We start from the raw sequence: 68,213 nt of genomic DNA on the forward strand, positions 1-68,213 counted from the left end.
ACCACCATCCCCTCATTCCAATACCTGCATCCTCAGCTATAGAATAAGTGGGTACTCTCCTCCCAAAGCAATTAAATAACATGGTCCTGGGTCCCTGACTGAAACCAGAACAGAGGAGAGATGCATTGAATAGGAGAGAAAACTGTTTTGAACGTGGGGAACCACCAAAATAGGTTCCACCAGGACAGAGAAATGGGGATCTGCATTTGTGTGAGCGACAAGGATTCCAGAGGGCACCTTCCTCCGCAGAGAGAGGTGTCACTAAGGACAACACAGAGCCTATTTTGCGAGAAGCGGGTATTAGATCTGAGAACGCAGGGACAGGCTGGGTCAGGTCCCATCTTTTTGTGGTTCTCAGGAGCAGGCGGCACCATCAGCCCATCACAGAACAGCCCAGGTACCAGGAGTGGGGAGCAGGGGAAATCCTCAGTGACGGGGCTGGGGCAGAGGGTCATGTCCTGTCAGAGGGACGCAGGTGTTCCGGGAGGACAACCATGATTCGGGGGTGACTTCTATCTTTCTTATTTCTGTGACCTGTTTCCCCACAATCCCTAGCCTCCCACCCCCAGGACAACACAGTGGAGAACCTCATCCGCATGGGCGTGGCTGGTCTGGTCCTGGTGGCCCTTGGGGTGCTGCTGCTTCAGGCTCGAGACAGCGAGAGGAGGGCCCACGCTGCAGCCGGGACGTGAACATGAAAGGGACGGGCACCGTTCAGAGTGGGGGAGCATGGAGCCCATCTGATCACCTGGGATGTGGTGGAGGACAGTCTGGGCCGCAGCTGGGGAAGCTGCTGCTGAGGTCGTCCTGGGGAGCAGACGTGGCCAGCAAGGTTTGGGGGCAGGAAACGCAATTCATGTTCCTGGTGAGACGCCTCCTCCATCCCACTGTGGGGCTGTCCCTTGTGGTGATCGCGGACTCCCGTTGACTGTCCTTCTATTCTCACCCCTGTGGCCTGAGAGTCACTGACATGGCTGGTTTGGATTCACATCTACACCCCTTCATGCCAGATCCCATTCATATTAACAAATGTGATGTCTTCAATACTCAGAAAGTTTTTTAAATGTAAAGAACAAAGTATTGGCACCTGCCATATTGTGGGTGAACATCATACTTATGCAGCTAAATAAAAAGCTAAACATAAAAGATCGTATTTCTGTGGTTTTATATGAAATGTCCAGGAGAAGGGAGCCTATTGGGGCAGAAATCAGGTGTTTTCTCAGGGGCTGACATGCAGGAGATATGGGAGCCGGATGATTTGGTGTTTTCCTTTGGGGCATGAAAACCTCTGAAACTAGAGAGACGTGATGGTGCAGCATCATAATTTACTAAACTCCAGGGAATTCTATGCTTTAAACGGTTTAATTCTATGTTTTGTGAATTTTACTTCATCAAAAACAAATGCTAGTCAACCACATGGTTCCCTGTGGGTCCCTTTTACCTTAGAAGTTGCACCCGGTCCCCGTGCCGGTTCATGGGAGGCGGGAGCCCCCCAGGTCTGAGATGCCCTCGGGGCCCAGTGCTCAGGGCTCAGTCCCTGGTGGGAGCCCACCCTCACTCGGGGGTGTGGGGGTGCAGATTCCAGGGTGAGCAGCGCATTTCTGTTATTTCAGTCTGTGCTCACCTGTCACTCAACCAAGGACAACCCGCAGTTCTGAGGCCCTTTCAGACTGGCGGTTGAAGTGGGGGAGGCCTGCATCTCCCAAGCAGCGCTTCCTGCACAAGTCCCTCATGCGTGCGTCAGGCCCCAGAAATGACACCAGATGGAGGGTCCTCATGTCTCGGGCGCTGCTGCTCCTCACGACAACCATGAGAGCTGAGCTTCCAACGTCTCTGCGATGAGGAAGATAGAATGGAAGTTACTGGTCAACACAGACGGTCAGTAAGTTCTCCATGTTGTAATCACAGCCTGTGAACTGTCCTCTCCTGGTGCCTCTGCCCAGCGCGTGGAGGTGGAAGCGGTGTCACGTGAGGAATCCCTCACGCACACAGAAGGGCACTGAGGAGCAGACGGGCCTCAGTAGACGGGATGGGAGAGACGGAGAAGGGCTCCTGCTCACAGACACGCGGGAGTCAGAAAGAAGAAGTGTGAGGCTCCTCAGCCTCTTCCTAATCCCTGCAGTCCTCAGTCCCGAGACAGTCCCATTGACCCCTGCACGAAACCAGGACAGAGAGGGGATGGGCCCTCCACCCTTACATGCCTCATCCCATCCAAGGGACATGCCCACAGCTCTGACCACAGGCCTTCTTTCTGGGACCAGTTCAACACCACCATCCCCTCCGCTGAAGACCCAGGACCTCCTGTAAGTGTGACCCCCCTCACCCTTCTCGCTGACCTGCTGTGGACCCTGCCAACCAGAGGAGTGTTTTCCTCTCAGGGACCTCAGTGCACCTGTCCCGGCCCCTCCCCTGCACGGAGCCATCCCACAGGGGTACCCTCGCTGGAGCAACACCCAGTCACTCTGCCTGACGGTGCCTGTTGCTGACGAGCGGGCTGAGCCCAACTCTCCACCCCAAGCAGAACCCCCTCCTCCCTGTAGAGGACGGCTTTCTGTGCTATTGGGAACTGTAGCCCCACTGTGCGCTATGCCTTGCAAAAGGCCTGTAAGTCTCAACTGGAAAACTGGGAAAGCTGGAGGCAGGCATGGCCCAATAGTTGCACCAAGGGTTCCCGTGAGAAGTCAGGCTTGAAGGATGTACATGACTCTGTGAAGCTTGCCTTGCTCTGTGTATCTCCTCCTTAACATAAACAGAATGTCCAAAATCACAGGCAGAAAAAAATGTATGAAAATCTACACCTGGTCGTTCTCTAGCACGAGACTCCAGCGCACCTTGACCTAAAGCCGTCACTGTGCCCCTTCCGTTGTTATCTGTAATCCCTCGAAGTTAATAGTAACCAAAGCCTCTGGGGTTAATTGGTGACTTGTGTATCCTGACTGTATATCCTTCTCAATAAAAGGCACAAGGAAAAGGAGTTCAGGGCTTTTCTCCTCTAGAGAGAACTGCCGCCTCTGTTCCTCCCAGACAGAAATCAGTGTCCGGGTCAACTCAATTCTCCTCACCCACGATCCTGAAACCTCTGCAGGACAGAGAGTTTCCACCAAGCCGGGGCGCGTCCCCATACCTGCCAGCAAACCAGACCCATCCCAGTGACCACCCCCCTCCCCAGACCCTCACACCTGGGCTGTGACCACACGGTGCCTTGTCGTGGTGCCCCCTGAGCCAACCTCCTCAGAGCAAAGGCCTCTGCACACGTCCTAGACCAGATAATGACAAAGAAGTTTCTGTGGCCTCTCACGCAGCTTCAGATGTACTTCTGTTGTGGGGTTTGTGTTAGGCTTTCATGAGAAATTGTCATAAACTGCTGAGAGGACTGAGCAGCTCATTCCATGGGGGTGAGAAGAGGTGGGAGCTTCATCAGTTTATCACCCGCTCCCCACCCCTGCGGTCTGTTCCCCATGGAGTGGAATCTTCTCGAAGCAGCACTCTGCTCACACACCCCAGTAATGAACAGGCTTCCAATACCTTAAAGACAAGCCCAGGAGAACCTGCTGGGAGCAGAGGCCCGTGTGACAGGGCACAGCACTCGCTCGTGACTACGTGTCTGTAGAAGAATCACCTCCTTCCTCAGCGCCCTGTGCTGACCCCCAGGGTGTCCCGGTCCCTCCGTCACCAGCAGGTCCCCACACGCCATGACTAAGGTGCCAGAGGCCCCTGATTCTTTCTGTCCTGTTTTTCTCCTTCTCAACAAATTATAGAAATGACACCCGCATCACCCACTGCCTACAAGTTTGTGCTGCCTGGTGTCACTGACCAGCACTGAGAGTGTCCGGGGGGGAGAGATCACCTCCCCCAGTGAACTTCATGCAGGACAGACAACTGCTCAGTAAAAACTGGTTGGTTGCAGGGATGGAGAAAGGCGGGAAGTAAATCTATATTTAGATTCTGGGGAAAGGGAAGTGAAATTCCCAAGGTCATGTGGGTTCTAGAAAAGGAAAAGCCGGAGCTACAACAGAAGTAGAGATGCACCAGAGTCCTGCCCTGTGTCCTCTCCCCTCCTGTTCCAGGACAGGTGTCACGCTCTGGATTTGCGTTTCCCATGAGGCAGAGGCAGGTGTGTGGTGGGGTCTGCTGAGACTCATTCTGGTCTAACAGCTCCCAGAGCCTGCTGTCTCCTCCACCAGATTGCGGCAGAGAAGGAAACTGTAATTTGTCCCACAAGCCAGGACCTCATCACTCCAGTGTGTCTGTCTGTCCTGCTGGGCTCTGTGGACCCCATATGCCATCTTGACACCGGGAACCCTGGGAGACAGCGCCATGACCCCGACCCTCACTGCCCTTCTCTGCCTCGGTGACTTTGGAGGAAAACAGAAGCTTCCCAAAAAGGACCCAGGACCGAGGAGGCTGAGTGGGGACAGAAGTCCTGAGAGGATGGATAGGTGTGCTCACCCAGGTCTGACCCCAGTGCTCAGGGGCCCAGAGCAGTTCTGGAGCCCCTGTTTTGGGTGGGGGGGAATCTCACTTCCACTCTCTTCCAGGGCTGTGTTGGGGCCCATGGGACCAGGTCTACGCCGGTGAGTTTTCCCCCAGACCTCCTGCTTCAGCCCCAAATCACCACTGGGCATCTGGGGGCTCATAGTGTGTCTCTGCTGATGGTCACCAGTGTGGGAGCGACCTTGGACAGACAGCTGGGGAAACTGGGGGAACAAGGACACCCCTGACACTTCATGTCTCTTCCTTTCCAGGAGTCCTCCCCAAACCCACCATCTGGGCTGACCTAGACCCCGTGGTCAGCAAGGGGAGCCCTGTGACCATCTGGTGTCAGGGGAATCTGTGGGCAAATGGCTACGCTCTGTATATAGGGAAGAGCTCTGAGCCCTGGCTGATGAGGACTGCACAGGATCCCAGCAAGTCCGGGTTCCTCATTCAGTCCGTGGGCACACACCACGCAGGGCTATACCAGTGTGCATACAGTATAGGGAACACAGTGTCCGAGCGGAGTGACCCACTGCTCCTGGTGGTGACAGGTGAGGGGGAACCCGGGTCCCCGCCCCACTGCGGGCTCCTCCTCAGAGGCTGAAGGGAACAGTGTGGCTTTAGGGACCTCACTCCTCACAGCCCACACCTGGGGAAGGTTGGGGTGACGGTCCTTTCACCTCCTGTCCTTCTTCTCCCTCAGGAGTGGACGAGGCCCCCTCCCTCTCAGCCCAGCCCAGCCCCGTGGTGGCCGCGGGAGGGAACGTGTCCCTCGTGTGCAGATCACGGAACATCACGGGCACTATGTATCTACTGATGGAGGGAGGGGCTGACCCGTCCCGAAGCATGGAACTGGAACTGAGGTTCTCTGCTGGGAGGTGGTGGACCCAGGCCACCTTCCCTGTGGGCCCCGTGAGCTCCTCCCACAGGGGGACCTACAGATGCTACGGGTCTCCCAGCTCCTACCCCAACCTGTGGTCACACCCCAGTGATCCTCTGCACATCGAGGTCACAGGTGAGGTGGCCCACACTTGTCTTCAGTTCTTTCCTTTACCCAAATAACTGATCTGAACCTTGTGCCTAGTAGAGCCCTGGGGGTCGTGGGGTCAAGGACACTGGCGTGTTGGGGAGAGACCACAGGGGGAAGCTCAGGGAGGGACCAGGAGAACTCTCCCTGCGGCCCCGTGGGTGGTGGGTGTGTGTCCCCTGGGTGCTGACGACCCCCCTCCCCAGGCGTGTACAGGGCGCCCTCCCTCTCGGCCCAGCCGGGCGCACTGCTGCTGCGAGGAGACAGCCTGACCCTCCAGTGTCGCTCAGAGCCCGGCTGTGACAGATTCGCTCTGACCAAGGACACGGGGCCCCCAGCCCCCCAGCGTCTCAGTGGGCAGCCCAGCCCCGACTTCCCCCTGGGCCGGGTGAACCACACCCATGGGGGCCGGTACAGGTGCTACTGCGGCCACAGCTTCTCCCACGTGTGGTCGGCCCCCAGCGCCCCCCTGGACATCCTGATCGCAGGTGAGGACCCTGCCCGGCCCTGTCCTGTCTGCTCAGGGCTCAGCCCAGGGTCGCCGTGGTCATGTGGGGTGCAGGTGAGTGACCTGGTGCACAGGCTGGGAGGGGCTGAGATTTAGGGAGAGGAGTCAGGAAGCGGGAGTTCAGGGCATGGGGATGAAGGAGACCCTCCCAGGGGGACAGAGAGTGTCCCAGACAGTGTCCCTGGGGAACAACATAATCCCTCAGCTCTGGGCCAAGAATTGGGGCATGGGAGTGACTCTGCACATCGCACCTCTCCTCTCCCCCAGGACTGTACACAAAACCCTCCCTCTCGGCCCAGCCGGGGCCCTCGATGCCCTTGGGAGCAAACGTGACCCTGCGGTGTGGATCCGAGGTCGGGTCTGACACCTTCCACCTGCACAGGGAGGGGTCCCTGGGTCCTCCCCAGCAGCTTCGTCTGCAGGACACGGCCGCCCCCTCTCAGGCCAACTTTGTCATCGGTCCTGTGACCTCAGGCCACAAGGGGACCTACAGGTGCTACAGCTCACTCAGCACCTCCCCCTACCTGCTGTCACACCCCAGTGAACCCCTGGAGCTCATGGTCTCAGGTGAGGGACTCCTACCCTGTCCACTGAGGGAGCAGACTCTGTCCCAGGAGAGGTCTGGGCTGGGATGGGGAGAAAGGAGAAACAGTGAAGTCACCAATAGGGGGAATCTCACCCCATAAAGCAATGGAGAAGATGGGGTGTCCCCACATATCGAGGCCTTATCATGTCTGAGGATCCAGGAGGTGCTGGGCGTGTGCATGGAGGGGACTGAAGAGGGTGAAGGGCCAACATTTGGGGAAAGTAAATGGGACGTGAAGAGGCAGCACAGCCCCACTTCCTCCTCTGGTTCGTGATTCAGGCAGCATTTGGGGCTCACAGACCCTCACGCACACGGACAAACTTCACGTCTATGGGGTAGCAGAGTCCTCTTAGCCTAGAGGACACACAGACTCCACCTGTCCTATGCCAGTTTCTGAGTTTATGCTTCAACACATCACATATTTACAGAAGGGTTTGTTTCTAATATCCCGGGGATTACGGTGAAGACTTAAGGATGGGACCGCATGTCTCAAGTAGCACTGAGGTCACTGGGTCCTGTGTGGTCAGCATGGGAGGAGATGCATGAAGGGGAAGATGCCCAGCTCAGGTGGGGAGCAAAGAGTGGGCGCCAAGCCTGCCTCTGTCCGTGGTGCTGATTCTAGTGTCCGGCGTCATCCCGGCACCTGTGCACTGAGGCCCACAGGGGAAGACAGAGTAAAGGGGGCCTCTTGTTTATGGGTCAGGGTGATTGAGGATCCACTGGGAGTCTAGGCTGAAGTGCAGTTGGCTCAGCCTCCTTGAAACGTTCCCAGTGACAGAATCCTTCCGTATCTGGGATGTGGTCCTCTCACCTTTCACAGCAGAAGCCTATACGGCCCAGATTTGAAAGAGCTAAATCAGTTGAGAGCTTTGGTGCCAGTGAATGCTCGTGGGAGAAAGAACATGAGTCCACTCTGAGCATATCCCGTCTCCACCGGGGACCAATGTCATTACGTGGGCGTGGAGAGATGGCAGGACTTCTGCTCTATTTCCATGAGCACCAGGTTGTCAGCTGAATCAGGTCATTTTCCAAAACACCTCTCACTGGAAATCATGTCAGTGCCCTCCCCCTCCCAGAGGTCCCTATATTTCCGGGAACTTTATTTGTCACATTATGAGAGCCTATCTTGTGTGTACAGAGGCCTTTAACTCCATGTAGGTCTTCATCTAAATATTTTATTTTATCATTTTGCTAATTTCTTATCAATCTTCCTATTAGATTACAAAATGAAGGAATACTTATGGGTTATGTTAATGCATGATCCAAAAACTCTGTGTTGTACATATGATATCATTTATTTTTGAAAGAATGGTCACATGGAAATTATATTCCCAAGTCACAGATAAAAGATGCTAGCTGAGACAGAGCAATGAGCAGGTAGACCAAGCCCTTCACTCCCTCATGCCATGACTTTCAGGACAAATTACATTCCTGCATGTTCACCTTTGTTTTCTAATAAAATTCAAGGTAAGACACCCGAAATGCTCACCTTGGGGACAAAATCTGGCAATGTTGGTGGTAGAGGCCCATTCAGGATCAGAAAAGAGAGGACTTGAGCATCCCCCCATCTCCCCATTCACATCCTATCTGTTTTCTTTTCCTCTGGAGCAGCTGATGCTCTGGGATGATCACAAAACAATCCATATGCCAAGACTGGAGCTTAGGAGAAAATCTCAGTTATGGGACTGGGCTCAGGTCGTAAATCTCTGTCAATGAAATGCAGGTGCCCTGATGGTTATTCAGGAGGACTGGGGTGATTTGAGTCTGCCCTGACCTCTATGACCTCTTTACCCCCATTTTTTTAGCCTCCCTCCTCCAAGACTACACGGTGCAGAATTTCATCCGCATGGGCATTGCTGGCTTGGTCCTGGTGGCCCTCGGGGTGCTGCTGTTTCAGGCTCGAGACAGCGAGAGGAGGGCCCACAATGCAGTGAGAATGTGAACAGAGAAGGCAACAGGTCCACCATTCAATGAGGTAGATTCTTGAAAATAAATCTTGTTGAGCAGGAAGTTCTGAAAAATAGCTGGAGCACAATGTGAGGGAACTGACTGTTCAGAATGTCAAGAGCAGTACGAGTTTCTGACATGATGAAATACGTCTCAAGCGTTGCCTGTAGAGACTCTGGTGCTATTAAACTGCAGACATGTCCGTCCCACCATTACCGATTTTCTTAGAACAATTCCCTTCACTTGTCACTTCAATGCCATGAGACTACATTTGTGTCTTCTTTGGATCCGCACCTTCATGCTCTGGTTCACTGTCATATGTGAGTCTACATTCTTCCTTATTTTTATTAGGCACATCCCTTGATCTAGACTTCTCTTCAGCTCAGAACACAGAATATGTTTCAGAGAACAGAATACGTGGATATAAGTAGGGCCCTGTTTTTTGAAAAATAGCATCCTTATTAGGACAGGTAAATCTGAAATCATTCCTAAAAATGCCCTCTGGACACATCAAGCTCTTTGTGTCCTCATTGGATAAGAGTTTCTTCAGAAATGCCATCAGTTTGAATGAGCACATTGATGTTTGAAGCAAGCACCAGGCAGTGGGCTGCGAAACCAACTCTTTGAAATAATTTGTTTTTTTAAGTCTAGATTTGTGGTCCTTGCCACTGGGTGTGCTCTCTGCTTCTCTGCAAAACACCCATTTATGAGCCTCTTGGGCTGTAGCAGACGCCATCCTCACCACTTTTTCCCGAAACTCCCCATATCCATGGGCTTCTCTCTTTCTAGTCTCCCTGTATTTAACTGTCTAATTCCACTCCCCCCGTATTGCACCCTAAACATTTCCTCGTTGCTGCCTTCCAGTTTCATAATTGTATCTTCAGCTGTATCTTCACCTTGATGGAAAAAATGTTTTGAGTGTATTTCCATTTTTTTCCTACCTCTAAGATGTTTGTCTAATTTGATTCTGAAATTTGATATTCCTCTATAATATAACCCCTGTTGTTATTTGAAGAATACAAGTAGCTCCTTTATTTTTTCAGAAATCTAAATATAAAATAAAAGGACTATTATCTATCCTCCATGAACTGTTTTCTCAGATATGACAACCCCCATTACTGACTCTGTAGGCAGTGCTCACAACACTGTGCGTCTCGGTCCATTCCTGCTGACACTCACCTCAGGTCACACACACATGGTTCTCCACACACAGTCCCTCCCAGGGCTGTCCTGGCCTCGGGACTGAGAGCGGGTGGAGAGTTGCAGCTACTCTGCCCCATGACATTTGCTGCTCAAACAACATCTGACTGGGATGTGCCTGGCAGCGATGACTCCAAGGTGAACCTCATACTCACACGTGGACAGACGCCCATGTCAGACTCAACGGGATTGAGTCTGTTTCACACACACACACACACACACACACACACACAGACACGACGTGACTCAGTGCTGTGACCTGGCACTGCATCAGTGGGTAGAGACATCCTGGATGGTCGAAGGGACCACAGAGCCTCCAGTTTGCACCTAGTGAAAGGTCTCCCTGCTGCGGGGACCCTGGAGTATCTGTCATGCCCACACAGGGGCAGGAGCCTCTGATCTGGGGACCGCTGGATCCAAAGAGGCCCCCAACTTTGGCCTCCTTTCTCTGTTGTGGTTCCCTCTCCATTTTGGAAACTTTCGTTTTTGATTTTGGTTTTGGTTTCCTCTGAAATGGCATTGGCTCTTGAGCGGGCACAGCCGTAGCCCACCTTAGACTGTTGGGACCATCACCTGACTTCTCATGTCTCATCCCAACATCTTCATCGGATGTGAAATGAACAAGGATGGACCCCGTCCACCCACACAGGACCACGGACCCCAAACCTCCTCTGAGCACTGAGGCTCGTGACATGATGCCAACAATGAAACTGTAGCTCAGGGACTGATTGAACGTGAGCGCTCAGGTCACACAGGCCGTGGACCACAGAGGAATATTTCAGTGGAAGTCAGCTTTCTCCCCCAAATGAAAGAAGTAATCCACTCATTGTGCCATAAATGAAGACGGGGCCACAGCATGAAGGGACAGCTCTTCTGAGGGACAAGGGCCCCTGAGGGGCAGGATTACTCTGAGGTTGGTTCTCACGGAGGCGGGGTGGATCATTTTGCTACAAAAAAGGAGAAGTGTGATTGGGGCTGTTATAGAAAGAAGTCACACTCTGGGGCCAGGGGGAGGGGCATGTGTTTCCTTCCCCTCCTTCCCTGCATGTGTCCTTGGTGCTCATGGTCACAGTAACACTGGACCTGCCTGCACAGTGAGAGGGGGACGTGTCTCTGTGGTCTGAGCTCTGCAGGCACAGGGACCACGTCTTCCTGAAGCACCTGCAGGGCCTGGGTGACCACTGTCCATGGGGAGGACACACAGGCAGGTGCTGATGGATGGTTGAGGGGCAGGAGGCCCCGTGGGATAGACTCTGACCTGGAAGGACGTGCCCTGGGTCACCTCACCTGCAAGGGGCATCTCAGGAGGCTTGGGATGTTTCTGGCTCCATCATGGGAATGAGGGCCGGGCTCCTGGGGAGACTATGTTCCCCTTCCTGAGAGCCTGCTGACGTGACACCCCGTGACAGGGAGGGCCAGCCTCCCAGTGGCCACACCCTGTGCGTCGGTCTACCCTGAGGACACTGGGGCCTCGTCCTTCTGGACAGTGGGGTTCACTGAGGAGAGACACCATGGCCCCCACCCTCACGGCCCTGCTTTGCCTGGGTGAGATGAGAGGAGGGGGAGGGGGAGCCCTGCTCTGCCAGGACCCAGGACTCGGGGGCTCACAGGGAGGAGGGTCCGCTCAGGATTCAGGGCAGGTCTCTCACAGCGCCTCTCTTCCAGGGCTGAGCATGGGCCTGAGGACCCCAGTGCAGGCAGGTGAGTCTCCCTCGGTGTCCCAGGTCCCTGTCCTCACTGGGGACAAAGGGCCACCCCCTGGGACGTTGGGGGTGGAGAACAGCAGGTCTGGGATGACGGATGAAGTACGTCTGAAATGTTCCAGGCTGACAGCTGGGCACTGCGGTTGGGAAATGACTTCTGACCCAGCCCCTGATTCCTTCCAGGGACCCTCCCCAAACCCACCCTCTGGGCTGAGCCAGGGCCTGTGATCCCCTGGGTGAGCCCTGTGACCATCTGGTGTCAGGGGACCCTGGAGGCTTAAGAGTACCTTCTAAATAAAGAGGGAAGACCAGTTCCCTGGGACAGACAGAAGCCACTGGAGCCCAGGGACAGGGCCAAGTTCCCCATCACACAAATGACAGATTACACTGCAGGGACCTATCGCTGTTACTACCTCAGCCCCGCTGGCCGGTCAGAGCACAGTGACCCCCTGGAGCTGGTGGTGACAGGTGAGAGGACACTCAGGGGTCCCAGCCTCAGGCTCTGCCCTCAGGAAGGGGGTGCTCTCAGGGAGTCTCCCCCACACAGGCCAGCCCTGGGGGACATGAGGGAGGTGTGAGCCCCATTTAACATGCTGCCTCCTTCTCCCCTAGGATTGCACAGCAAACCCAGCCTCTCAGCCCTGCCCAGCCCTGTCGTGACCTCAGGAGGGAACGTGACGCTCCAGTGTCGCTCATGGGAGGGTTTTGACAGGTTCATTCTGACTGAGGAAGGAGAGGACAGGCTCCCCTGGACCCTGGACTCACAGCTACAGCCCAGTGGGATCTTCCAGGCCCTGTTCCCCGTGGGCCCCGTGACCCCCGGCCGCAGGTGGACGTTCAGATGCTACGGCTGTTACAGGAACACCCCCCAGGTGTGGTCACTGCCCAGTGACACCCTGGAGCTCCTGGTCTCAGGTGAGGACGACTCATCCTGGCCCCTGAGTGACTTAGTGGGAAGGCAGGTCTCAGGGGCAGCCCTGGTGGCCGGTCAGGGCAGGAGACACTGGGGTTCTGGGCCCAGAGGCCCTGGGAGTGAGAAGCAGTGAGAGCGGGAGGCTCAGGGAGGGCGACGGGTCCTCACGGGGCTGCTCAGGCCCCTCCTCCCCGTTCAGAAATCAGCTCAAAGGTCACGTCCAAGGAAGGCATTCACTCCTGACACTGCCCAGAGCAGACCTGCCTCCTTGCACCTGATATATTCTCCTTCCCTCAGTGCGCATGTGTGTGTGTGTGTGTGTGTGTGTGTGTGTGAATCTGACCAGCATATTTCATCCTATGTGGGTTCATATATTTGCTATTTATCTGCTCATCCACAGAAAACCAGAAATACTGTCATAATGACGTACTGACTCAGCACTAGCATTTGTAAATAATATGCATAGATCTCTGTGTGCTTTAATGTCTAAATGTGTATATGTGTGTGTATATGTGCATACATGTAAATTACATACAAGCATTATAAACTCGCAGACATATCCTATGGTAGGCAGTCCTATGTGAAGAATTATTACTGATGGATTAAATAGGTGATGAAACACCAGAGGGATGGGTTGAACTTGGTTAAAAAGGGGTCAGGCCCAGACCCTCAACCCAATAGGCTCCTGACATCGGACCCCAACATCACCATCCCCTCATCCCAGTACCTGTGTCCTCAGCTGTAGAATAAGTGGATACTCTCCTCCCAAAGCAATTAAGCAACGTGGTCCTGGGTCCAGAGTGAAAACAGAGCAGAGCAAAGCTCGATTGAATTGGAGAGAAAACTGTTGTTAACTTGGGAATCCAGCAAAATAGGTTCCACCAGGATGGAGAAATGGGGATCTGCATTCATGTGAGCGATGAGGAGTCCAGATGGGACCTTCCTCCGCAGAGAGAGGTGTCACTAAGGTCGATACAGAGTCTATGTTGTGAGAAGTGGGTATTAGACCTGAGAACGCAGGGACAGGCTGGGGTCAGGTCCCATCTTTTTGTGGTTCTCAGGAGCAGCCGGCACCATCCGCCCATCACAGAACAAGACAGACCCCCAGAACGGTGAGTCAGAGAAGGTCTGGATTGAAGAGCTTGGGACAGAGGGTCATGTCCTGTCAGAGGGAGGCAGGTGCCCTGGGTGGACATTCAGGATTCTGGGGTGACTTTTTTCTGCCCTGACCTCTGCAACCTGTTTACCCACAATCCCTAGCCTCCCACCCCCAGGACTACACGGTGGAGAATCTCATCCGCATGGGCGTGGCTGGTCTGGTTCTGCTCGTCCTCGGGGTGCTGCTGGGTCTGGCTCGAGACAGTGAGAGGAGGGCCCACGCTGCAGCCAGGACGTGAACACAGAGGGGACGGGCACCGTGCAGAGTGCGGGAGCATGGAGCCCATCTAATGGCCAGGATGTGGTGAAGGACACTCTCGGCCGCAGCTGGGGCAGCTGTCTGCGAATTTGTCTGGGAGAGGAAGCACGGTTTGGGTGCAGGGAGTGTCTGAGGGCCCCTGTACAGGACTCTGCCACAGTAAATGTGTGTTTTCTCTCTCTTTGTCTTCAATGACTCCCCTTCTTTCCTCACATGAGGGTTCGTCCCCTGTGGCTGATTTGAGTCCCCACATTCAAAGCTCCTGTCCTTTACTGTTATGTAATAAAGTGCTCCTCATTTCTAATCACTACTTTACCAGATAATTATATTTGTAAGTATATTTTATTGATTATGTTGTTACAGTAGTCCCATTTTTTTCCCTTTGCTCTCCTCCACCCTCACGACTTTTTAAAAGGCGTGACTCCGCTTTCTGCCGGCCTGCCGCTGCCGCCATTGCTGCTGCGACCACACCGCATCCTCTCCACCCTGGCTCCACCCCTCCTACCTGTCTGGATGAGTATTTCTTCTTTATATCTTCTTTTGTTGAACTTCTATGTAGCTTGATTTTCTGGAACTTCTGGTTGTCTCTAGTTTTGAGGTAGTTGTGTTCCTTCTTAGTTGTGGAGGGAGACACACAGATCTATCTAGGCCTCCATCTTGGCCAGAAGTCTCCTTTAGCAGATAATTATTGTTGCATCTTCTTCTCTTCAGTTCATGGAAGTTAACCTGGTTTCAAGAAATGATTAAATTAACTAAACCAGATACAAGCCTGGGAACTATAAATCCAATGCCTACCACCCTCTCCCTTTCCCCTTGTCCTCCCTGCCTTCATCAGCTGCCTCATGTGCCATCTCCCCAGAACTGTTCTCACCTGGCATCGACACGTGGGTGTTTGAACGAGCCACCTGGTGTGTGCTGCCCTGAAGAAACATGCCATAGGGTGCTCCAACTTATGACATTTGCCAATTTCTGGAATGTAAATTCCCTCTTTATGGCCAACCCATAATGTCAATGAGACTCCGCCGAATGCAGAGTTGGGAGACTACAGAATTATTGTCACCACTGAGTAAGCTGCCTGCCCCACACCTCTCCATGCACCCTGTGTTGACCCGTATCTTTCATCTTTTAGAGATAATGCTAATTCCTACCGCAGTGGGATGGCGCCATGTCAGCAAAACTGTGACAGCATCACCCCAGAACATTCCTGCAAGAGGCAAAAGAAAACATATCAGATCTGGTGATAGATGGACTCAGAACTCACGTTCACTTGTGGGGGAGGTGAAAATCACTTCAGCCAATTGGGGGAGTACGTTGGAATTACGCAGTGAAAAAGAGGAAATGTAGAGTTGTGACCACAGCGTCTACATGCTGGCGAAAATGTGTATGCAGGCGTGAGCTCCTCCCACAGCAACGTTGACCAGCGTGACTCATGTTATGAAGCAAGCACACATCACAAAACCCCATGACTGAAAAAGAAGGATGGGAGGTATGTGCTCACCAGGGGCTACCCAAGGGCAGTGCAAAAGCACAAATTAAATCACCAAGAACAATGCGTGTCAATCTTCAAACGTGGTGGCGGGTCGATAAGAAAAGATTTTCAAAAGAAGGCACGCAGGGTCATTCCATTCCACAACATTCAAAAAGGGACATCATTCATCCAGCAGGTCAGCATACCAGGAGAAACACTATCAATAAAAAGATGGAATGGCACCAGCTGGTGTCGCTCAGTGGATTGAGCACTGGCCTGTGAACCAAAAGGTTGCCAGTTTGATACCCAATCAGGGCACATGCCTGGGTTACAGACCACGTCCCCAGTTGGGGGCGTGCAACAGATAGCCACGTATTAATGTTTCTTTCCCTCTTTTCCTCTACTCTAAGTATAAATAAATACAATCTTTTTTTTAAAAAAAAAAAAAAAGAAGGAATAGAGCCCTGTGCAATCTGTTTAGGGGTTAAATATAGTGCAGTGTTGGAAGGTTTGCTCAATGATTTTCGTGACTTCCATTTGGTGACTTCTTTTTTATTTTCCCCCCCTGGGAAGACATCCAATTGCAAAACATTTGACATTCTTTCCTGTAAATTAAGCATCTTTGATGATGTCACAGACCTAGTTTAACTTTCAAATGAAAACAAACTTTAAATAAAAATAAACTTTAAAGACAATTAGCTGCACTAGTTTATAGTCTACCACTGAGCATTATGGTTTTCTTTGAATCACGATTTTTCTCCTTAAGATTACCCTCCTTGTCATTAAAGGGACTGCATTAAGTTCATTTTTAATTTATCCTGTTTGTTTGCATAAACACAACAGGAGCAGCAGATGATCACATATGATATTTAGTTCTGCTTTGCTGGAACTTACACAAGGAACCTTTAGTGTGACCTTCAGTCTGCCCTCAGGGCACAGAAACTGAGCCACATACCTGCCATTCAGCCTTGCATGTAAACACCTGTCTTTTCCAAGTCCTTCAGGTTTTCCATTGTGCCTTAAGGTTTCTTCTAGCCATCTTTCAGGAAAGCAACTTTCATTCCTCCCCTGGAAAGATTACCATGGACCGCACAACCAACCAAGGCACCAGGCCTTTTCTTCTCATGGGCTTTTATTACCTTCAAAAGTCAATCCCAGTTCTTCAGGGCTTTTTGGTAACAACCAGAGCCCAGGCATGCCTCCTTTAGGCATGACATTCCAGTTAGAGTCATGGTCGACAAAACCTCTATTAGCAACCTTTCTTATTAGTTTTATGCAAAGAACCTTATGTCATTACTTACTTCAGAATGCCAAATTTTGGAGGGATCAGGTAGGGAAAAAATATACAGTGTGAAGGAAAATACTTGTCCTTCTAATATTCACTGAACTGGCATTCCCATACTTTACATTTTCTTTTGTTCACTTTCCTATGTGTGAAGTTTTTTTGGAGAGGGGGGTTGCTGGCTCATTTATTTGTTTATTTTGCTTTCATTTTTTTTCTACTAAACGTTTTTGTTTGTTTTCCCATTACAGTTGTCTCACTTTTTTCCCCATTGCTTCCCCCCACCCAGCCCACTCCTTGTCCCACAGTCAATCCCCACCCCATTGTCCATGTTCATGGGTCATTCATACACATTCTTTGACTAGACCCTTCCCCTTCTTACCCCCGTCTCTCCCTCCCGCAACCTCCCTTGTTACTGTTAATTTATTCCTTGTTTACATACCTCTGGTTCAATTTTGCTCACTTGTTTGTGTCGTTCCTCAGTTTTCTGCATTAGGTGATATCATATGGTATTTTTCTTTTGTTGCCTGGCTTATTTCACTAAGCATAATTCTCTCTAGTTCTGTCCATGTTGTTGCAGAGAGTAGGAGTTCCTTCTTTCTTTCTGCTACATAGTACTCCATTGCATAAAAGGACCACAGTTTTTTGATCCACTAATGTACAGACGGGCACTTAGGTTGTTTCCATCACTTGGCTATTGTAAATAGTGCTGCTGGGAACATAGGGATGCATAAGTTCTTTTGTTAATATTGATAGGTACTTATTCATTGTCATTTTTCCCCTTTGTACTTGTGTTCCTCTCTGTCTCTCTTTGTTTCTTCATCTTCTTAAAGCAGAACCTTTAGCATCTCTTGCAATGCTGGCTTCATGGAGATGTATTCTTTTAGCTTTCTTTTGTCTGGGAAACTCTTTATTTCACCTTCCATTTTGAATGAGAGCCTTGCTGGGTGGAGTATTCTAGGTTGTAGGCCTTTGTTTTTCATTGCTTGAAATATATTTTGCCATTCTCTTCTGGCTTGTAGTGTTTCTGTTGAGAAATCTAATGGTAGCCTTATTGGAGCTCCCTTGTATGTTATTAGCTGTTTCTCTCTTGCTGCTTTTATTATTCTCTCTTCGTCTTTCAATGTTGTCATTTTACTTAGGATGTGTCTTGGAGTTGACCTTCATTGGGATCCTCTGTGCTTCCTGGACTTGCATGATTTTTCCTCTCGTCAAGTTAGGGAAGTTTTCTATCATTACTTTTTCAAACAGGTTTTCTATCCCTTGCTCCTCTTCTTCTCCTACTGATTTCTATGATACAGATATTATTATGTTTTATGCTGTCCTGCAGCTGTCTTAAAACCTCTTCATTCTTTTTCAATCTATTTTCATTTTGTTGCACTATCTGGGAATTTTTGTCTACGTTGTCCTCTAGCTCGCTGATCTGATCTCCTGCTTCCTCTAGCCTGCTTTTAATTCCTTCTACTTTGTTCTTCAGTTCAGAAATTGTATTCTTCATTTGTTCCTGGCTCTTATTGAAAGCTTCTATTCCTTCTTCATGCTGGTATAATGCTCTGTAAATTCCTTGTAGTTTCCCTGGAGTTCTTTGTAGTTTTTCTTGAGCTCGCTGAGCTCATTGATCTTCCCCATAATACCTGTTTTGAATTCCATGTCTGATAGTTTCCTTTCTTCTATTTTATTTAGCACTCTTTCTGGGGATTCTTCCTTTCCTTTTGATGGGGGGGTTGTTTCTCTGTCTCCCCATTTTTGTGACTCCTATTGTTTGTTGGTGCTTCTTAGATTGATCTGCACTTCCTGGATCTGCCCCTGGTGGCGTCAGATCGTGTACCAGTCTGGCCCTAGGCAGCCTGTCGGAGACTTCCAGAGATCTACTGACTTTGTCTGCCTCCTTTACCTGTTAATCTATTCAATCTGTGATTTGCCATCAGGTTTAAGGACCGAGGGTGTGGCAGCTTAATTCCTGTAGGCGGGGTCTTTGCTTCCCTTCAGGCTGACGCCACTCAGAGGGCAATGGTCTGCCTGCAGTACTGGGAATGAGTCAGCACTGGGATCTGGTCCTCTCTGCCTTCCCGCTGTTTGAGCCCAGGGTAAGTGAGGGCCAAAATATTTTTGTACATGATCTGCTTAAGAACTCTTTTTCTCCAGCTGTTTCCAGCTAGCAAGAAATCCTGTGGTTTTTTGCTTTTCACAGCTGGATACTATTTTACTTTCCACTCTCTTGCTGTAGGTTGGGAAGCCCAGCTGGGGGTTTAGACCCTGCCCTTCTCAGGGGCAACTCCCAGCTGCTGAGCTGTTTCTCAGTCCCTTCAGCTGCCACCGTGGGAGCCCATTCAGTGCTTTCTCATCTCCGCACTCCCTACTGGTCGCGTTGTGACGTAGCGGCATTTCCTGTCTCCCCGTGGTTATGAGATCTCTCCAGCTAGTGTTCAGTTGGTTATTCCAGATGACTTCTCCACAATTAAGTTGTAAATCCAGACTGGTCCTGGGAGGAGGTTAGTGTAGTTTTCACTTACTCCTCCGCCATCTTGGATCTCCCTTTTTTCCCCAGATATTTAAACACGCTTACGTTAAAATGAGTTCCATATACTCCTAGTGTTTTCTCAGAAATCTTAGTCCCATTAATGGCTCTGTAGACAGCCTTTCACACCACCAGGTGTCATTTGGAGGGTTTCTTCTTGATGTCCATTCCTGTTGGACATGATCCTCCCACATGCCCAGTTGTCCACAGAGAGTTTGCTGTCCTGATATTCAGACCTGAAAGTGCTAACGTACCCCACCACATGGTGTGCGCTCCCCAAACTTAGCATCTGACCATGTTGTGCCTGGAAAGGATGGTTCCAGCCCTGGCTGGCATAGCTCAGTGGATTGAGTGCTGTCCTGTGAATCAAAGGGTCGCAAGTTTGATTCCCAGTCAGGGCGCATGCCTGGGTTTCAGGCTGGGTCCCCAGTTGGGGGCATGTGAGAGGCAACCACACATTTATATTTCTCTCTCTTTCCTTTTCCCTCCCTTCCCCTCTCTCTGAAAATTAATAAATAAAATATTAAAAAAAAAACGAAAAGATGGCTCCAATGTGAGCCTCACACAAGCCTGCCCAGACATCCATGTCAGATGACACTGGATTGACTCAGCTTCACACACACAGGGGACATGGCTCAGTGCTGACCATGGGCCGTCAGTGGGCACAGATATCCCAGAGTCAACCACCAAAGCTGGGGAGGGGGAAACACTTCATCCAACTACCTTCTTGCCCCAAGTCCCCTCCCTGTGTGGGAGTACCCGGCAGAATCTTTTCCGACCACAGAGTGGAGCCTCCCATCAGATGACCCCTGCTCATGCCAAGCATTGGCAGCCACTCAGTTTTGGCCTGTTTTATTTATGGTAGGTGCCTGTGATACAGGGAACTTTTACTTCTCCTTTTCTGCATTGAGCCTGGTGTGTATTTCAGAATTTAGGAGCACTTGGGGGCTCTTGAGGGGGCCTGTCCACCGTCCACCCTGACTGTAGAGTCAGGTACCTTGACCCTCTCATTTCTCAGCCCACACATCTTCATCGGATCAGGAAATCAGCAAGGACGGGTCCCTCCATGTCCCAGGCACAGCTACCACAGCCGCTCTGAGGAGTGGGGGTTCATGACAACACGTGGCAGGTGGGGAAACTGAGGCCCAGAGGCTGAGTATTACTGCTCAATAACACAAGGGCAGTGGACGGTGGAGGAGCATTTAACTAAGAATGAGCTTTGTCACCAACATGAGAGCATTAACCCACTCATTGTCCTCATGGGCTGAAGACCGGAGGGAAGAATGCAGGGTGTGGGGACAGCTCTGCCCAGGGAACGGGCTCGGAGGAGCAGGAGTGAGTCAGGCTGGTTTCCTGGAAGGAGTGGGTGGACGCTGTTGCCAAGAAAAAGGAGAAGTTCAGGAGGGGCTGGGGTATAAGAGAAGCCACACTCTGGGGCCAGGGCAAGGGGCGCGTTTCCTTCCCCTCCTTCCCTGCATGTGCCCTTGGTGCTCACGGTCACGGTGACACTGGACCTGCCTGCACAGCGAGAGGGGGACGTGTCTCTGTGGTCTGAGCTCTGCAGACACAGGGACCACGTCTTCCTGAAGCACCTGCAGGGCCTGGGTGACCACTGTCCACGGGAAAAACCCACAGGCAGGTGCTCATGGAAAACTGTGGGGGAGAGGGCCCCAAAGGGAGGCTCTGACCTGGAAAGACGTGCCCTGTGGTACCTCACTTGCAAGGGGTGTCTCAGAAGGCTTGGGGTTTGTTTCAGGCTCCATCGTGAGAATTAGGGCCAGGCTCCTGGGGAGACCCTGTTCCCCTTCCTGAGAGGCTGCTGACGTGACACCCCGTGACAGGGAGGGCCAGCCTCCAGTGGCCAAACCTTGTGCGTCTGTCTACCCTGAGGACACCGGGGCCTCTTCCTTCTGCACAGCGGGGTCCAGAGAGGAGAGACACCGTGGCCCCCACCCTCACGGCCCTGCTCTGCCTGGGTGAGATGTGAGGGGGGAGGGGGAGCCCTGCTCTGCCAGGACCCAGGACTTGGGGGCTCACAGGGAGGAGGGTCCTGCCCAGGATTCAGGGCAGGTCTCTCACAGCGCCTCTCTTCCAGAGCTGAGCGTGGGCCTGCGGACCCCAGTGCAGGCAGGTGAGTCTTCCCAGATTTCCCAGGTGCTGTCCTCACCGGGGACGAGGGGCCACCCCCTGAGCGGTTGGGGGTGGAGAAGAGCAGGTCTGGGATGACGGATGAAGGACGTCTGAGCTGCTCAGGGCCGACAGCTAGGCGCTGCGGTTGGGAAATGACTTCTGACCCAGCCCCTGATTCCTTCCAGGGACCCTCCCCAAACCCAACCTCTGGGCTGAGCCAGGCTCTGTGATCCCCAGGGGGAGCCCCGTGATCATCTGGTGTCAGGGGACCGTGGAGGCTGAGGAGTACCGTGTGGACAAAGAGGGAAGCCCAGTGCCCTTGGACAGATGGAGGCCACTGGAGCCCGGAAACAAGGCCAAGTTCTCCATCACACAGATGACAGGTTACACTGCAGGGAGTTATCGCTGTTACTACCTCAGCCCCGCTGGCATTTCAGAGCCCAGTGACCCCCTGGAGCTGGTGGTGACAGGTGAGAGGACACTCAGGGGTCCCAGCCTCAGGCTCTGCCCTCAGGAAGGGGGTGCTCTCAGGGTGTCTCCCTCTCACAGCCCAGCCCTGGGGGACATGAGGGAGATGTGAGCCCCATTTAACACACTGCCTCCTTCTGTCCTAGGATTGCACAGCAAACCCAGCCTCTCAGCTCTGCCCAGCCCTGTCGTGACCTCAGGAGGGAATGTGACCCTCCAGTGTGTCTCATGGGAAGGATTTGGCAGGTTCATTCTGACTGAGGAAGGAGAGGACAGGCTCACCTGGACCCGGGACTCACAGCCACACCCCATTGGGCTCTTCCAGGCCCTGTTCCCTGTGGGCCCCGTGACCCCCGGCCGCAGGTGGACGTTCAGATGCTACGGCTGTTACAGGAACACCCCACAGGTGTGGTCACAGCCCAGTGACGTCCTGGAGCTCCTGGTCTCAGGTGAGGACCCATGACCCCATCCTTTCTGAGCCGTCAGCTCGGGGTGGTGTCCCCAGGAGGCATCTGAGGTTGGAGGGGACTGAGGGGTCTAAGTGATGGTCGCCCAGCACAGATGTGCCCCTCAGGGACCCTCCCTGTCCTGCCTCCCCTCCCCCTCCCCGGGTTCAGAGGTGACAGAAGGGCAGGGAAGTGTCTGGGGGCCACACAGCAGACGTAGAAAAAGTGTCTATTGACAACTCCAGGGTTAGTCTCCGACCCTCAGCTGCTTCCGTCCTCCTTCCCAGGACCCTCTGTGGCCTCCGCCCTCTTCCTACAGGGCCCATCCCCACAGCAGGTGAGTCACTGAGACCTCTGCTCAGAGGGAGCACAGAGCAGCCCTGGGAGCTCTGAGGGTCCATCAGGGGTATTGTGTCCCCCAGACACTCAAGGATGGACTGGGTCCAAGCAGCAGGGAGTCAGTTAGAGATGACAGGAGCCACAGGACCTCAGGGTTCTGAGGATGCAGATGATAGTGGGGGGTCATGGCAGAGGGACATGTGGGGCCCAGGCTGGGAGAGGAGCCAGGCTCAGGAGGGGAGAAGGCAGACCCACCTCTCACCACCATCCTGAATTTCCAGATGGCTCTGAGGATGGAGGACGCCCCACCACAGATTCAGGTCAGCAGAGCGGTAAGTGAGGGACTTTGTGGGGGGCTGGTGGGCTGTGGTTCTGGTCCCAGCTCTTCACCTCCCACGGTGGAGACAGGAGTACCTTCTCTGCTCTGAGGGTCGGGTTCATGTCTGTTCATCCTGCTTCCCTCCTACTCACGGACTGCGGTGACATTAGCTGATATCAGGGACCTCACAAGCTCAGGAAGGCAGTGCCCCAGCCCAGCCTGCGCCCCTCTCTCTAGAATGAACCCCTGACAGCACCTCCCTCTCAGTGCAGCCGGGCCCAGCGGTGGTTCAGGAGAGAACACGGCCCTGCTGTGTCAGTCACGGAGCCCGGGAGTCGCTTTCTGTCCATGAGATATCAGCCTGTTCCCCTCCCCCATGTTAGATAAACTACTGGACTGGGTAGACGTAGGCCCAATTCTTCATGAGCTCTGTGACCTCAGCCCAAGGGGGCACCTACAGGTGCTACAGCCCACTCAGCACCTCCCCCTACCTGCTGTCACAGCCCAGTGACCCCCTGGAGCTCCTGTTGTCAGGTGAGGAGACCCTAACTCTGTCCTTCCTAAGCTCACACTGTGCAGGGCTCTGTCTCTCCAGGGTCTGAAACAGTAATAATTGGGGAGTTTTGGGGACTCCACTGAGGAGGATATTCAGGAACCCCAACAGCATTCCCTCCCCCATGGACCCTGGGACATCAGCTGCTGAGTTAGTGGGGTCTCTGAGCTGGAGGGAAGGAAGTGGATGGGGTCTGCCTCACACACAGGACACAACCATTTCCATATGGTGACCATCTTCCTTACCACCCTTGGGCTCTGTGGGACATTAGCTGCTCCAAAGTGAATCCAGGCATGTTCACACACCAGAGGCTGAGATCACCCAAGGAGGGGACAGGGAACCTGGCAGAGATGGGACGGAGCTCATGGAAGTACCATGGAAAGGTTGTAATTTGATAGGTGGGGCATTGGAGAGCACAGACCCCAGGAGGAAGGCCTGCGGTCCCCCCAAGTCCTCACTCACCCCCTCATTCATGATTCTCAGGAGCAGCCAGCACCATCAGCCCATCACAGAACAGCCCAGGTGCCAGGAGTGGGGAGCAGGGGAAATCCTCAGTGACGGGGCTGGGGCAGAGGGTCAGGTCCTGTCAGAGGGACGCAGGTGTTCTGGGAGGACAACCATGATTCGGGGGTGACTTCTATCTTTCTTATTTCTGTGATCTGTTTCCCCACAACCCCTAGCCTCCCGCCCCCAGGACAACATGGTGGAGAACCTCATCCGCATGGGCGTGGCTGGTCTGGTCCTGGTGGCCCTCGGGGTGCTGCTGCTTCAGGCTCGAGACAGCGAGAGGAGGGCCCACGCTGCAGCCGGGACGTGAACATGAAAGGGACGGGCACCGTTCAGAGTGGGGGAGCGTGGAGCCCATCTGATGACCCAGGACGTGGTGGAGGACAGTCTGGGCCGCAGGTGGGGCAACTGTCTGCGAATCTGTCTGGGAGAGGAAACACGGTTTGGGTGCATGGGGTGTCTGTGGACCCCTGTACAGGACTCTGCCACAGTAAATGTGTGTTTTCTCTCCCTTGGTCTTTGCTGACTTTCTTTATTGACTCTCTGTAATGACCCCCCTTCTTTCCTCACCCCTGTGACATGAGGGTCCACGCACAAGGCTTTGGGTTCACACATCTAAAACCTCATGCCCTCTTCCACTTGTAGATGATAAAATGTCCTTAATTTCTAACCACCACACGACCCGATGGACGTCATGGGGTCTTCATCTCCTCAGATCACAGGAGTCGCCTGTGAGCCACAAGTAAATAAACGGGCAAAAGTAGAGACGACCCTGAGAGATGAATGCAAACCACTGCCTCCTGCCTTCTCTGGATCCCCCATGCTCCCCGTCTTCTTCAGATGCCGCGTGTGCTTTCCCCAGAACTGTCCTTCCTTGGTGTTTGAAGGGACAGCCTAGTGGGGGTGTCACGTTAAAACGTTACCATGTTTAAGAATGATAGGATTTGTGGAATATTCCAAAGTCTGAATATAAATAAAATGGAATTTTACTCAACCATGAGAAAGAAGAACAAGTAGAAACAGAGGCAGGACACTTGGAGCAGACAGACAGAGGTCAGAGGGGAGGGAGGAGGAGACCGGATGAAAGAAGGTGGAGGGATCAGTCCAGGAATGCACATGCGTGACCCACAGAGACAGTCGGCAGGGCGGTGATGGCCAGAGGGAAGGGAGCGGGGGCAGGGTGGAGGCAGACAAAAAGGGGGGGGTAGAAATGGGGACACCGGTAAGAGTGTCACAGTAAAAATAAACAAAAAGCCCTGCCATTTGAGACAACGTGAATGGACCTGGAGGGCATTTGTTAACCCAGCTTGATCGCACAGAGAAAGAGAAATCCTGACTGATCTCACGTACATGTGGGATCTCTAGAAGCCGATCCATAGACACAGGGAGTGGCACGGTGCTCACCAAGCAGAGTGTAGGACAAGGAGAAGATGGGCAAAGGGCATCGGCCTCCAGTCATAAGGCTAACAATTCCCGGGGTGTCTAACGGACAGCCTGGTGGTTACACTGAGCTATGCTGTGTTATGTACTGGAAAGTGGCTTAGGGAGGTGCATCTGAGATGTTCTAACCACAAAAAGTAAGTGGCAATCATGTGATTTCTTTTTTTCAGTATATTTTATTGATTATATTGTTGCAGTAGTTTCCATTTTTTCCCCTTTGCTCCCCTCTGCCCAGTACCCCCCTTCCCTCCAGCAATCCCACCCCCCTTAGTTCATGTACATGGGTCGTGCATATAAGTTCTTTGGCTTCACCCTTTCCTGTATTATTCTTAACTTCCCCCTGTCTGTTTTGTACTAATCGATTATGGTTCTTAATCTCTGCACCATTTCCCCATTTCTCCCCTTCTACCCTTCGCAGCTGATAACCCTCCAAATTATCCCCATACCTATGATTCTGTTCCTATTCTGGTTTGCTTAGTTGGATTTTGGTTTTATTTTTTAGATTCAGCTGTTGATAGTTGTGAGTTTGTTGTCATTTCAGTGTTCATAGTTTTCATCTTCTTTTTCTTAAGTAAGTCCCTTTGACATTTCATGTAATAATGGCTTGGTGATGATGAGCTCCTTTAGTTTCACCTTTTCTGGGAAGCACTTCATCTGCCCTTCCATTCTAAGTGATAACCTTGCTGGACAGAGTAATCCTGGTTTCAGGTTGCCTTTCATCACATTGAATATTGCTTGCCAGTCCCTTCCTGCCTGCAAAGTGTCCTCTGAGAAATCAGCTGATAGTCCTATGGACACCCCACTGTATGCAACTTTCCGCCTCTCTCTTGCTGCCCCCAGGACTCTGTCTTTACCTTTCACCTTTGGTATCCCAATCATGATGTGTCTTGGTGTGGTCCCCTCTGGGTCCAGCCCGCCCAGGACCCTCCATGCTTCCCAGACCCGTATGTCCATCCTTCACAAGATTTGGGAAGTTTTCCTCATGTTTTTCAATTCTTACTTCCTCATTCTGTACTGGCTGACAGTTCTTTTCTTCCTTATGTTCCAAATTGTTGATTTAAACCCGTTTCCTTCCCTTCATCATTGGTTTTGGGTAGATTTTCCTTCGTTTCACTTAGCATAGCCTTCACTTCTTCCCTTATGTGTCTGCCGAACTCAAGCATATCTGTCAAGTCTGTGAGCTACTTTATCACCAGTGTTTTGAATTCTGGGTCTATTAGGTTGGCTATCTCCTCGTTTGTTAGGTTGGTTATCTTCTTGTCGCTTAGGTCTCCCACTGGAGCCTTGATCCATTTCCCATTTTGGGTCATACTTCTGTCTCCTCATTCTGACAGCTTCCTGTGTTTGTTCGCCTCCGCATCCCAGGTAGAGCTGTCGCTCCTGTTACATTGTAAGGGGCAGAGCCTTAGGTATTCTTCAGTACAGGGCGATCTGTTTCACCACGCTGTGGCGCTGTATGTGGGGAAGGGATTTGCGAGGGAACAATATCACCGGCCCAGCACTTGCCCCTTTTCCAGACACCTCTTCCACTACCGCTCCGGAATGGGGGCCCCTCTAGCTGCTGCCCTGGCTGTCGTTCCCAGATGAGGTGGGTCTGTGGATGTTCTAGGACCATGGGGGCTCTTTTAGCAAGCGGATTCTGCTGAGACAGGCAGTTTCTGCCTCCACCCCAACCACCACTGGTCTGCACAGTCAGGAGCAATGAGGCTTGATTTTCCCCGGCGCTGGGACCTTGAGCTGTGAGGTCCAGTGAGGAGCTGGAAACGCTCCTCAGGTGTCCCTCCTGACTGCGTTTTCCACTGGCCTGTCACTGCTTCCGCCACTGCCACCACCACACCACATCCTCTCCACCCTGGCTCTGCTTCTCATGCCTGTCTTGTTGAGTATTTCTTCTTGATATCTTTGTCTGTTGGACTTCCATGCAGCTTGATTTTCTGGAACTTCTGGTTGTCTCTAGTTCTGAGGTAGTTGTGTTCCTTCTAATTTGTGGAGGGAGACACAGCGTGTCTGTCTATGTCTCTGTCTTGGCCAGAAGTGTCTGTCTGCATTCTTGATGTAAAAAATATAACTCAAAGCAGACAAATGTCATGTGATCTGATGACTGAAAATATCACAGAGTTTGTGAATCTATGTATTTATATATCCATTTCTCTCTCTCTCTCTCTCTCTCTCTCTCTCTGTATCTCTAACTCTCAGGTGCTTTTTTTCTCTCTTTACCTATCTTCCAATCAATTTATCTATCTTTCGCCATCTGAGAATCATCTATGGCCTTCTTTCTGGAAAAAATGAAATAAATTTCTCTTTTCCAAAGCCACCCAGTTATTGTAATTTGTTACAACAACTTGACCAAGTTCCTCTCTTTTCTTCCTGTCTCTTTTCTTCTCCTTCTTATATTCCCCTTGTTTGCCCTCCTTTCCTACTCCTCCTCCTCCTTCTCTCTCTCTCTCTCTCTCTCTCTCTCTCTCTCTCTCTCTCTCTCTCTCTCTCTTCCTCCATAGAGGGAGAAAGAACTCGGTTTTGACTAATACACAAGAAATACTTTCAGCTGAAATAAGACTCTGCAAGTTTTCTTCTCATCTGAAAACGCAGTATCAAACTGCCCAGTTAATGACTTTCTTTTGTAGCAGAGTACAAAGACAATGGGGGGAAACTGACACAACAATAAAAAAATATTTTTAAACTTCACAAATGTAAACAAGTATAAGTGATATTTAAATAACTAAACTTACAAATGATTTTTTGATATGTTTGCAATTTCATACCTCTCGTGTTATTAAAGATGTAAACTATAACAAATATGCAAGTGATACTAGGTGTAATAAATATTAGGTGGAAGTCAAATATATGTCTTCTGAGAATGGTTTTATATTATTAACTATTTTATATATTCGCTTTGCCAGGAAATGCTGACTGAAATAAACTGAATAATTGTTATGGTTGTCCAATAACAGCATATTAGGTTAAATCCTCCTATGATTGTAGGGTTTAGGAAAATGAGCTGTGACACCTGAGACGTGAGGGCTGTTTAGTGATGTGGCTCAGCTCAGTCCCTCAGCACCTGCTATTTGTAGGGAGAGGAGAAGCTGGTCTTCTTCCTGTGTGGCAGGCACCTCGTGCACAGAACTGACTGTGCTGTGGGGACAGTGCCCACCACATCCTATGCCTCTGTCTCCTGAGTTGCACTTGAAAGACTGAAAAACGAGTCATCAAAAGCTCTGCTATAAAAAATGTCCACTGAGAGTTTGCCCCTTTTCCTAAGGCACGGACAGGAGGAACATGATGCAGCAACGAAAATTCAAAATAGTTGTCCCAGGATCCACAAGTCAGGACAGTGCATCTGCTGCCCAGAGGCTGTGCTGACCCAGGCCCTGTCCAGCCTTGAATAGAAATGTGCATCTGTATCTAGGAGGCTTTCCTCAGAACCATGGGTCACCTCCACTTCCGCTCATACTGTCCTGGTTTACATATGAGTTCCAAGAGGTGGTGGAGAATTCAGCACTGGGTCCTGGACAGCTCCACCCCCCCCCCCAGCACACCTAGTCATCTAGCTGTGTCTCTTTTCTAATGTTTCTTGAATTTTATGTAAAAGGAGCATGTAAATATAAGTATATGACTTACATACACTTTATGCAGAATATTCTATGGGTCTGTATATTCTAAAGTGTTTCTCTTCATTACACTTGTGTTTTAATCTTATATAGGTACTTTATCCTCTCGGTGGGCTGAGCACCAAGAACACATTCAACACAAGGAATGAGAGCTTGTTTTAAAAGCAGTGACAGAACCACATAGTTCATTTTAGGTCCTCGGAACTGGGGTATTAATTGCACTGAACACAATAGTGAGGTAGATTCACGTTGCCAAAGAGTTGAAATTTCCCCTGTGCACCCATTACTTTACTCACAGGAAAGTATGCATGAGTGCTTGGGGATGATCCTTTGTTGAGTTCTCTCAAAAGTATAAAGAGCCTGGACATACACTTAAAAGCTGAATTCCTCCTGTGGACAATCTGTGTACTGTTAGGAAGGATATAAAACTCTCCTGAGTAGGAAGCACTGTCTGGGTGGATGATCCTGAGAAGCATGAATGATGAAATAATCCTGGAATTTCCAGGACATAAAAATTCAGCCATTGAACTCCCACTTTCCAGTGTAAGTGTCTGCACAGAGACACTTTCAAAAACTTCACTAGGGTGAAGCATCTCAAGTTCATGCTTTACATATGGACAAGCTGATTCTGGAGTTTATGTGAAACTCTACAAGATTGCCACAAGAGCCAAAAATAATTCTGAAGGAAAACATAGTGAGAAATAAGGACTCACAGGATCGCATTTCAAATCTTACCACAAAGTTCCTTTAATAGAGGGATTTCTGGTTTGGTTAAAAGATCGACATATAGATCAATGAAATATACTAGAGATCTACAAATAGAACCACACAAGGACAGTCCACTGAGTTTAGACAATGATGCCCAGACACACCAAGAAAGAAAGGATGCTCTTTGCATCGCATGATGCTCAGTAACTGGATATCAAGGCCATTTGCTGTGTTCATTTTGATAAGATGCCAGGAAGCCCTTGCCCATGGTGGCCACACCATTTCACTCCCATCACCAGTGCCGGGCTCTCACGGTCAGTCCACGCCATTGTCAACCGTCGGTGCTCCTGCCTTTATATTTGAGCCACTCTGTGCATGTGTTGCTACCACACTGAGCGTTCATACTCGCTTTCGATAAAGTATAAAGCCAAAGAACAGTTTCAGAAATAACCACACGTTGGATACCAATGTTTGTAAGTTGCATGTTAAAGTATTTGTTGGACTTCAATTGGTGTCAGCTGTCATCTTACAGATGTGTAGATGTTTTAAATGTTCTCAGTCCCAGTCCCTTGCCTCATTTTGCCATTGCTAATATCTCCTCCCACCGTTTCCCATTGTGTGGCTTCAACTTCCCTCTCTTGTGGGTGTCCACAAGGAACAGTTATTATTTTTAGTGCAGCCCATTTACCAATTTGTCCCCCATTGGCCTCCACTGCCCCTCCCACACCCCGCCCCCACCGTCAATCCCCACCATGTTGTCTATGTCTGTGGATCATTAATGCTAGTTCCTTGACTAGGCCCTTCCCCTTCTTCCCACCCTTCTCCCCTTACCTCACCCCTCTGGTCCCTTTCAGTCTGTTCCTTGTTTCCACACTTCTGGTTTCATTTTTACCACTTGTTTTTTGTTCATTAGGTTCGTGTAATACATGAGATCATATGGTATTGGCCTTTTGCTGCCTGGCTTATTTCACTGAGCACAATATTCTCCAAGTCCATCCATGCTGTCATGAAAGGTAGGAGTAAGATCTCACCTATAAAAGGAAGCTAATGAAGAAAATAAACTAACAAACAAAATAGAACCACAGGCATGGAAACATGGATCAGATTGACAGTGACCAGAGAGGAAGGGGGATAAGGAAGGAAATAAGGGGAAGAGTCTAGTCAAAGAACATGTATGAATGACCCATGGACATGACATGTGTGGGATACAACTGTGGGTGAGGGGGTGGATTGGGGGGAGGAGGGCAAAGGAGAAAAATTGGAACAACTGTAATAGAATAAGTATTAAAACCTTTTAAAAACTAGTTAGGAGCAGGGGTGGTATACTGAGTTTGTTTTCAGCCGGCCAAAATGTTTCTGTCACCACCTTCAACAGCCCCACACTGATGTGGTCACTTTATGACGTACTTTTTGAACAACACTTGCTCTTCAAAATGCTGTGACATTCTATTGCCGTCAAGCTGAGGTTGTTTATTTGTTTTCAAGTAAAACCTTTGGGGGTTGCAAAAACATCTGTGGTTATGGAACATACAAACCTCTGGGCTTCCTGTCAAAGAAAACGTTTATTGCTGTCAAGATGAGACTGTTTATTCATTTTCAAGTAAAGCCTTTGGGGTTTGCAAAAACATCTACAGTTATGGAACGTAGAAACCTCTGGGCTTCCTGTTGAAGAAAACGTGTAACCAAATACAGGACAACATTTTAGAGAATCCTGGAGACAAAGCGACTCTGCACTGCAGCAAAAGAGGGTGAGGGGTTGACAGGTCACGGGCCTGCTCCCTGCCAGGCGAGGATGTTGGATTATGTTTATAAGACAAGAAGAATACACAGGGAAACCGGTATGGTCAGATCGAGTAATAAATGTTTTATGTGCCACGGATTACCAGTGAACTAGAGATAAACAATATGTGTCAATAAAATATAACATCGACAGTAACTGAACTCCAGTCTTGCATGTCCAACCATGGGACGTGGATGGCTTACACGGACTTACACACCATCCCTGCGTACTTCTTCCCAGCTCTCAACACATGTGAAGACGAGAAATGAGAAGGAGGAATCTCCGTGTTCCTTCCATTTCTGTGCTTTTAGCTGGGTGCTTCGGAAGGGGTTGCCAGATCTATAGAACGCTGAGAAAGCAGATATGGGGGAGAACCGAAATGTCAACAGCACCTAGTGTGAGCGTGCGTGTCTGCGAGTGTGTGAAGGTTTGAGTGTGAGTGCGTGTGACTGAATGTGCTCACGGGGTAACGACAGCTCTGGGGGGCTGAGGAAACAGAAGTGAGAGCTTAGCTTGGAGGGTCACCTGTGGATGATCATGAATAGCTTTCAGTTCAGAAAGAAATGAGTGGAGGTACCTGAAGACAGGGCCACGGAGAAACTTTCAGCAGAAAATGGACAGAATCTGAAATGTAATTTGCAAAGACTGATGTGAAGGGTGAACTGAGAGGAAGGTGAGGGTGCAGGACTCAGTACCCAGGCAGGTGGAGGGTGTGACCACTGCCTGGGGGACAGGAAGGGTGACCATCTCTCCCCACCTCGTTGACTGGAATCCAAGGAGCCCTCTGGACAGAGAAACAGGGGTCACAGGGATGAGCCTGGGGTCTTTGCAATGCACTCTGCTTCTGCAGGGGATCCCAGCACTTCCTCCTCGCCTGGAGCTCGGGGCTGAGTCTCACTGTTCCCGAGTGACTTTGTGTCTCTGAGAGAAGTGGGCTCTTTCTCCTTCCCTCCCTTTGGGGGAATCACTGGAGTCCTTTCTCCCTTTCAGGACAGCCAAGATCCTGGGTGTCACTGTCCTCTTAGAACTGTGGAGGCTCTTCAGGACTCACAGAATCTTTATTCATGAGAGTCCTGTTCAAAAGCAGTAAACACACACACACACACACACACACACACACACACACACACACACACACTACCACTTCCTGGATGGCTGAAGGACCCTTGAGCAGCCTACTTCCTCTCTAGCTCTCAGATCGCTCAGTCAAAGCCCAGTGAGACCACCCAGTCCCCACAAATGTCATCAGAATCCTTCTTGCCTGAGACATGGGGGAGAGGAAGCCAGTCACTGAGAGCAGATGAAGATTCTGGAGGTTTGAGAAACTGAAAAGCAGAGGTACCTGGTCCATGGAGCAGAAGGAAGGCTCAGACTCACACCACAGCACAGTCACGTGAGTCACGGCAGAGACCCTCACAGGGCCGGGGGGAGCCCCTGGCCTCCCCATCATGGGCTGCAGGGCCAGCTGTCTGAGAGTCCAACAAGGTGACTTTCATACCTGCTTCACTCCGTACACAAAATTGATGCTGATGGGCCACAGGCTGAAGAGTACATCAACGACTTCCTCTTTAGCAAACAATGTAGAAAATGTCTTTTCATCATTTTTTATTGTTCTTCTATGACACTTGTCTCCATTTTTCCCCTTTGGCCTCCTCTGTCCATCCCAACCCCCTACCCCGGCTCCCACAGTCAGTTCCCACCCCGTCGTCACGCCCATGGCTCATTCATGCGTGTCCTTTGACAAGAGATTTTCTATACTACCTGTTGTTCAATGCCTTCTAACATAATTATAATCGCATAGAAGTTTTGTCATAATTCACAGAACATTTTAAATATTTATAATGTTTGGGGAAAATGTTTTTTCAAGGTCCCCGGTTCTCATAATTTTTCTCATTTCTCCTTTCTAAGCACATTAATTGCAACAATCACCTTAGAATGCCGATTTCTTGCTAAGAAGGGTTCTCCAAACACAGGAGATCAGTCCCCTGGATCTCAGATGCAATTCTGGATCTGGGAAAAACACCCGGCAGGTAGTAGGAGATCAGCGAGTGTCTGTCTTCGGACAAGTCAGACACCGGAAGTGTATTTTGTGTGTGGGAGGTGGAGAACATGAGTGGTCAATCCGTTCTGGAGTCAGCCTGTTGAGGGTGGACTGAGGACCAGAGCCTGGGTCCCGCCCTCTCTGAGCAGGAGCTCAGACCAGGCAGAGGGTCCTGGGAACAAGCAGAGACCCCACAACTGGGCTGAGTGGCTCCAAGGGACCTGCCGGCCTCCTGAGCTCACATCACGGAAAAACCCAGCGCCAGGCCCAGGGCGGGGCGTCCGCCCGCAGCGGGTCCACAGAGGTGGTAGCCCGGAAAGTCGGCAGCAGCCTCGGACTCACCACATCCTGTGCATCTCTGTCCTTCAGGCCCAGGGTCTCGTCCCCCTGCAGAGCTGGAGCACTCACAGCGACGGCATGGTGTCCATCCTCCCTGCTCTTCTCTGCCTCGGTCAGTGTGGGGACGGGCAGGGGCCGCAGGAGGGCACGGGGCACTGATGGGGCAAACCTCTGACAGGGACTCTATTCCAGGGCTGAGTCTGGCCCAGAAAACCCGCGAGCTGAAGGGTGAGTCCTCCCCAGGGTCCCTGTCCCACCTTCTACTTCACCCCTGGGGCTCGGGAGGCAGCAAGGGGTCCTGGGATGAGGTAGTAATGAGGAGGGACGTGGGCTGAGTGGGGGAATGGGGGGTGGGGAGCCCTTTCCAATGCAGCCTCTGGTTCCTTCCAGGGACCCTCCCCAAGCCCTCCCTCTGGGCTGAGCCAGGCTCCGTGGTCCCCTGGGGGAGCGCTATGACCATCTGGTGTCAGGGGACCGTGGAGGCTGAGGAGTACTATAAGGACATGAGGGGAATATCACTGCCCTGGGACAGACAGAAGCCACTGGAGCCCAGGGACAGGGTCAAGTTCCCCATCACACGTGTGACAGAGGTACATGTAGGGAGCTATCGCTGTTTCTACCTCAGACCTGCTGGCTGGTCAGCGTGCAGTGATCCCCTGGAGCTGGTGGTGACAGGTGAGAGGACACTCAGGGGTCCCAGCCTCAGGCTCTGCCCTCAGGAAGGGGGTGCTCTCAGGGAGTCTCCCCCTCACAGCCCAGCCCTGGAGGACATGAGGGAGGTGTGAGCCCCATTTAACTCGCTGCCTCCTTCTCTCCTAGGATCCTACAGCAGCAAACCCAGCCTCTCAGCCCTGCCCAGCCCTGTCGTGACCTCAGGGGTGAATGCGACCCTCCAGTGTGGCTCATGGCAGGTATTTGACAGGTTCATTCTGACTGAGGAAGGAGAGGACAGACTCTCCTGGACCCGAGACTCACATCCACAGCTGAGTGGGCAGAAGCAGGCCCTGTTCCCTGTGGGCCCCGTGACCCCCGGCCGCAGGAGGACGTTCAGATGCTACGGCTGTTACAGGAACACCCCCCAGGTGTGGTCACAGCCCAGTGACGCCCTGGAGCTCCAGGTCACAGGTGAGGGCCCCTGACCCCATCCTTTCTGAGCTGTCAACACAGGGTGGTGTCCCCAGGAGACATCTGAGGTTGGAGGGGACTGAGGGGTCTATGTGATGGTGGCCCAGCACAGATGTGCCCCTCAGAGACCCTCCCTGTCCTGCCTTCTCTCCACCTCCCCTGGGTTCACAGGTGACAGGTGGGCAGGGGGAGTGTCTTGGGCCCACACAGCTGATGGAGGAAAGGGTCTGATGACAGCTTCAGGGTTAGTCCTCGACCCTCTCCTGCTTTTGTCCTCCTTCCCAGGACCCCCTGGGGGCCCACGCCCCCCACCACAGGGCCCATCCCCTCAGCTGGTGCGTCACTGAGACCTCTGCTCAGAGGGAGCATAGAGCACCCCTGGGAGCTCTGAGAGCCCACCAGGGTTCTTGTGTCCCCCGGACACTCAGGGACGGGCTGGGTCCCCAGGGCAGGGAGTCAGGCAGAGATGTTGGGAGCCAGAGGCTCCCAGGGCTCTGAGGCAGCAGGTGATGGGGGGCCATGGCAGAGGGACATGTGGGGCCCAGGTTGGGAGAGGAGCCAGGCTCAGCTGCGGAGAAGGCAGCCGCCACCCCTCACCCCCATCCTGAATTTCCAGGCGGCTCTGAGGATGGAGGACACCCCACCACAGAGTCAGGTCAGCAGAGCGGTAAGTGAGGGTCCCTGTGGGGAGCACGTGGGTCCTTCCGGTCCCAGCTTTGCTGCTCCCACGGCGGGGACAGGGCTCCCTTCTCTCTCTGAGGGTCGGGTTCATGTCTGTTCATCCTGGTCACCCTCCTGCTCACAAACTACAGTGACATTAGGTGACATAAGGGGTCTCACAGGCTCAGGAAGGCCGTGCTCCAGCACAGCCTGACTCCCCGGGGGCACCAGGGCCCTGTGCGGGGGAGACAACCCGGGAGACACAGGGCCCACCCCGCACCCCTGCCCCTCCCCTGTCCCTGCTGTGCTGGGGGCAGGTAGTAAGGAAAGACTCTCAGCTCCATGTGAGACAGGACAGGCCCCCTGCAGATGGGGAGCCCAGAGCTCAGGGCTGGTGTACACCTGGGGGGCAGCATGAGGAGAGCACAGGGACCCCACGTCCCAGGTCCCGTCCCCGCGCTGCCCAGCCAGGCTGGGTGACCTGGGGCACGTGGGTAACCTCTCTGAGCCTCAGGGCACTGGGGGTGGGGCCTGAGGGCTGTGAGGTCAGAGGAGACGAACAACAGACCCAGCATGTGCCTCGCACACAGTAGGTGCTCATTAAATGGCATCTTTGGCTCATCCATGATGTCACTCCTGCCCAAGGTCTGCCATGGTACTGGGTCGTCCTGATCGGGGTCTCAGTGGTCATGCTGCTGCCCCTCTTCCTCCTCCTCTTCCTGTTTCTTCGATACCAGGGACGTCAGAACAAAGGCAGGACATCAGGTGAGTAGGGAACGGGGTGGCTGGGTCCACAGGAGAGAGGTGCCCAGAGCACCTGCCACAGGAAAGACAAGAAGATGGAGACGCTCAGCTGAGAAACAAATTTCTCCAGAATCTCAAATCAGAAAATCTAGAAAGAGCCCTCGCTGCTGTGACTCAGCGGATTGAGTGCTGGCCTCCGTACCAAATAGTTACCAGTTCGGTTCCCAGTCACGGCACAGGCCTGGGTTGAGGCCAGCTGCACAGTCGGGGGCGTGTGAGAGGCAACCACACACGGATGTTTCTCTCCCTCTGTTTCCCCCTCCCTTCCCCTCTCTCTAAAAATAAATAAATAAAATCTCTTCTTTTAAAAAAGGAAAATCTAGAATGAAAACATCCAAGGTTAGCACAGACATACAAATAAATGTAAGTTAATTTTTCATTTTCAATCTCATGGAATTTGAAAAGCACCCATCAAGTCTGTTAAGGTTTCCTTCTTTCCTCTGGAATCACACGGGAGGGGTCCTTCCCCTCCTGGGGCTGAGACTCTCTGTCCTCCAACCCAGCTACAAACACCCAGGAAGAGCCCCTCTGTGAGAGGAAGGGACGGCTGCCCTGGGGGAGGGTTCATGGGGAAGGGGACAGCCTGGGAGGTGCAGGATCAGAGGGGAGAGGGACTGCAATCCCCACTGCGTGACCTGGCCCATCCCCTCCCCCTGGGTTAGTGGCCCATCTGGGAGCAGGCGGGTCTGCAGCCCTGACATCCCAGGGACCTGCCAGGAGACACACCCCGTTCTGTCCCCACAGATGCCACCATGAAGGACCCACAGCCTGAGGAGGGCGTGAAGCTGGATCCTCGTGTGAGACCCCTGCTCCTGTCCAGGCCACCAAGGACCTTCCTGCCACCCCCTTTACTCCAGTGGTCCCTTCCCCGTCCTCACCTCACCTGCTTCTCATTAGCGTCCACGGTGACCTCTCCTTCTGGTCACCACCTCTTGCTGTGACTCACTCCTCCCACTTTCCTGTGGCCTCCTGGTCCCTCCTAGGTGGTCCCCTGGGCTGGCTTCTTGTCCTCTGTCTGACCTTGTGCAGCCCCAGGTCTCTAGAGGTGGCATGAATAAGTGAACACCCACAGGTTCCAGGGTCCCCCTCACTCATTCATGCAGCAGCGGTGACAGGGTCACTGGTTACCGGCTGCATTTAGGTGCCACAGGGAAGCCCTCTCTCCACACTCCTCACATTCACCTGTGGGTGGGGGGAGATATAGGCAAGCAGGCAGATGGCATCCTGGAGTTCCAGGGCTGTGAGGGAGAATAAAGCAAGAGCAGGGGACAGAGTGTGTGGTGGGTGAGGGGCCAGAACAGAGAAAACTGCAGGTGCAAAGGCCCTGAGGCAGCACATGCTGCTTCAGCCAGATGGGCCGTGTGGCTGGAGCTGAGAGAGCAAGACAGACAGTGCGTTAGGTCAAGAGACAGATCCATGGAAGCACCGGATGCCCAGGGCTCAGGAAAGCCCGGCAGACGCCATCAGGACAGTGACCCATCTGATCTGCAGTGAACTTGTCACCTTGACGATACAGAGAGAATCGATGAAGGATTTCCACAGTGGCACCAAGGGGACGTGTTTCGGTCTCACTGTCTCTCAAGCAGATCAGGTCCAAGGACGACCCCCAGGATGTGACCTATGCCCAGCTGAACCATTTGAGCGTCAGACGGGAGACAAGGGCACCCCGTTCCTCCCCATCAGAGGAGCCCCCAGATGAGCCCAGCATGTATGCTGCTCTAGCCGTCCGCTAGCCCTGGATGGACCCAGACTCCACACTCCAGGGAGGGGGCCTGCACGTACCCCAGAGGGTACAGGAGCTGCCCCCACGGACACTCAGCTAGTGAACCCAGACAGCCTGGAGGCCTGACATGGGCCCCCAGAAGTTTCTGGGACCCTGCGGGGGTCCCCAGATTTCATAGTTAGTGATAACTAATATCCCCACATTTTGGGAATAAAGCAAACAGACTTCTCAGTGACCAATGTGTGAACCAAAATAGAAGTGAAGTGTTTAAATTAAATGATTGTGTAAATATTACAAGTCAAACCTGTGAAATGAGAACAGTCAAACCAGGAGTGAATTATCAGAAAATAAAAAGCCTTTAAAAATCACCAGCCTGAGCTATTCTATCAAGGGTTTAGAAAAAGATCTCATCGACTTGTTAGAACCACAGACCACTGGTTAGAAAGCTGTGGCCTGTACACACAATGGAATGAAAATCTGCCGTATGAAATAATGCAACCTTCCATCTGTGACCGCCTGGATGGACCTAGAGCGTATCAGGGTGAGTGACATAATTCCGACAGAGAAAGATTTCACTTATATGTGGAATTTTTAACATCATGCAAACAAACAAAACCAAACAGACCCATAGACAGGAAGAATAAGTGATGGTTGCTGGAGGGGGTGCAGTAGAGGGGTGGATCGCAAGGGGAACACAGTCAGAAATGTGCAATAACTTTGCACAGGATGCATGCTTACTGGACTTAGCGTGGGAAGCGCATGGTAAGATCCACAAGTAGAAAATCAGTGCTGTACACCTGAAGCTAATATAATATTGCCTCCGGTTATATTTTAATAAAAGTATTCAATTAAAAAGGACTTGTATTCTCCAGGTCCATCCATGCTGTAACAACACAAAACATCTTGTTTCCTTTTTATGGCTGCGTAGTATTCCATTGAGAAGTACACCAGTCACAGAAAGACAAACACCATATGACTGTTTATATGTAGAATCTAATGGGCAAAATTAACTAGCAAACAAAGCAGAAAAGGATTCATGGGTACCGAAAACAGACTGACAGCTGTCAGGGGGACAGGATTGGGGGCTGGGAGAAAACGGGAAAGGAATTAAGCAAAGATAAAACAATCCCAGTATGGTGACTACAAGAGGGGAAAGCATTTGGGGGAATAAATGGTGATGGAAGGAGACTTGGCTTGGGGTGGTGAACACAGAGTATAATTTACAGCTGATGTATTATAGAATTGTACTCCTGAAATTTATATACTTTTATTAACCAATGTCACCCCAATAAAGTCAATTTAAAAAGAAATAAACCCCAGAGCAAAAAGAAAAAGTAATAACAACAAAATGATAGTCTTTTTGTAACAAAATAACAATATGAAAATCTTTTTTAAATGATTGTTTTAACTCCTCAAAATAATTGTAGAAGACTAGCAAATTTTTCTAAGCAACAGTGTAACTCGGGAAATGATAATGAGGAAAAACAAAAACAGAGAGATAATAAAGTCAAAAATTCAGGGTTTTTTAAAGTATATTTTATTGATTATGTTGTTACAGTAGTTCCAATTTTTTTCCCTTTGCTCCCCTCTGCCCAGTACCTCCCTTCCCTCCAGCAATCCCACCCCCCTTAGTTCATGTCCATGGGTCCTGCATACAAGTTCTTTGGCTTCACACTTTCCTATATTATTCTTAACTTCCCCCTGTCTATTTTGTACCAACCAATTATGCTTCTTAATCCCTGCACCATTTCCCCATTTCTCCCCTTACCCCCTCCTGGCTGATAACTTTCGAAAGGATCCCCATACCACTGATTCTGTTCCTATTCTGGTTTGCTTAGTTGGATTTTGTTTTTATTTTTTTAGATTCAGTTGTCGATAGGTGTGAGTTTGTTGTCATTTTAATGTTCATAGTTTTGATCTTCTTTTCCTTAAATAAGTCCCTTTAACATTTCATGTAATAATGGCTTGGTGTTGATGAGCTCCTTTAGCTTTACCTTGTCTGGGAAGCACTTCATCTTCCCTTCCATTCTAAATGATAACTTTGCTGGGTAGAGTAGCCTTGGCTGTAGGTCCTAGCTCTTCATCACATTGAATACTTCTTGCCAGTTCCTTCTTGCCTGCAAAGTTTCAGTCTTATAGGCACCCCTTTGTAGGTAATTCTCTGCTTTTATCTTCCTACTCTTAAGATTCTCTCTTTATCTTGAACCTTTGGCATTTTAATGATTATGTGTTTTGGTGTGATCCTCCTTGAATCTAGTTTGTTTGGGACTCTGTTCTTCCTGGACTTGTATGTCTATTTCCTTCGTCAAATTTGGGAAGTTTTCCTTCATTATTTTTTCACATAAGCTTTTTATTTCTTGCTTTTCCTCTTCTCCTTCTGACACCCCTATGATTCGGATGTTGCCACATTTAAAGTTGTCCCAGAGGTTCCTAAGCCTCTCCTCATTTTTTTCAATTCTTGTTTCCTCATTTTGCACTGGTTGACAGTTTTTTTCTTCCTCATGTTCCAAATCATTGATTTGAACCCCAGTTTCCTTCCCTTCACCATTGGTTTTGTGTGAGTTTTTCTTCGTTTCATTTAGCTTAGCCTTCATTTCTTCCCTTATGCGTTTACCATACTTAAGTATATCTATCAAGCCTGTGAGCATCTTCATCACCAGTGTTTTGAATTCTGCATCTGTTAGGTTGGCTATCTCCTCGTCACTTAGTTCTCCCACTGGAACCTTGATCCGTCCCCTCTTTTGGGTCATACTTCTCTGTCTCCTCATCTTGACAGGCTGTGTTTGTTTGCCTCTGTGTCTTAGATAAAGTTGTCACACCTGTTACGTTGTAAGAAGCGAAGCCTTAGGGATTCGTCAGTACAGGGCGACCCGTTTCACCACGTTGTGGTGCTGTGTGGGGGAGGGGTCTGAGAGGGAACAATGCCGCCTGTCCAGCACTCGCCCCTTTACCAGGCACTTCTCCCACTTTGTATGGGACTGACGCCCCTCTAGCTGTTACCCTGACCATCGTTCCCAGAGTGGGTGGGTCTGCAGATGTTCTAGGACCATGGGGGCCCTTTAAACAAGTGGACTCCGCTGAGAGACCGGCAGTTCCTTCCTCCGCCCCAACCCCCACTGGTCTGCACAGTAAGAAGCAATGAAGCTTTATTTTCCCCGGTGCTGGGACTGTGAGCTTCGCGGTCTGGTCTGGTGCTGGGAACGATCCCCAGGTGTCCCTCCCGACTATTTTAAATGTGTGGCTCTGCTTTCTGTGGGCTCGCCGCTGCCACCACACCGCGCCCTCTCTGCCTCGGCTCCGCCACTCCTACCCGTCTAAATGAGTATTTCTTCTTTATGTCTTTGTTTGTTAGATTTCCATGTAGCTCTATTTTCTGAAACTTCTGGTTGTCTCTAGTTTTGAGGTAGTTGCATTCCTTCTTAGTTATGGCGGGGGACGCAGCGTGTCTGTCTAGACCTCCATCTTGGCCGCAAGTCCCCAAAATTCTGTTTTGGAACTATTAATTACACTCATAAATCTAACCTTGCAAGACCAAGAAAATATGGAAGAATGCACACATTTCTTTTTTTCACATTAATTTTACTTTTTTATTTTAAATCAGTTTTTATACCTTTTAAAAATTGTTGTATTTTCCTTGTGCCCTGTGGGCAGGAATGCAGACTGGTGCAGCCACTGTGGAAAACAGTTTGGGATTTCCTCAAACAATTTAAAATAGAACTGCCTTTTGATCCAGCAATCCCACTTCTGGGAATCGTCGTCGGCAGCCGTCCGTCTCAAGAGACGATGGCGTAGCTTCCTGAGAGTCTATCTGCACCGCCGAGAATGGCTGTGCAGTCCGACTCGGGAGTGACAATCCCTGCCGCACTTGTTACAGGTGAAGGCAGATGGCCGTTGTTGCTGCTGTTGACGCTGCTTCCGCCTCCATCTTTTCTGGACCGCCTCCTCGTTGCACGCAGCCTCTGCACGTGACGTACCTTGCCTGACCGCGACCCTCCAGGCTAGGCGGTCGTCTGCTTGAACTTCCCATGTGTTGAGATTGATGGAGCATTGTGTCATGTCCTTTTTGCAGATGTCTTTGAACCGCAGTTTTGGGCACCCTGTCATCCTCTTGCCTTCTGCTAGCTCGCCGTAGAGGAGGTCTTTGGGGATACGGCCTGCATCCATTCTTTTGACATGGCCGAGCCACCTGAGGCGTCTCTCACTAAGAACTGCATGCAAACTGCTCATGTTGGCTCGCTTCAGCACCTCGGTGTTGGGGACCTTATCCTGCCGGGCGACATGCAGGACGCGTCGCAGGCACCTCATGTGGAAGCTGTTGAGTTTCCTTTCGTGCCTTGCGTAGGTGGTCCACGTCTCGCTGCCATAGAGGAGAGTGCTGAGTACGCAGGCTTGGTAGATGCGCAGTCTGGTTTTCTCAGTGAGGCTGGAATTGTTCCACGCTCGCCGGTTCAGTCTGGCCATAACTGTGGCTGCCCTGGCGATTCTCCGGTTGACCTCCAAGTCGACTGACAGAGAGCTCGAGATGGTGGACCCGAGGTAAGTGAAGTCGTTGACAACCTCCAGGGTGTACCCGTCGATGGTGATGCATGGGGGAGTCCCCGTGCCTTGAGCCATAACATTCGTCTTCGTCAGGCTGATGGCTAGTCCGAACTCCTTGCATGCGTGGGAAAGGCAAGTGACTAGCTGCTGGAGTCCCTCTTTGGAGTGTGATGTCAAAGCTGCGTCGTCGGCGAAGAGCATCTCACGGATGAGCACCTCTTTGACTTTGGTCTTGGCTCGTAGACGGGCCAGGTTGTAGAGCTTGCCATCGGATCTGGTGTGAATGAAGACACCCTCGCTGCAGTCCTTAAAGGCGTATTGGAGGAGCATGGAGAAGAAGATTCCGAACAGCGTAGGCGCGAGGACGCAGCCCTGCTTTACTCCGCTGCTGACTGGGAAGGCCTCAGAGGTTGCGCCGTTGTAGGACACCGTGCTGTGCATGTTGTCGTGAAAGGACATGACCACAGCAAGCAGATGTGGTGGACAGCCAATCTTCCGTAGCAAGCTGAAGAGTCCGCTTCGACTGACCAGATCAAACGCCTTCGTAAGGTCGATAAAGGCGAGGTAGAGTGGTTTATGCTGCTCGTGACACTTCTCCTGCAGCTGGCGTAGGGAGAAGATCATGTCCACTGTTGATCGGCCAGCTCTGAAGCCACACTGGGACTCTGGGTAGACGCGGGAAGCAAGGGTCTGCAGGCGGGCAAGAGCGACCCGGGCGAATACTTTACTGACGACGCTGAGGAGAGAGATGCCCCGGTAGTTGTTGCAGTCACTTCGGTCTCCTTTGTTCTTGTACATGGTGATAATGTTGGCATCTCTCATATCCTGGGGGATGTAACCCTCCTTCCAGCAGAGACAGAGTAGATGGTGGAGCGGCTGTAGCAGGACTGGTTTCCCGCTCTTTAGGATTTCTGGAGGGATTCCGTCGCTTCCTGGTGCATCCCAGTAAAATCAATAAAAAGAACATAGAGAAGGAATAGCAAGATATTCTAAATAAAGGTAAAAGGAAAGATATAGTAATGAGTAGCTACTAATGAAGACAAACAAAAGTAGAGAAAAAGCAACAAAACTAAAAACATTCATTCCGGAAAACCTTAATCACACTTACAAATTCTAGCTCAGTGGGCAGAGAACAGAAAAAGAAAATACACATTATACCCGCAGGACAGCATTATAGATCCTGGAAACTCTAAACAGATAATGTCATAAGCAATTTGATGCCAATGCATTAGAAAGTGTAGTTAAAATGGACACCTTCCAATGTACAATTTACTAAGTAGATGTAAGAATGAATAGAAAATCGGTACCACCTTATGTATCGCATTAAATACACTGTAGAAATTTTCCTACAGCCGAACACGGTGGACCATAAAAAAGTCAAAAAGAAACAAAGCAGAATGTCAGTGAGAAGCAGTCGAGGGAGGGAAACGGCAATATTGGTTAAAAGTTACAAACTTCCAGTTAAGAGACTGACAAATTCTGGAGATCTAACGTGCAGCATGGTGATTGTAGCTACTAATGCTAAACCATATTTTTGAGTGTTGCTAAGAGAGTGAAGCGCAGACGTTCCCACCACAAAAACAAGTGGCAACTCTGACAGGAAGGAGGTGTTAGCTAATGCTGAAGTGGCCATCATTTTGCAACATATCCATGTTTCAGTTCAGAAGCCTTCCTTGTTCAGTTCTTCCAAACGTTTATGCGTGTATAACACACACGTGCACACACACACACACACGCAGACACACATACACGAAACTTGTGCCAACATCTCCTGAGGGCAGAAAAAGAAGAAGCACACCCCGACTACTATAGATCTTTGAATGTTGTTAAAGTGGTTGTTGGGGACATCCTCATGCATAACTAACTCAACACACTCACGTCAGAGTCAGTCCTTTACCTCCTCCAGGGAAATGTAAAAACCCTATGGGCGTAGAGCTCCTTTATCCTCACATATTTATGTTGTCACTGTATGGAGTATGTCTACATACACTTCCAGGGATGCGGCAGAGCTCACGGGACCTGGTACAGGCAGGTGATGCTTCCCCGACCTCTTGCTTCATCCCAGTAAGCCTGCTTGGCAGCTGGGTGGATACAGCTGGTCTGGGCTGGTGGTGATCGGTCTGGATGGGGTCTGGGGTGACAGCTGAGGCAGCTGAGAGGGGAGAAGGGCACCCCAGATGCTTCAGGTCTGATTCCTTTCCAGGGGTCCTCCCCAAACCCTTCGTCCGGACTGATCCCCAGAGAGGCCCTGTGACTGTCTGTGTCAGAGGGTCTCTGCCAGCTCCTGTCTCTACAGTTTGTATAAAGAGAGGGGCTTTGGGGACTGGGATTCAAGGCCCCATAGGACCGGAGCAACAAGACCGAGTCCCCCATTGAATCCACAAAGTCACATGCTGCAGGGTGATAGGACTGTGCCTTCCACAGCTCCAAGGGCTACTCAGAGAAGAGTGACCCCTCCCTCTGGGGGTGACAGGTAACAGAGAAAGGAGCCGGGTCCCCACCCACTGCGGATTCCTCCTTACAGCAAAAGGGGTCAGAGTGTGGCCTCAGGGGAAATTCATCCCTCAAAGTCCACACCTGGCTGTATGTGGGATAGTGGCTTCCCCTTTAACCATGGGACATCCCTTTTTGCATTTTCTTATCAACACCTCTATCTAGACTACAAACTGAATGAGTAATTGGAGCTTACATTTAGTGTGGCAATCCTTGCGCCTAGAAAGATTGCGTGGTGCATTGTAGATATGTCGTCATGTATTTTAAAAGAATAGATTCATCCCTGGCTGGTGTGGCTCAGTGGATTGATTGCCAGCCTGTGAACCAAAGCGTTGCCGGTTCGATTCCCAGTCAGGACACATGCCTGGGTTGCAGGCCAGGTCCCCAGTTGGGGGGCCCACAAGAGACAACCACATATCGATGTTTGTCTCCCTCCCTTTGCCTCTCTCTGAAAATATGTAAATAAAACCGTAAAGAAAAAATTGATAAATAGAAAAAGAAGAAAATAACATGGAAACTTACTCTGCCTGCCAGGATACATTTGTTCTGAGAAATCACTCAGAGAACAGTTGGGTTTCTGTATCACATTTATTGTAGGAAAAGACAAAAATAGGGATGGGTGGAAGAGAAAGAGAAAGAGAAAGGGAGAGACAGGATGAGAATAGGTAAAAAGAAACAAAAGAGGCAAAAAAGAAAAGAGAAGAAGACAAAAAAGAACTGAAAGAAAAACAGAAAAATGAATTAAAAAGACTTTTGAATCCGCTAAAAGGTCTCTCCAGAGCGCTTATCACAAATCTGCGGGCGCCAACTCCACATCTTTCCAAAAACACACTTTCCGGTTAGGGTGAGTCCACACATCAACACATTCAACAGGTTATTACATCTCCCCACTTTCCCGGTCTGTGTGTCGCGCTAGGTCCCTCAGCACTTCTTCTGGGAAGGAGCAAAGCCCATCTTCATTTCTTCTGGGGGAAGCGGGGGACAGGTTAATTTGCATGCGCTTCATTTGCATACGCTTCATTTGCATACGTCCGTCCGCGCGGGCGGTCCAGCCGCCGCCAGGTCCGCCTAAGGAAGGAAGGACAGTGTAGACCGCCGGGTGCCCCGAAGGAACTGGGCCGCAGGGAGGGGCCTTTGGGGGAGACGGGCGCCGCTGGGGGAGCCCGAGTCAGAGCGACGGCAGCCGATGGCGGCGGCGGGGCTGACGGCCGACCAGCCTGTAGCGACCGCGTGTTCTGGATGCTCGGAGCGCGCGGAGGCCTGACCCCTCGCCTTCGCCTTCTCGGGAGCCGGCGGCTGCGACAGCAGGGCCCGGGCACCCCCGCCCCCCGCCCCCCGGGACCGACGCTGCTCCCGTCGCATTGGGCGAGTGCAGAGTTCTTCACTCACAGTTAGACCATGACTTTATGCCCCTGCCTTTAGTTTCTAGGGTTTGCTTTTGTCTGAAGGTCAGCGTCTGTCAATTTCTCCCACTCGCCGTGAACGTGAGGACTCGCCGTTCGTTCCCACACCCACGCTCCCGGGCTCTGCGCGTTCCCTCTGCTTCTCTGCAAAACCGCAGCCGGGGCCCCTCGGGCCGCAGCAGACGCCGTGCTCCCCGTTTGCCCCTGCAACCCCCACCCCGTGGGCCTCCCTCCGTCTGGTCCCCCTGTGTCGTCATGTCCTACTCCAGGCCCCGCGTAGTGCGTCCCGCAGAGCTCCCTCCGCGTTCCCTTCCCACTGTCATTGCACCTGCAGCGCTATCGTCCCCATGCTGCACCAAATATTGGCAGCGTGTTAAATCAGATTGTCATTTATTCTGTTACCTCTAAAGTAGGTGCCTAATTGTTTATAAAATTCTGTCTTCTTCTATATAATAACCTTTAATTTTTTTAAAGAATTAAATTTCCTTCTTTATTTTTCCCGCATATTGGAACACGCTTGTGTTAAAATGAGTTCCATATACTCCTAGTGTTTTCTCAGAAATCTGAGTCCCATTAATGGCTCTGTAGACAGCCTTTCACACCACCAGGTGTCGTTTGGAGGGTTTCTTCTTGATGTCCATTCCTGTTGGAAATGAACTTCCCACACGTCCACTTGTCCATAGAGATTTTTCTGTCCGATACTCAGACCTGAAAGGGCTAACGTGCCCCACCCCGTGGTGTGCGCTCCCCAAACTTAGCATCTGACCATGTTGTGCCTGGAAAAGATGGCTCCAGCCCCGGCTGGTGTGGCTCAGTGGATTGAGTGCTGGCCGGTGAATCAAAGGGTCGCAGGTTTGATTCCCAGTCAGGGCACATGCCTGGGTTTCAGGCTGGGTCCCCAGTTGGGGGTGGTGGTGGTGAGCTCAGCCACACACTGATATTTCTCTCCTTCTCTTTCTCCCTCTCTTCCCCTCTCTCTGAAAATTAATAAATAAAATATTTTACAAAAAGAAAAGATGGCTCCAGTGTGAGCCTCACACTCACACCTTCAGAGACGCCCATGTCAGATGAGACTGGATTGACTCGGCTTCACACACACAGGGGATGTGACTCAGTGCTGACCATGGGCCATCAGTGGGCAGAGATATCCCAGCACCCACCCCCAAAGCTGGGGAGGGGGAAACACTTCTTCCAACTGCCTTCTTGCCCCAAGTCCCCTCCCTGCGTGGGAGTACCCGGCAGAATCTTTTCTGACCACAGAATGGAGCCACCCATCAGATGACCCTTTGCTCATGTCAGGCATTGGCGGCCACTCAGCTTTGGCCTGTTTTATTTGTGGTAGGTGCCTGTGATACTGGGAACTTTTACTTCTCCTTTTCTGCATTGAGCCTGGTGTGTATTTCAGAAATTAGGAGCACATGGGGGCTCTTGAGGGGGCCTGTCTATCGTCCACCTTGACTGTAGAGTCAGGTACCGTGATCCTCTCATTTCTCAGCCCACACATCTTCATCGGATCTGTAAATCAGCAAGGACGGGTCCCTCCATGTCCCAGGCACAGCTAACCACAGCTGCTCTGATGAGTGGGGGTTCATGACTACACGTTGCAGGTGGGGAAACTGAGGCCCAGAGACCAAATATTACTGCTCAATAACACAAGGGCAGTGGATGGTGGAGGAGCATTTAACTAAGAATGAGCTTTGTCACCCAAATGAGTGCATTAACCCACTCATTGTCCTCAAGGGGTGAAGACCAGAGGGCAGAACGCAGGTTGTGGGGACAGCTCTGCCCAGGGAACGGGCTCGGAGGAGCAGGAGTGAGTCAGGCTGGTTTCCTGGAAGGAGTGGGTGGACGCTGTTGCCAAGAAAAAGGAGAAGTTCATGAGGGGCTGGGGTAGAAGAGAAGTCACACTCTGGGGTCAGGGGGAGGGGCTTGTTTCCTTCCCCTCCTTCCCTGCATGAGCCCTTAGTGTTCATGGTCACGGTGACACTGGACCTGCCTGCACAGCGAGAGGGGGACGTGTCTCTGTGGTCTCAGCTCTGCAGGCACAGGGACCACGTCTTCCTGAAGCATCTGCAGGGCCTGGGTGGCCGCTGTCCACGGGGAGGACACACAGGCAGGTACTTATGGACAGCTGAGGGGGGGGCACATGGGGGAGGCTCTGACCTGGAAGGACATGCCCTGAGTCGATTCACCTGCAAGGCGCATCTCAGGAGGCTCGAGACCTGTTACCTGCTTCACTATGGGAATGAGGGCCGGGCTCCTGGGGAGACCCTGTTCCCCTTCCTGAGAGGCTGCCGACGTGACACCCCGTGACAGGGAGGGCCAGCCTCCCAGTGACCACACCCTGTTCGTCTGTCTACCCTGAGGACACCGGGGCCTCTTCCTTCTGCACAGCGGGGTCCACAGAGGAGAGACAGCATGGCCCCCACCCTCACGGCCCTGCTCTGCCTGGGTGAGACGTGAGGAGGGGGAGGGGGAGCCCTGCTCTGCCAGGACCCAGGACTCGGGGCTCACGGGGAGGAGGGTCCCTCTCAGGATTCAGGGCAGGTCTCTCACAGCGCCTCTCTTCCAGGGCTGAGCGTGGGCCTGCGGACCCCAGTGCAGGCAGGTGAGTCGCCCCAGGGTCCCAGGTCCCTCTCCTAACTGGGATAAGAAGCCACATTCTGGGAGGTTGGGGGTGGAGAACTGCAGGTCTGGGCTGACGGATGAAGAACGTCTGAGATGTTCGGGGCTGACAGCTGGGCACTGGGGTTGCGAAATGACTTGTGACCCAGCCCCTGGTTCCTTCCAGGGATCCCCCCCAAATCCTCCATCTGGGCTGAGCCAGGCCCTGTGATCCCCTGGGGGAGTCCTGTGACCATCTGGTGTCAGGGGACCCTGGAGGCTGAAGAGTACCGTGTGGACAAAGAGGGAAGCCCAGTGTCCTGGGACAGAAACAAACCACTGGAGCCCAGGGACAAGGCCAAGTTCCCCATCGCATACATGATACAGGACACTGCAGGGAGCTATCGCTGTTACTACCTCAGCCCCGCTGGCTGGTCAGAGCCCAGTGACCCCCTAGAGCTGGTGGTGACAGGTGAGAGGACACTCAGGGGTCCCAGCCTCAGCCTCTGCCCACAGGAAGGGGGTACTCTCAGGGCGTCTCCCCTTCACAGCCCGGCCCTGGGGGACGTGAGGGCGGTGTGAGCCCCATTTAACACGCTGCCTCCTTCTCCCCTAGGATTCTACAGCAGCAAACCCAGCCTCTCAGCCCTGCCCAGCCCTGTCGTGACCTCAGGAGGGAACGTTACCCTCCAGTGTGGCTCACGGCAGGGATTTGACAGGTTCATTCTGACTGAGGAAGGAGAGGACAGGCTCCCCTGGACCCTGGACTCACAGCGACAGCCCAGTGGGATCTTCCAGGCCTTGTTCCCTGTGGGCCCCGTGACCCCCGGCCGCAGGTGGACGTTCAGATGCTACGGCTGTTACAGGAACACCCCCCAGGTGTGGTCACTGCCCAGTGACACCCTGGAGCTCCTGGTCTCAGGTGAGGACAACTCATCCTGGCCCCTGAGTGACTTAGTGGGGAGGCAGGTCTCAGGGGCAGCCCTGGTGGCCGGTCAGGGGCAGAGACACCAGGGTTCTGGGCCCAGAGGCCCTGGGAGTGAGAAGCAGTGAGAGCGGGAGGCTCAGGGAGGGCGACGGGTCCTCACGGGGCTGCTCAGGCCCCTCCTCCCCGTTCAGAAATCAGCTCAACGGTCACGTCCAAGGAAGACCTTCACTCCTGACCCTGCCCAGAGCGGACCTGCCTCCTTGCACCTGATATAGACTCCTTCCCTCAGTGCGCATGTGTGTGTGTGTGTGTGTGTGTGTGTGTGTGTGTGTCTGACCAGCATATTTCATCAGGTGTGGATTCACATGTTTGCTACTTATCTGCTCAGCCACAGAAAACCAGAAATACTGTCATAATGACGTACTGACTCAGCACTAGCATTTGCAAATAATACGAATAGATCTGTGTGTGCTTGTATGTGAAAGAGTGTATATGTGCACAGATGTGTGCATACATGTAAATTACATACAAGCATAATAAACTCGCACACATATCCTATGTTGGCAGTCCTGACTAGTGGAAGAATTATTACTGATGGATTAAATAATTATGAAACACCAGGTGAATGGAATGAACTTGTTAAAAAGGGGTCAGGCCCAGACCCTCAATCCAATGGGCTCCTGACATAGGAATCCAAGACCACCATCCCCTCATTCCAATACCTGCAGCCTCAGCTATAGAATAAGTGGGTACTCTCCTCCCAAAGCAATTAAATAACATGGTCCTGGGTCCCTGACTGAAACCAGAACAGAGGAGAGATGCATTGAATAGGAGAGAAAACTGTTTTGAACGTGGGGAACCACCAAAATAGGTTCCACCAGGACAGAGAAATGGGGATTTGCATTTGTGTGAGCGACAAGGATTCCAGAGGGCACCTTCCTCCGCAGAGAGAGGTGTCACTAAGGACAACACAGAGCCTATTTTGCGAGAAGCGGGTATTAGATCTGAGAACTCAATGACAGGCTGGGTCAGGTCCCATCTTTTTGTGGTTCTCAGGAGCAGCCGGCACCATCAGCCCATCACAGAACAGCCCAGGTACCAGGAGTGGGGAGCAGGGTAAGTCCTCAGTGACGGGGCTGGGGCAGAGGGTCAGGTCCTGTCATAGGGATGCAGGTGCCCTGGGAGGACAACCATGATTTGGGGGTGACTTATATCTTTCTTATTTCTGTGACCTGTTTCCCCACAATCCCTAGCCTCCCACGCACAGGACTACATGGTGGAGAACCTCATCCGCATGGGCGTGGATGGTCTGGTCCTGGTGGCCCTCGGGGTGCTGCTGCTTCAGGCTCGAGACAGCGAGAGGAGGGCCCACGCTGCAGCCGGGACGTGAACATGAAAGGGACGGGCACCGTTCAGAGTGGGGGAGCATGGAGCCCATCTGATCACCTGGGATGTGGTGGAGGACAGTCTGGGCCGCAGCTGGGGAACTGCTGCTGAGATCGTCCAGGGGAGCAGACGTGGCCATCAAGGTTTGGGGGCAGGAAACGCAATTCATGTTCCTGGTGAGACGCCTCCTCCATCCCACTGTGGGGCTGTCCCTTGTGGTGATCGCGGACTCCCGTTGACTGTCCTTCTGTTCTCACCCCTGTGGCCTGAGAGTCACTGACATGGCTGGTTTGGATTCACATCTACACCCCTTCATGTCAGATCCCGTTCATATTAACAAATGTGATGTCTTCAATACTCAGAAAGTTTTTTTAAATGTAAAGAACAAAGTATTGGCACCTGCAATATTGTGGGTGAACATCATACTTATGCAGCTAAATAAAAAACTAAACATAAAAGATCGTATTTCTGTGGTTTTATATGAAATGTCCAGGAGAAGGGAGCCTATTGGGGCAGAAATCAGGTGTTTTCTCAGGGGCTGACGTGCAGGAGATATGGGAGCCGGATGATTTGGTGTTTTCCTTTGGGGCATGAAAACCTCTGAAACTAGAGAGACGTGATGGTGCAGCATCATAATTTACTAAACTCCAGGGAATTCTATGCTTTAAACGGTTTAATTCTATGTTTTGTGAATTTTACTTCATCAAAAACAAATGCTAGTCAACCACATGGTTCCCTGTGGGTCCCTTTTAACTTAGAAGTTGCACCCGGTCCCCGTGCCGGTTCATGGGAGGCGGGAGCCCCGCAGGTCTGAGATGCCCTCAGGGCCCAGTGCTCAGGACTCAGTCCCTGGTGGGAGCCCACCCTCACTCGGGGGTGTGGGGGTGCAGATTCCAGGGTGAGCAGCGCATTTCTGTTATTTCAGTCTGTGCTCACCTGTCACTCAACCAAGGACAACCCGCAGTTCTGAGGCCCTTTCAGACTGGCGGTTGAAGTGGGGGAGGCCTGCATCTCCCAAGCAGCGCTTCCTGCACAAGTCCCTCATGCGTGCGTCAGGCCCCAGAAATGACACCAGATGCAGTGTCCTCTCATGTCTCGGGCGCGGCTGCTCCTCACGACAACCATGAGAGCGGTGTCAGGTGAGGAGTCCCTCACGCACAGAGAGGGGCAGCGAGGAGCACACGGGCCTCAGTAGACGGGATGGGAGAGACGGAGAAGGGCTCCTGCTCACAGACACGCGGGAGTCAGAGAGGAAGTGTGAGGCTCCTCAGCCTCTTCCTACTCCCTGCAGTCCTCAGTCCTGAGACAGTCCCATTGACCCCTGCAGGAAACCAGGAGAGAGAGGGGATGGGCCCTCCACCCTTACACCCCTCATCCCATCCAAGGGACATGCCCACAGCTCTGACCACAGGCCTTCTTTCTGTGACCAGTTCAACACCACCATCCCCTCCGCTGAAGACCCAGGACCTCCTGTAAGTGTGACCCCCCTCACCCTCCTCGCTGACCTGCTGTGGACCCTCCCAACCAGAGGAGTGTTTTTCTCTCGGGGACCTCAGTGCACCTGTCCCGGCCCCTCCCCTGCACGGAGCCGTCCCACAGGGGTCCCCTCGCTGGAGCAACACCCAGTCACTCTGCCTGACGGTGCCTGTTGCTGACGAGCGGTCTGAGCCCAACTCTCCACCCCAAGCAGAACCCCCTCCTCCCTGTAGAGGGCAGCTTTGTGTGGTATTGGGAACTGTAGCCCCACTGTGCGCTATGCCTTGCAAAAGGCCTGTAAGTCTCAACCAGAAAACTGGGAAAGCTGGAGGCAGGCATGACCCAATAGTTGCACCAAGGGTTCCCGTGAGAAGTCAGGCATGAAGGATGTACATGACGCTGTGAAGCTTGCCCTGCTCTGTGTATCTCCTCCTTAACATAAACAAAATGTCCAAAATCACAGGCCAAAAAAAAATGTATGAAAATCTGCACCTGGTCGTTCTCTGGCACAAGAATCCTGCGCACCTTGACCTAAAGCTGTCACTGTGCTCCTTCCATTGTTATCTGTAATCCCTCGAAGTTAATAGTAACCAAAGCCTTTGGGGTTAATTGGTGACTTGTGTATCCTGACTGTGTACCCTTCTCAATAAAAGGCACAAGGAAAAGGAGTTCAGGACTTTTCTCCTCTAGAGAGAACTGCCGCCTCTGTTCCCCCCAGACAGAAATCAGTGCCGAGGTCAACTCAGTTCTCCACACCCACGATCCTGAAACCTCTGGAGGACAGAGAGTTTCCACCAAGCCGGGGCGCGTCCCCATACCTGCCAGCAAACCAGACCCATCCCAGTGACCACCCCCCTCCCCAGACCCTCACACCTGGGCTGTGACCACACGGTCCTTGTCATGGTGCCCCCTGATTCAACCTGCTCAGAGAAGAGGCCTCGGCACACGTCCCAGACCAGATAATGACAAAGATGTCCCCCGGCAGCCTCTCACTCAGCATCAAATGTACTTCTGTTGTGGGGTTTGTGTTAGGCTTTCATGAGAAATTGTCATAAACTGCTGAGAGGACTGAGCAGCTCATTCCATGGGGGTGAGAAGGGGTTGGAGTTTCATCAGTTTATCACCCACACCCACCCCTGCGGTCTGTTCCCCATGGAGTGGAATCTTCTCGGAGCAGCCATCTGCTCACACACCCCTGTAATGAATAGTCTTCCAATACCTTAAAGACAAGCCCATGTGGGGAACATCACCTGACTTCTCATGTCTCATCCCAACATCTTCATGGGATCTGAAATGAACAAGGATGGACCCCGCCCCATCCTCATAGGAACGCTAACCCCAAACACCCTCTGAGCACTGAGGTTCATGACAACATGATGCCGATGGGGAAACGGTACCTCAGGTCACACAGGTCGTGGACCACACGGGAATATTTCAGTAGAAATCAGCTTTCTCCCCCAAATAAAAATAGTAACCCACTCGTTGTTCCATAAATGAAGACAGGGCCGCAGGATGAGGGGACGGCTCTTCTGAGGAACAAGGGCACTGAGAGGCTGGTTCCCAGGGAGGCGGGTGGACGCCGTTGCTACAAAAAAAAAGAAGTTGGATTGGGGCTGTTATAGGAAGAAGCCACACTCTGGGGCCAGGGGAAAGGGCGCGTTTCCTTCCCCTCCTTCCCTGCATGTGCCCTTGGTGCTCATGGTCACGGTGACAACGGACCTGCCTGCACAGCGGGAGGGAGACATGTCTCTGTGGTCTGAGCTCTGCAGGCACAGGGACCACGTCTTCCTGAAGCACCTGCAGGGCCCGGGTGACCACTGTCCATGGGGAGGACACACAGGCAGGTGCTGATGGACAGCTGAGGGGGAGGGGGCTCCGTGTAGGAGGCTCTGACCTGGAAGGACGTGCCCCAGGTCACCTCACCTGCAAGGGGCGTCTCAGGAGACTCATGGTCTGTTTTCTGCTCCATCATGGGAATGAGGGCCGGGCTCCTGGGGAGACTTTGTTCCTGTTCCTGAGAGGCTGCTGACGTGACACCCTCGTGGCAGGGAGGGCCAGCCTCCCAGTGGCCACACCCTGTGCGTCTGTCTACCCTGAGGACACCGAGGCCTCTTCCTTCTGCACAGCGGGGCTCACTGAGGAGAGACAGCATGTCCCCCATCCTCACGGCCCTGCTCTGCCTGGGTGAGACGTGAGGATGGGGAGGGGAAGCCCTGCTCTGCCAGGACCCAGGACTCGAGAGCTCACGGGAAGGAGGGTCCTGCTCAGGATTCAGGGCAAGATTCTCAAAGCATCTCTCTTTCAGGGCTGATCGTTGGCCTGAGGACCCCAGTGCAGGCAGGTGAGTCTTCCCAAGTGTCCCAGGTCCTGTCCTCACTGGGGACAAGAGGCCACCACATAGAACGTTGGGGATTGAGAACAGCAGGTCAGGGCTGACAGATGAAGGATGTCTCAGATGTTTGGGACTGACAGCTGGGGAATTTGGTTGCGAAGTGACTTATAACCCAGCCTCTGATTTCTTCCAGGGACGCTCCACAAACCCACCCTCTGGGCTGAGCCAAGCCGTGTAATCCCCAGGGGGAACCCTGTGACCATGTGGTGTCAGGGGACCGTGGAGGCTGAGGAGTACCGTGTGGACAAAGAGAGAAGCCCATGGCCCTGGAACAGGAAGAAGCTGCTGGATCCCAGCGACAAGGTGAACTTCTCCATCACAAACATGACATGGGACACTGCAGGGATCTATCGCTGTTACTACTACACCCCCGCTGGCTGGTCAGAGCTCAGTGACCCCCTAGAGCTGGTGGTGACAGGTGAGAGGACACTCAGGGGTCCCAGCCTCAGGCTCTGCCCTCAGGAAGGGGGTGCTCTCAGGGTGTCTCCCCCTTACAGCCCAGCCCTGGGGGACATGAGGGAGATGTGAGCCCCATTTAACTCACTGCCTCCTTCTCCCCTAGGATCCTACAGCAGCAAACCCAGCCTCTCAGCCCTGCCCAGCCCTGTCCTGACCTCAGGAGGGAACGTGACGCTCCAGTGTCACTCATGGGGGAGATTTGGCAGGTTCATTCTGACTGAGGAAGGAGAGGACAGGCTCTCCTGGACCCTGGACTCACAGCCACACCCTGGTGGGCAGGTGCAGGCCCTGTTCTCCGTGGGCCCCGTGACCCCCGGCCGCAGGTGGACGTTCAGATGCTACGGCTGTTACAGGCACACCCCACAGGAGTGGTCACAGCCCAGTGACGCCCTGGAGCTCCTGGTCTCAGGTGAGGACAACTCACCCTGGCCCCTGAGTGACTTAGTGGGGAGGCAGGTCTCAGGGGCAGCCCTGGTGGCCGGTCAGGGGAGGAGGTGCCAGGGTTCTGGGCCCAGAGGCCCTGGGAGTGAGAAGCAGTGAGAGCGGGAGGCTCAGGGAGGGCGACGGGTCCTCACGGGGCTGCTCAGGCCCCTCCTCCCCGTTCAGAAATCAGCTCAACGGTCACGTCCAAGGAAGACCTTCACTCCTGACCCTGCCCAGAGCAGACCTGCCTCCTTGCACCTGATATAGTCTCCTTCCCTCAGTGTGCGTGTGTGTGTGTGTGTGTGTGTGTGTGTGAGTCTGACCAGCATATTTCATCCGGTGTGTATTCACAGGTTTCCTATTTTTCTGCTCAGCCACAGAAAACCAGAAATGCTCTCATAATGACGTACTGACTCAGCACTAGTGTTTGCAAATAATATGCATAGATCTGTGTGTGCTTTAATGTGTAAGTGTGTATATGTGTGCATATATGTGCATACATGTAAATTATATACAAGCATAATAAACTCGCACACATATCCTATGGTAGGCAGTCCTGACTATGAAAAGACTTATTACTGATGGAGTAAATAATTATGAAACACCAGGTGAATGGAACTAACTTGGTTAAAAAGGGGTCAGGCCCAGACCCTCAACCCAATGGGCTCCTGACATAGGAATCAAAGACCACCATCCCCTCATCCAAATACCTGCATCCTCAGCTATAGAATAAGTGGGCACTCTCCTCCCAAAGCAATTAAATAACATGATCCTCGGTCCCTGACTGAAACCAGAGCAGAGGAGAGCTGCATTGAATAGGAGAGAAAACTGTTGTGAACTTGGGGAACCACCAAAATAGGTTCCACCGGGACGGAAAAATGGGGATCTGTATTCATGTGAGCGACAAGGATTCCAGAGAGAACCTCCCACTGCAGAGAAAGGTGTCACTAAGGACAACACAGAGCTTATGTTGCGAGAAGTGGGTATTAGACCTGAGAACGCAGGGACAGGCTGGGTCAGGTCCTACCTTTTGTCATTCTCAGGAGCAGCCGGCACCATCAGCCCATCACAGAACAGCCCAGGTACCAGGAGTGGGGAGCAGGGTAAGTCCTCAGTGACGGGGCTGGGGCAGAGGGTCAGGTCCTGTCAGAGGGAGGCAGGTGCCCTGGGTGGACATCCATGATTTGGGGGTGACTTCTATCTTTCTTATTTCTGTGACCTCTTTCCCCACAATCCCTAGCCTCCCACCCCCAGGACTACACGGTGGAGAATCTCATCCGCATGGGTGTGGCTGGTCTGGTCCTGGTGGCCCTCGGGGTGCTGCTGTTTCAGGCTCGAGACAGCGAGAGGAGGGCCCACGCTGCAGCCGGGACGTGAACACAGAGGGGACGGGCACCTTTCAGAGTGGAGGAGCCAAGCCCATCTGATGACCGAGGACGTGGTGAAGGACAGTCTCGGCCGCAGCTGGGGCTAGTGCTGCTGAGGTCGTCTAGGGCAGCAGACATGGCCAGCGAGGTTTGGGGGCAGGAAACGCGATCCGTGTTCCTGGAGAGATGCCTCCTCCATCCCACTGTGGGGCTGTCCCTTCCGGTCATCACGGATTCCCGTTGACGGTCCTTCTGTTCTCACCCCTGTGGCCTGAGGGTCGCCCACACAGCTGGTTTGGATTCACATCTATACCCCTTCATGCCGGATCCCATTCATATGAACAATTGTTGTGTCTTCATTACCCAGAATGATTTTTTTAAATGTAAAGAACAAGGTATGGACACCTGCCGTATTGTGGGTGAACATCAAACTTCTGCAGCTCAATAAAATGATGAACACAAAAGATCCCATTTTCTGTCATTTTATATAAAATGTCCAGGAGTAGGGAGCCCATTGAGACAGAAATCAGGTGGTTTCTCAGGGGCTGACGTGCAGGAGAGATGGGAGCTGGACAGCTTGGTGGTATTTGGGGCATGAAAACCTCTGAAACTAGAGAGACGTGATGGTGCAGCGTCGTGAATTTACTCAACTCCAGGGAATTCTATGCTTTAAAAGGCTCAATTCTGTTACAAGAATTTTACATCATCAAAAAGGAACGTGTATGAATGACTCATGGACACGGACAACGGGGAGGGATATGATTGCGGGAGAGGGGGTGGGCTGGTTGGGGGAGAGAAATGGGGGAAAAATGGGACAACTGTAATTGAAAAATCAAAAAAAAAAAAGGAAGAAAGAAATGCAGGTGAACCTCATGGTTCCCTGTGGGTCCCTTTTACCTTAGAGGTTGCACCCAGTTCCCATGCCGTTTCATGGGAGGCGGGAGCCCCCAGGTCTGAGATGCCCTCAGGGCCCAGTGCTCAGGGCTCAGCCCCCTGGTGGGAGCCCACTCTCACTTCGGGGTGTGGGGGTGCAGGGTCCAGGGTGAGCAGCACATTACTGTGTCCTTTCTGTCTGTGCTCACCTGCCGTTCAAGGACGGCCTGGAGCTCTGAGTCCCTTGCAGGCTGTAGGTGGGGCTAGGCCTGCGGCCCCCAAGCAGCGCTTCCTGCACACGTCCCCCTGCCCAGGTCTCAGTCAGGCCCCAGAAATGACACCAGATGGAGGGTCCTCATGTCTCGGGCGCTGCTGCTCCTCACGACAACCGTGAGAGCTGAGCTTCCAACGTCTCTGCGATGAGGAAGATAGAGCGGAAGTTACTGGTCAACACAGACGGTCAGTAAGTGCTTCTCCATGTTGTAAATCACAGCCTGTGAACTGTCCGCACCTGGTGCCTCTGCCCAGGGCGTGGGGGTGGAATCAGTGTCAGGTGAGGAGTCCCTCACGCACAGAGAAGGGCAGCGAGGGGCACACGGGCCTCAGCGGACGGGATGGGAGAGACGGAGAAGGTCTCCTGCTCACAGACACGTGGGAGTCAGAGAGAGGAAGTGTGAGGGGGACACAATCACACACCGAGGCTGGATGGCGGGGGGGCTCCCGCTGTGGGTCAGGGAACGGTGTCACCACGGCTCCCAGCCCCCTGCTCCTCCCTGGGGTCCTCCGTCCTGAGACAGCCTTGTACGCGCCTCGAAACAACCCAGGCAGAGAGTAGACGGTCCCTCCGCCCTTCCTCCCCTCCCCCACCCAAGGGACACACCCACAGCCCTGACCCCAGACCTTCTTTCTGGGACCAGTTCACCATCACCTTCCCCTCAGCTGAACACCCAGGACCTCCTGTGGGTGTGACATCCTCAGCCTCCTCTCTGCCTCCTACAAACCCTCCTGCCTAGTGGAGGTGTTTTCCCCTGGGGGACCTGAGCTCACCTGTCCCGGCCCCTCCCCTGCACGGAGCCTTCCCACAGGGTCCCCTCACTGCAGTCACACAGAGTCCCTCTACCTGATGGTGCCTGTGGCTGACGAGCGGGCTGAGCCCAACTCTCCACCCCAAGCAGAGCTCCCTCCTCCCTGTAGAGGGCAGCTTTCTGTGCTATTGGGAACTGTAGCCCCACTGTGTGCTATGCCTTGCAAGAGGCCTGTAAGTCTCAACCGGAAAACTGGGAAGGCTGGAGGCAGGCATGGCCCAATAGTTGCACCAAGGGTTCCCGTGGGAAGTCAGGCTTGAAGGATGTACATGATGCTGTGAAGCTTGTGCTGCTCTGTGTATCGCCTCCTTAACATAAACAGAATGCCCAAAATCACAGGCCAAAAAAAATGTTTGAAAATCTGCACCTGATCATTCCCTGGCACGAGAATCCCGCGCACCTTGACCTAAAGCTGTCACTGTGCTCCTTCCATTGTTATCTGTAATCCCTAGAAGTTAATAGTAGCCAAAGCCTTTGGGATTAATTGGTGACTTGTGTATCCTGACTGTGTACCCTTCTCAATAAAAGGCACAAGGAAAAGGAGTTCAGGGCTTTTCTCCTCTAGAGAGAACTGCCGCCTCTGTTCTTCCCAGACAGAAATCAGTGCCCAGGTCAACTCAGTTCTCCTCACCCACGATCCTGAAACCTATGCAAGGGAGAGAGTTTCCACCAAGCCAGGGCATGTCCCCATACCTGCCAGCAAACCAGACCCATTCCAGTGACCACCCCCCCTCCCCAGACCCTCACAGCTGGGTTGTGACCACACGGTGCCTTGTCATGGTGCTCCCTGTGCCAACCTGCTCAGAGCAGAGGCCTCTGCACACGTCCTAGACCAGATAATGACAAAGATGTCTCCCGGAAGCCTCTCATGCAGCTTCAGATGTACTTCTGTTGTGGGGTTTGTGTTAGGCTTTCATGAGAAATTGTCATAAACTGCTGAGAGGACTGAGCAGCTCATTCCATGGGGGTGAAAAGGGGTTGGAGCTTCATCAGTTTATCACCTGCTCCTCACCCCTGAGGTCTGTTCCCCACGGAGTGGAATCTTCTCGAAGCAGCCATCTGCTCACACACCCCAGTAATCAACAGGCTTCCAATACCTTAAAGACAAGCCCAGGAGCACCTGCTGGGAGCAGAGGCCCATGTGACAGGGCACAGCACTCGCTGGTGACTATGTGTCTGTAGAAGAATCACCTCCTTCCTCAGCGCCCTGTGCTGACCCCCAAGGTGTCCCGGCCCCTCCCTCACCAGCAGGTCCCCACACGCCATGACTAAGGTGCCAGAGGCCCCTGATTCTTTCTGTCCTGTTTTTCTCCTTCTCAACAAATTATAGAAATGACACCCACATCACCCACTGCCTACACACTGTGCTGCCTGGTGTCACTGACCAGCACTGAGAGTGTCCGGGGGGGGTGAGGTCACCTCCCCCAGTGAACTTCATGCAGGACAGGCAACTGCTCAGTAAAAACTGGTTGGTTGCAGGGATGGAGAAAGGCGGGAAGTAAATCTGTATTTAGATTCTGGGGAAAGGGAAGTGAAATTCCCAAGGTCATGTGGGTTCTAGAAAAGGAAAAGCCGGAGCTACAACAGAAGTAGAGATGCACCAGAGTCCTGCCCTGTGTCCTCTCCCCTCCTGTTCCAGGACAGGTGTCACGCTCTGGATTTGCATTTCCCATGAGGCAGAGGCAGGTGTGTGGTGGGGTCTGCTGAGACTCATTCTGGTCTGAAAGTTCCTAGAGCCTGCTGTCTCCTCCACCAGATTGCGGCAGAGAAGGAAACTGTGACTTGTCCCACAAGCCAGGACCTCATCACTCCAGTGTGTCTGTCTGTCCTTCTGGGCTCTGTGGGCCCCGTATGCCATCTTGACACCGGGAACCCTGGGAGACAGCGCCATGACCCCGACCCTCACTGCCCTTCTCTGCCTCGGTGAGTTTGGAGGAAAACAGAAGCTTCCCAAAACGGACCCAGGACCGAGGAGGCTGAGTGGGGACAGAAGTCCCGAGAGGATGGATAGGTGTGCTCACCCAGGTCTGACCCCAGTGCTCAGGGGCCCAGAGCAGTTCTGGAGCCCCTGTTTTGGGTGGGGGGGAGTCTCACTTCCACTCTCTTCCAGGGCTGTGTTGGGGCCCATGGGACCAGATCTACGCCGGTGAGTTTTCCCCCAGACCTCCTGCTTCAGCCCCAAATCACCACTGGGCATCTAGGGGCACACAGTGGGTCTCTGCTGATGGTCACCAGTGTGGGAGCGACCTTGGACAGACAGCTGGGGAAACTGGGGGAACAAGGACACCCCTGACACTTCATGTCTCTTCCTTTCCAGGAGTCCACCCCAAACCCACCATCTGGGCTGACCCAGGCCCCGTGGTCAGCAGGGGGAGCCCTGTGGCCATCTGGTGTCAGGGGCCTCTGTGGGCAAATGGCTACGTTCTGTATATAGGGAAGAGCTCTGAGACCTGGCTGATGAGGACTGCACAGGATCCCAGCAAGTCCGGGTTCCTCATTCAGTCCGTGAGCGCACACCACGCAGGACTATACCACTGTGCCTACAGCATTGGGAACACACTGTCTGAGTGGAGTGACCCGCTGCTCCTGGTGGTGACAGGTGAGGGGGAACCCGGGTCCCCTCTCCACTGAGGACTCCTCCTCAGAGGCTGAAGGGAACAGTGTGGCTTTAGGGGCCTCACTCCTCACAGCCCACACCTGGGGAAGGTGGGGTGACAGTCCCTTTACCTCCTGTCCTCCTTCTCCCTCAGGAGTGGACGAGGCCCCCTCCCTCTCAGCCCAGCCCAGCCCCGTGGTGGCCGCGGGAGGGAACGTGTCCCTCCTGTGCAGATCACGGAACATCATGGGCACCATGTATCTGCTGACGGAGGGAGGGGCTGACCCGCCCCGAAGCATGGAACCCGAACTGAGGTCCTCTGCTGGGTGGTGGTGTACGCAGGCCACCTTCCCTGTGGGCCCCGTGAGCTCCTCCCATGGGGGGACCTACAGATGCTATAGCTCTTCCAGCCATTTCCCCGACCTGTGGTCACACCCCAGTGACCCTCTGCACATCGAGGTCACAGGTGAGGTGGCCCACACTTGTCTTCAGTTCTTTCCTGTACCCAAGTAACTGATCTGAACCTTGTGCCTAGTAGAGCCCTGGGGGTCGTGGGGTCAAGGACACTGGTGTGTTGGGGACAGACCACAGGGGGAGGCTCAGGGAGGGACCAGGAGAACTGTCCCTGCGGCCCCGTGGGTTGTGGGTGTGTGTCCAATGGGTGCTGACGACCCCCCTCCCCAGGCGTGTACAGGGCGCCCTCCCTCTCGGCCCAGCCGGGCGCACTGCTGCTGCGAGGAGACAGCCTGACCCTCCAGTGTCGCTCAGAGCCCGGCTGTGACAGATTTGCTCTGACCAAGGACGCGGGGCTCCCAGCCCCCCAGCGTCTCAGTGGGCAGCCCAGCCCCGACTTCCCCCTGGGCCGGGTGAACCGCACCCACGGGGGCCGGTACAGGTGCTACTGCGGCCTCAGCCTCTCCCACGCGTGGTCGGCCCCCAGCGTCCCCCTGGACATCCTGATCGCAGGTGAGGACCCTGCATGGTCCTGTCCTGTCTGCTGAGGGCTCAGCCCAGGGTCACCGTGGTGGTGTGGGGTGCAGGTGACGGACCTGGAGCAGAGGCTGGGAGGGGCTGAGATTTAGGGGGAGGAGTCAGGAAGGGGGAGTTCAGGGCATGGGGATGAAGGAGAGCCACCCAGGGGGACAGAGAGTGTCCCAGACAGCGTCCCTGGGGAACAACATAATCCCTCAGCTCTGGGCCAAGAATTGGGGCACGGGAGTGACTCTGCACATCACACCTCTCCTCTCCCCCAGGACTGTACACAAAACCCTCCCTCTCGGCCCAGCCAGGGCCCTCAGTGCCCGTGGGAGCAAACGTGACCCTGCGGTGTGGATCCGAGGTCAGGTCTGATACCTTCCACCTGCACAGGGAGGGGTCCCTGGACCCTCCCCGGCAGCTTCGTCTGCAGGACACGGCCGCCCCCTCTCAGGCCAACTTCGTCATGGGTCCTGTGACCTCAGGTGACAAAGGGACCTACAGGTGCTACAGCTCACTCAGCACCTCCACCTACCTGCTGTCACAGCCCAGTGACGCCCTGGAGCTCACGGTCTCAGGTGAGGGACTCCTACCCTGTCCACTGAGGGAGCAGACTCTGTCCCAGGAGAGCTCTGGGCTGGGATGGGGAGAAAAGAGAAACAGTGAAGTCACCAATAGGGGGAATCTCACCCCATAAAGCGATGGAGAAGACGGGGTGTCCCCCCCTCTCTAGGCCTCACCCTGTCTGAGGATCCAGGAGGTGCTGGGCGTGTGCATGGAGGGGACTGAAGAGGGTGAAGGGCCAACATTTGGGGAAAGTAAATGGGACGTGAAGAGGCAGGCACAGCCCCACTTCCTCCTCTGGTTCATGATTCAGGCAGCATTTGGGGCTCACAGACCCTCACGCACACGGACAAACTTCACGTCTATGGGGTAGCAGAGTCCTCTTAGCCTAGAGGACACACAGACTCCACCTGTCCTATGCTAGTTTCTGAGTTTATGCTTCAACACATCACATATTTACAGAAGGGTTTGTTTCTAATATCCCGGGGATTACGGTGAAGACTTAAGGATGGGACCGCATGTCTCAAGTAGCGCTGAGGTCACTGGGTCCTGTGTGGTCAGCATGGGAGGAGATGCATGAAGGGGAAGATGCCCAGCTCAGGTGGGGAGCAAAGAGTGGGCGCCAAGCCTGCCTCTGTCCGTGGTGCTGATTCCAGGGTCCGGCGTCATCCCGGCACCTGTGCACTGAGGCCCACAGAGGAAGACAGAGTAAAGGGGGCCTCTCGTTTCTGGGTCAGGGTGACTGAGGATCCACTGGGAGTCTAGGCTGAAGTGCAGTTGGCTCAGCCTCCTTGAAACGTTCCCAGTGACAGAATCCTTCCGTATCTGGGATGTGGTCCTCTCACCTTTCACAGCAGAAGCCTATACGGCCCAGATTTGAAAAAGCTAAATCAGTTGAGAGCTTTGGTGCCTGTGAATGCTTGTGGGAGAAAGAACATGAGTCCACTCTGAGCATGTCCTGTCTCCACCAGGGACCAATGTCATTACGTGGGCGTGGAGAGATGGCAGGACTTCTGCTCTATTTCCATGAGCACCAGGTTGTCAGCTGAATCAGGTCATTTTCCAAAACATCTCTCATAGGAAATCATGTCAGTGCCCTCCACCTCTCAGAGGTCCTTATATTTCCTGGAATTTTATTTGTCACATTATGAGAGCCTATCTTGTATATACAGAGGCCTGTAACTCCATGCAGGTCTTCATCTAAATATTTTATTTTATCATTTTGCTAATTTCTTATCAATCTTCCTATTAGATTACAAAATGAATGAATACTTATGGGTTATGTTAATGCATGATCCAAAAACTCTGTGTTGTACATATGATATCATTTATTTTTGAAAGAATGGTCACATGGAAATTATATTCCCAAGTCACAGATAAAAGATGCTAGCTGAGACAGAGCAATGAGCAGGTAGACCAAGCCCTTCACTCCCTCATGCCATGACTTTCAGGACAAATTACATTCCTGCATGTTCACCTTTGTTTTCTAATAAAATTCAAGGTAAGACACCCGAAATGCTCACCTTGGGGACAAAATCTGGCAATGTTGGTGGTAGAGGCCCATTCAGGATCAGAAAAGAGAGGACTTGAGCTTCCCCCCATCTCCCCATTCACATCCTATCTGTTTTCTTTTCCTCTGGAGCAGCTGATGCTCTGGGATGATCACAAAACAATCCATATGCCAAGACTGGAGCTTAGGAGAAAATCTCAGTTATGGGACTGGGCTCAGGTCGTAAATCTCTGTCAATGAAATGCAGGTGCCCTGGTGGTTATTCAGGGGGACTTGGGTGATTTGAGTCTGCCCTGACCTCTATGACCTCTTTACCCCCATTTTTTTTAGCCTCCCTCCTCCAAGACTACACAGTGCAGAATTTCATCCGCATGGGCATTGCTGGCTTGGTCCTGGTGGCCCTCGGGGTGCTGCTGTTTCAGGCTCGAGACAGCGAGAGGAGGGCCCACAATGCAGTGAGAATGTGAACAGAGAAGGCAACAAGTCCACCATTCAATGAGGTAGATTCTTGAAAATAAATCTTGTTGAGCAGGAAGTTCTGAAAAATAGCTGGAGCACAATGTGAGGGGACTGACTGTACAGAATGTCAAGAGCAGTACGAGTTGCTGACATGATGAAATACGTCTCAAGCATTGCCTGTAGAGACTCTGGTGCTATTAAACTGCAGACATGTCCTCCCACCATTACCGATTTTCTTAGAACAATTCCCTTCACTTGTCACTTCAATGCCATGAGACTACATTTGTGTCTTCTTTGGATCCGCACCTTCATGCTCTGGTTCACTGTCATATGTGAGTCTACATTCTTCCTTATTTTTATTAGGCACATCCCTTGATCTAGACTTCTCTTCAGCTCAGAACACAGAATATGTTTCAGAGAACAGAATACATGCATATAAGTAGGGCCCTGTTTTTTAAAAACTAGCATCCTTATTAGGACAGATAAATCTGAAATCATTCCTAAAAATGCCCTCTGGACACATCAAGCTCTTTGTGTCCTCATTGGATAAGAGTTTCTTCAGAAATGCCATCAGTTTGAATGAGCACATTGATGTTTGAAGCAAGCACCAGGCAGTGGGCTGCGAAACCAACTCTTTGAAATAATTTTTTTTTTTAAGTCTAGATTTGTGCTCCCTGGCACTGGGTGTGCTCTCTGCTTCTCTGCAAAACACCCAGCTATGAGCCTCTTGGGCTGTAGCAGATGCCATCCTCACCACTTTTTCCCGAAACTCCCCATATCCATGGGCTTCTCTCTTTCTAGTCTCCCTGTATTTAACTGTCTAATTCCACTCCCCCTGTATTGCACCCTAAATATTTCCTCGTTGCTGCCTTCCAGTTTCATAATTGTATCTTCAGCTGTATCTTCACCTTGATGGAAAAAATGTTTTGAGTGTATTTCCATTTTTTTCCTACCTCTAAGATGTTTTCCTAATTTGATTCTGAAATTCGATATTCCTCTATAATATAACCCCTGTTGTTATTTGAAGAATACCAGTGGCTCCTTTATTTTTTCAGAAATCTAAATATAAAATAAAAGGACTATTATCTATCCTCCATGAACTGTTTCCTCAGATATGACGACCCCCGTTACTGACTCTGTAGGCAGTGCTCACACCACTGTGAGTCTGGGTCCATCCCTGCTGACACTCACCTCAGAGCACACACACCTGGTTCTCCACACACAGTCCCTCCCAGGGCTGTCCTGGCCTCAGGACTGAGAGCGGGTGGAGAGCTGCAGCTACTTCTCCCAATCATATTTGCTGCTCAAACTGAGCATCTGACTGGGATGTGCCTGGCAGGCATGACTCCAAGGTGAGCCTCACACTCAGACCTGGACAGACACCCATGTCAGACTAGACTGGACTGAGTCTGTTTCACACACACACACACACACACACACAAACATACACACGACATGACTCAATGCTGTGTCCTGGCACTGGATCAGTGGGCAGAGACATCCGGGATGGTCGAGAGGACCACAGAGCTTCCAGTTTGCACCTAGTGAAAGATCTCCCTGCTATGGGGACCCTGGAGTACCTGTCATGCCCACACAGAGGCAGGAGCCTCCACTCTGGGGACCCCTGGATACAGAGAGGCCCCAGCTTTGGTCACTTTTCTATTTTGTAGTTCTTTCTCCATTTTGGAAACTTTCATTTTTGTTTTTTTCCCTCTAAAATGGCACCAGCTCTTGAGTGGGCATAGCTGTAGCCCACCTTAGACTGTGGGGTCCATCACCTGACTTCTCATGTCTCAGCCCAACATCTTCATCAGATGAAATGAACAAGGATGGATCCCGCCCACACACACAGGAACACTGACCCCAAAGGCCCTCTGAGGACGGAGGTTCATGACATGATGCCAACGGGGAAACGGTAGCTCAGGGACTGATGGAACATGAGCGCTCAGGTCACACAGGCTGTGGACCACAGAGGAATATTTCAATAGGAATCAGCTTTCTCCCCCAAATGGAAGAAGTAACCCAGTCATTGTGCTGTAAGTGAAGAAGGGGCCATAGGATGAGGGAACAGCTCTTCTGAGGGACAATGGCTCCTGAGGGGCAGGAATGACTCTGAGGCTGGTTCCCAGGGAGGCGGGGTGGACGCCGTTGCTACAAAAAAGGAGAAGTTGGTGCAGGGCTGTTATACAAAGAAGCCACACTCTGGGGCCAGGGGGAGGGGCATGTGTTTCCTTCCCCTCCTTCCCTGCATGTGTCCTTGGTGCTCATGCTCACAGTGACAAGGGACCTGCCTGCACAGCAAGAGGGAGACGTGTCTCTGTGGTCTGAGCTCTGCAGGCACAGGGCCCACGTCTTCCTGAAGCACCTGCAGGGCCTGGGTGGCCGCTGTCCACGGGGAGGACACACAGGCAGATGCTGATGGATGGCTGAGGGGGGGGGTCCCCAAGGGGAGGCTCTGACCTGGAAGGACGTGCCCTGGGTCACCTCACCTGCAAGGAGCATCCCAGGAGGCTTGGGGTCTGTTTCCAGCTCCATCATGGGAATGAGGGCCGGGCTCCTGGGGAGACCCTGTTCCCTTCCTGAGAGGCTGCTGACGTGACACCCGGTGACAGGGAGGGCCAGCCTCCCAGTGGCCACACCCTGTGC

The 68,213-nt window shown here is 52.3% G+C and overlaps 6 protein-coding genes across 6 annotated transcripts; all 6 read left to right on the forward strand.

The window, feature by feature from the left end:
* Positions 1–453: 453 nt before the first annotated feature.
* Positions 454–6,728, forward strand: LOC149995447 (leukocyte immunoglobulin-like receptor subfamily A member 3). Its single transcript, XM_090259230.1, has 9 exons — positions 454–460; positions 556–688; positions 2,123–2,303; positions 2,541–2,604; positions 4,539–4,574; positions 4,746–5,027; positions 5,180–5,491; positions 5,710–5,991; positions 6,279–6,728. The coding sequence occupies exons 1-9, from the start codon at positions 454–456 to the stop codon at positions 6,695–6,697; spliced, it is 1,716 nt and encodes a 571-aa protein (XP_090115356.1). The 3' UTR covers positions 6,698–6,728.
* Positions 6,729–11,802: 5,074 nt separating this feature from the next.
* LOC149995448 (leukocyte immunoglobulin-like receptor subfamily A member 5) lies at positions 11,803–13,811 on the forward strand. The gene is made up of 3 exons (XM_090261179.1): positions 11,803–11,915; positions 12,060–12,362; positions 13,621–13,811. The coding sequence occupies exons 1-3, from the start codon at positions 11,822–11,824 to the stop codon at positions 13,755–13,757; spliced, it is 534 nt and encodes a 177-aa protein (XP_090117305.1). The 5' UTR covers positions 11,803–11,821; the 3' UTR covers positions 13,758–13,811.
* A 5,776-nt stretch (positions 13,812–19,587) lies between these two features.
* Positions 19,588–24,317, forward strand: LOC149995449 (leukocyte immunoglobulin-like receptor subfamily A member 5). Its single transcript, XM_090259231.1, has 7 exons — positions 19,588–19,598; positions 20,936–21,021; positions 21,141–21,176; positions 21,361–21,645; positions 21,790–22,092; positions 23,784–23,831; positions 23,981–24,317. The coding sequence occupies exons 1-7, from the start codon at positions 19,588–19,590 to the stop codon at positions 24,115–24,117; spliced, it is 906 nt and encodes a 301-aa protein (XP_090115357.1). The 3' UTR covers positions 24,118–24,317.
* Positions 24,318–33,782: 9,465 nt separating this feature from the next.
* Positions 33,783–36,481, forward strand: LOC149995450 (leukocyte immunoglobulin-like receptor subfamily A member 5). The gene is made up of 5 exons (XM_090261173.1): positions 33,783–33,835; positions 33,916–33,951; positions 34,114–34,398; positions 34,543–34,848; positions 36,154–36,481. The coding sequence occupies exons 1-5, from the start codon at positions 33,802–33,804 to the stop codon at positions 36,279–36,281; spliced, it is 789 nt and encodes a 262-aa protein (XP_090117299.1). The 5' UTR covers positions 33,783–33,801; the 3' UTR covers positions 36,282–36,481.
* Positions 36,482–48,803: 12,322 nt separating this feature from the next.
* LOC149995451 (leukocyte immunoglobulin-like receptor subfamily A member 6) lies at positions 48,804–57,529 on the forward strand. The gene is made up of 13 exons (XM_090259232.1): positions 48,804–48,922; positions 49,043–49,078; positions 49,262–49,546; positions 49,691–50,113; positions 51,059–51,118; positions 51,256–51,388; positions 52,716–52,860; positions 54,991–55,048; positions 55,170–55,205; positions 55,390–55,674; positions 55,819–56,151; positions 57,149–57,220; positions 57,379–57,529. Exons 1-13 carry the CDS (start codon positions 48,889–48,891, stop codon positions 57,513–57,515), a joined length of 2,037 nt encoding a protein of 678 aa, XP_090115358.1. The 5' UTR covers positions 48,804–48,888; the 3' UTR covers positions 57,516–57,529.
* Positions 57,530–61,352: 3,823 nt separating this feature from the next.
* LOC149995452 (leukocyte immunoglobulin-like receptor subfamily A member 6) lies at positions 61,353–65,693 on the forward strand. Its single transcript, XM_090259233.1, has 7 exons — positions 61,353–61,386; positions 61,574–61,609; positions 61,781–62,062; positions 62,214–62,525; positions 62,744–63,025; positions 63,313–63,612; positions 65,439–65,693. Exons 1-7 carry the CDS (start codon positions 61,353–61,355, stop codon positions 65,573–65,575), a joined length of 1,383 nt encoding a protein of 460 aa, XP_090115359.1. The 3' UTR covers positions 65,576–65,693.
* The last annotated feature ends 2,520 nt before the right edge of the window (positions 65,694–68,213 follow it).

Source organism: Furipterus horrens, unplaced genomic scaffold (genome assembly GCF_987537825.1).
Source record: "Furipterus horrens unplaced genomic scaffold, mFurHor1.1.pri manual_scaffold_13, whole genome shotgun sequence".
NCBI lineage: Eukaryota > Metazoa > Chordata > Mammalia > Chiroptera > Furipteridae > Furipterus > Furipterus horrens.

Coding starts and splice junctions, on each gene's coding strand:
- LOC149995448 (XM_090261179.1), top strand. CDS start 11,822: ATGACAGATTACACTGCAGGGACCTATCGCTGTTACTACCTCAGCCCC. Junction 11,916..12,059: donor CCTGGAGCTGGTGGTGACAG/GTGAGAGGACAC, acceptor CTTCTCCCCTAG/GATTGCACAGCAAACCCAGC. Junction 12,363..13,620: donor CCTGGAGCTCCTGGTCTCAG/GTGAGGACGACT, acceptor CACAATCCCTAG/CCTCCCACCCCCAGGACTAC.
- LOC149995449 (XM_090259231.1), top strand. Junction 21,177..21,360: donor GCGGACCCCAGTGCAGGCAG/GTGAGTCTTCCC, acceptor GATTCCTTCCAG/GGACCCTCCCCAAACCCAAC. Junction 23,832..23,980: donor GAACAGCCCAGGTGCCAGGA/GTGGGGAGCAGG, acceptor CACAACCCCTAG/CCTCCCGCCCCCAGGACAAC.
- LOC149995447 (XM_090259230.1), top strand. Junction 2,605..4,538: donor CTATGCCTTGCAAAAGGCCT/GTAAGTCTCAAC, acceptor ACTCTCTTCCAG/GGCTGTGTTGGGGCCCATGG. Junction 5,992..6,278: donor CCTGGACATCCTGATCGCAG/GTGAGGACCCTG, acceptor CCTCTCCCCCAG/GACTGTACACAAAACCCTCC.
- LOC149995450 (XM_090261173.1), top strand. CDS start 33,802: ATGGTGTCCATCCTCCCTGCTCTTCTCTGCCTCG. Junction 33,952..34,113: donor GAAAACCCGCGAGCTGAAGG/GTGAGTCCTCCC, acceptor GGTTCCTTCCAG/GGACCCTCCCCAAGCCCTCC. Junction 34,849..36,153: donor CCTGGAGCTCCAGGTCACAG/GTGAGGGCCCCT, acceptor CTCCTGCCCAAG/GTCTGCCATGGTACTGGGTC.
- LOC149995451 (XM_090259232.1), top strand. CDS start 48,889: ATGGCCCCCACCCTCACGGCCCTGCTCTGCCTGG. Junction 49,547..49,690: donor CCTAGAGCTGGTGGTGACAG/GTGAGAGGACAC, acceptor CTTCTCCCCTAG/GATTCTACAGCAGCAAACCC. Junction 55,206..55,389: donor GAGGACCCCAGTGCAGGCAG/GTGAGTCTTCCC, acceptor GATTTCTTCCAG/GGACGCTCCACAAACCCACC.
- LOC149995452 (XM_090259233.1), top strand. CDS start 61,353: ATGACCCCGACCCTCACTGCCCTTCTCTGCCTCG. Junction 61,387..61,573: donor CACTGCCCTTCTCTGCCTCG/GTGAGTTTGGAG, acceptor ACTCTCTTCCAG/GGCTGTGTTGGGGCCCATGG. Junction 61,610..61,780: donor ATGGGACCAGATCTACGCCG/GTGAGTTTTCCC, acceptor CTTCCTTTCCAG/GAGTCCACCCCAAACCCACC.